Below are 72,089 nucleotides of genomic sequence, written 5' to 3'. Positions count from 1 at the left end.
GGCCCTATACTCTTTTTAATTTACATTAATGATCTTCCAAATATTCTCACATCTAAGGTGGCATTGTTTGCTGATGATACTACCATTTATTCTTGTCGTGATAAGAAACCATCACCCTCTGATTGCTTGGAGGGGGCATTTGAGCTTGAAAAGGATCTCACTTCTGCTACAGCATGGGGCTCACAGTGGCTGGTGAACTTTAATTCAGATAAAACTCAATTTTTTTTCAGCCAATCGTTATCGCAATAATTTAGATCTTCCTATATTTATGAACGGTGATGTACTCGATGAGTCACCTACTCTTCATCTTCTAGGATTAACTCTTACTTCCAATCTTTCTTGGAAATCATATATCAAATCAGTTGCAAAATTAGCATCTGCTAAGGTTGCATCTCTTTATCGAGCTCGTCACTTTCTTACTTTGGATTCTATTTTCTATCTCTATAAATCTCAAATCCGGCCTTGTATGGAATACTGTTGCCATATCTGGGGCGGATCTTCTAATGATGCCCTTTCTCTTTTAGACAAGGTGCAAAAACGCATTGTAAACATAGTTGGACCTGCTCTTGCAGCCAACCTCCAACCATTATCACATCGTCGTAATGTTGCTTCTCTTTCTCTTTTCTATAAATACTATAATGGGCACTGCTCTAAAGAGCTAGCGTCTCTTGTGCCATCTACTATAATTCATTCTCGTATTACTCGTCATTCAACTAAGTGTCATCCTTTTTCTGTGACTGTTCCTAAGTGCTCCAAAAACTCTTATTCGTCTAGTTTTTTTCCTTGAACATCAGCTCTTTGGAATTCGCTTCCTTCATCTTGCTTTCCTGATTCATATAATTTGCAATCTTTTAAGTCGTCAGTCAATCGTTATCTTGCTCTACAATCTTCATCTTTTCTCTTTCAGTAACTTCCAACTTTAATTAGTGGCTGCTTGCAGCCTTGTTGGAAGCGAAGATGTTTAAAAAAAAAAAAAAAAAAAATATCAAATTTAGGTTAGCTTTTTTTTTTTTAAGTTTTTTGTATATTTTTTTTTATAAAATATACAAGGCAAATGAAAATAAAATGATAATAAATTTAACAATAGCATTAAAAAATAATAATGAAATGTTTCTAAAATTAGATTACTTTTATGCAACAGAAAATGGGCTAATATCAAAATGAAATATAGTGAAAATGTTTTTTGTTTAAACCTCCTTTGGTTTTTGTTTGATTGCATGTTTAAACACATTCCGTTTGTTGTTTAAAATCGTTATCATTGTGTCTAAGAGTCTTCTGAATGTGTCCTGCCTATAAAATCCTACACTAATATGATGTTTCTTTTTCATCCCTGTCATTAACAACTATTAATTGATGCACACTGGCTAAAAATTTCTTGAAAGAAATTTCTTTGGAATTTTTTTTAAGTTTGATAGACCTTCTTTCTTCAATGAGACATGTCGTCTTTGATTATACCAAGCTGGAGAAAAAAGAGATAGGTTTCTAACTTTGAGAGGGATTTGATTTTTGACAATGAAAGATCACTATATAATCTGTTGCATCTTGTAGCATCTAAATTTCATGAATGACATTGAAGTGCTTGTTTTAGTTCCTCTCATTTTGATTGCTAACTAATACATTCAGCCAGTTAAGCAGCTACCAAAAAGTTTAGTGAGAATGGAAAATAGGATGTTGAATTATTGGTATCTCTAGTTTCCTGTAAAAAAAACCAGATGAACTTTGGTTTGAAAGTAACTGAAAAGTCATTGGTTTTGTTTAATTTTTCAAAAAGGTCACCCACAATGACCTTTGATTACACACAGGCTCCCATATATTAGCGAATTTTTTTTTCTTCAAAAGTATATAAACTTGGGTCTCAAAAGAACTAGAATTTCATGGAGATTTTAGAAATAATGTTTTTGAATAAAAATGAGTTGCTTAAATTTTATATATAAAAAAACAACAATTTTTAACTAAAAATTGAAAAGGTCATTTTTTATGCCATTTTGTTTGCAATATTTTTAAAAAAATTTCAGTAAAAAAGATAAGGAATTTTGAAATCACCATAAAATTCTGGTCTTTTTGAGACTCAGGTTATTTTAGAAATAATGTTTTTTATACAGGGAACTGGAGTTACCAAAAATTTATCAAAAAGTCAACACTCTAATCAAAAAGGCAAATAAAAAAATGTTTTAAAAAGAATTAAAAATACATGCAAGAAATTTTAAAATATTTGGCCTACCTATACAAGTTTGTGTTATGGCCATCAAGCGCAACTATTTTCCAAACACAATTACTGTCAGATGATGAAATTAATTTTTTTTTTTTTTTTCTATAAGCTATATTAATCAATTATTTTAAAGCAAATTTTGACAAATCATTGCATTAATAGATTTTTTTTTGCATCTCAGTATGCTCTGCTTTAATTTATGAGGTTGGTGTTAAAGAGTGAGAGACCACTGTAAAGGGTGTTGGGTGTGGAAAATAACACTATATAACTAACCGATGAATTTAACTTAATTAAGTTTTACTAATTTGTACTAGAGTATATTGCTTTTTATTACTGCAACCATGACACTGCTTTTAAAATAGAGACAAGTCACAAAGGTATTTGATAGAGCTTTAATATTGCCAGACCAATGATATATGGCATTTTTGTGGCTCATCCTAATGATCATAGCAATGCTGAAGATTGTAAACTCATGGTAAAGATCATAAATGATTAAAGATTAAAAATCATGATCAAGATCAACAATGTGATATCAAGACAATCAAGAATTAATGATCAACAAAGTCTAAAAGAATGATAAAGATCATGATCATGGGTTTAAAAGAATGATAAAGATCATGAATCAACAAAAGTAAAGTTAAAAATTGTAAAAGAGCAACATAAAAAAGGCATTCTTTACTTACCAAGTTTTTTTTATATAAAATCATAAAATTATTTTCTCTTAATTATTAAAAGTGCTGTTGACAATTATCAGTATTTTTTTATCAATTTAAATTTTTTATCAATTATCATTAGTTTTTGTATTGCTTAAGTATTTCTGTTATAACGATATTAAATTTTTGGGAGAATCCCAAGCCTTATAAAAATTCTTTTATAAGGCTTAATAAATTGTAATCTTATGGAATCTACGGAGTGATGAGTCAAAATTCAATGTTTCATATGGCTTTGGGTTTTTAAGCAGAACGAGAGAGTGTAATATATCAAATAGTAGCAAATGTGTTCTGGTAACAACTCTGTAGTAGTTCCATGTTATTCCAATATTTCAAATTTAGGCTACTTACTTTCTGCAATCATTTTTAGTATCTCTTTTAAGTATTACTTAAAATATAAATGTAACTTTCATTCTTTCTTTTTTTAACATTTAATAAGTTGTACTTTTTACTGCTTTTGAGATGTTGACCAACTTTTTTGGGGAATTTTTTTTTAACCATTCCTTATTTAATAGTCCAGTTGCCATGTGACCTTGAAATTGGGTACAAATAGTATTTTATGATTGATTCTATTATTTATAACTAAAGGGTTAAACTATTAAACCATAGTATAAAGGGTGCCAGAGTAGTACTCTTCAGGAGCTCTGAATATCAAAAGTCAAAGGGGGTTAAAAAAACTCATTTTGTTGCAAATGAAAAGCAGCCTGCTGACCAAAAATAAGTATTTGTAGTTTAATCAATGTTTATTGTGTAATATTTTGTAATATTAATGTCTAATATACTTCAGCAACACTATAAATAGTGAATACAAAATTTTTATAAATAAACTGGTAAAATAAGTAATAAATAATAGTATCAAGAACAAACTACATGATTTAACATAAAATATGCTTTGCAATCTATAAAATAAGTAATAAATAAGAAGAAAATAGTTATCTTTAATTTTAATTAAAAGTACAGATTTATAAGGATACAGAATGCATATCAGATTAAAGTATAATCAAAGTAGAATCAAAGATGGACATTTCACTGTCACTGCCATCACATTGATGAGTTATCAAATTGCTGCTTAATTTGCTGTCTTTACAAATGCGAAGTTTTTAAAACAAGATTTAAAAACTTTGTTTTTAAACTTTTTTAAACCACAGTTTAAGAAAATTTAAATTTAGTCACTAAATGCTTCTGGATCTATATCTGAATTAGAGTCTCTTAAAGAATACTGGTCATCAGTATTGTCAAATGAGTTGGTATTTGCAAGTTTCTTATTAAGTTTAAAATCTTTAGTTTGCTCTGGTTTGCTTTGTTTTGGTATCAGTTTTTTTGGATGTATTCGGTTGAGGATCATCATCATTGATCAGAATTGTGTCTTTAAGTCCCTTTCCTGCTGGGACATTCCTCTTTTTCTGTTGTTTAAAAAGTTTTGTCTCTCTCTTCCTACTTTCTTTAAAAAAGGCTTTGATAGAATCAATCCAGTTGTTGCTTTAGTTAAGCTCTTGAGATACTGAGTGTGGGCAACTGGAATTACTTTTGGCCTTTTCAGAATTTCATTTTGGTCTGAGGGTATAATACTAGCTGCCTTAAATTAAATTTTTAAATTTTTGTTTATGTTTTCCTCACCCAAAGCATCAAGGCGCTTTTTCAGAAGTCTTGGAAACCTGTCTTTTGGAATAGGCTACAATTGGCCTCTCTGTCAAAGTCTGGCGCCATTTTTTTTTAATGGCCTAAAATATGCCACATCTAAGGGCTGTGTGAATTGCATACTGTTAGGAGGTAGCAATACAAACTTGATGTTATTTTTGTTCCATTCTTCAATAGTATGGGCAGAGATGTGACTCAACGAATCATCTCCTATTTGTTTAAAGAAGGCTAAAGCTAATATCTGAAACCAATTTTCAAAAATTTCTGGTGTAAACCACCTGCTTTTAGATGTATTATTTACAGTACCTGTTGGACCATTCTTTGTCCAAGAGGCATACAGATATGCTGCCTTGTAAGTTATATAAGGAGGCAGTTAAGTTCCATTTGCAATTCCAGAAAACAATATTGACGTGCAAGGTTTAGAAAAATATACTAAAGACTCCAGATGCCATAATCTCACGATCACTTATTTTTTCCCTGGGTCATCAGTCATGTTGGTTTTTTTCATGTAGTTAATTATCATTGGTGGATTAACTTGCTTTAATGTTTCTTGGAGTTTATTTAAGTAGTTATTCAAAATCTTCTTACTGATAGCCGCTTGACTTCTTTTAATGTTTTGGCCCAACCGTTTAGAAAAATCTTTACTGTTTCTTTTAATATAACTGTCAATAACTATCAAAATTAACACTAGGCATAATGTATTTGAACATGATTTTGTTTTAATCACAACAATCCAGGTAACCTTTGACTATAAGTCTTATGTCTAGTGACGTAATAAGGACCCCCATGCTTATATATTCAACTAATCTTTTTCTTTAGAATTAAAAATTAGAGGCATACCTTATTTGTTAACCTTACATTTTAGGGCAGCAAATTTTGATATACCAAATTTCTCTGCAACCTTTCTTAAAGATGACGCTTTCTTCACTTCTTCTACAGCTGTTTTCAGCGCTTAGTCTGTGTAATCTCATACTTTCTGGTACCAAGCATTCAAGGCACTTTAATTCCTAAAAAAGAGAAAACTTTATCATTACTTTATAAAAATTTTGACTTATTATTGTACCACACAAAAGTATAGGGTAATAAAAGCCACCTTTATGATGTGGCTTTAGTTACCCTATGTTGTGTATCACTGAAAAAAAACCATCACAACAAAAGAAAGAATCAAATTATAGGTTATAGTTTTACTGTACGCTTACCTTGATATTGTTTTAATAATCCAGACAAGTGTTTGGAAAGCATGTTTAAGCTCCTGTTAGAAGGATACAACATCAGCTGTTAATTCCAAATAATCTTACAAATCTCTTAGCTGTATTGTCAAGTATGTGTAGTTATTAGTACCCTGGTAATGTGTTGTTTGTGTCAGGTAGCTTATGAGTAAAAGTTTCTGTTTTTTTAACTGTTTAATGGTAACAGCAGTTTCCACATTATCACTATGGCTGAGGAGATTTCACTATTATCAGTAAATTAAAATTGTCTACTATCAGTAGTTGAATGTTGAATTTCAAGATGAATCAGAACATTAAATTTCAAGCTATTTACTCTTTGTAGTTCAAAGTTTCCTGATTTCATGTTTCAGCAAACTATAGTTGCTAATGATGTTTTGTACCTCATTACTTTGTCATAGATGCAGAAAATTCTGAAACTATATAGCAATAAGTAGTCTTGATGAACAAGTGTGATGAAGTGTTACACAAGAGACACTTGTTAGAGGGGTATGCCTTTTTAATCCAACTCCAGTTACAATATTTAGAATAAAACAAGGAGCCAGGTGTTACTTGGGCATCAGAGACATCTGAAGACTTTTCAATGTTTCCCTTGTGACTTTGATTGCATTGATGCAAGTCCATGTAGTGTAATCCTTTGTTTGTTTATCATAAACTGCTTTAATTTCAGATTTAATTGTTGAAGCTATCCTGAGCATATTGAATTTATCTTCTTTAAATAACATGTTAATAATTCTGCTACTACTTCATGGAAGCAAATGGTACTAGTTATTCGGAATAAACTGAAAACAAGATCATTATCAAAGGTATCTAAAAGATCAAAAATTAAAATTCTACAACTTCTTTTACTTTTATACAACATAACACTTTTATAACACTTGTATACAACATAAATGAGCCACAGCAGTGGTTCATTTATGTTGTATGCAAGTGTTATAAAAGTGTTTATGTTGTTTATTAAGTTGTTTATTAAGTTTATATTGTTTTATTATGTTAATAAAAAGATAACAACAATTAAGCCTTTATTCTCTTGACTTGACACTAGTGACTTTTTTTATTCTGTGCACTTTTAACACTTCAAACAGCCATAAAGTTTGTGGAGCATAAAAGATGGTACCATCCATAAACTGCATGTAGATCACTTGTTGCGGTGTAGATCAAGTAAATAAAGTTGCTGTAAGTAGTAGAAAGCTACTTTAAAACTGTACTTTTTCTACTTTACTACTGTAAACAAATATTTATTACTTGTTTTACCAGTTGTAAAATGTATTTTACATTTTCTATTTTATAGTGTTGCAAAAGTTTAGTATACATTATTACATAATATTTATATAATAAACATTTAATAAACCACAAATATTTAATTTTGGTGAATTTTTATTTGCAATGAAATAAGAGAGCAATAAAATAAGATGTTTTTTTAAACTTTGACTTTTGATATTTAAAGATACCTCTAACATCCTTTACACCATAGTTAAGTATATCAAATAATACTAGAATCAATCATAAAATATTAGTTTTACACTAATTCAAGGTAAAGTCTATTTTCTCAATTAGCAGCCTTATTATAAGCATGTTTTGTTGCATTTTGTGTATCTTTTGGTGTTTCTTTGTGTATCTTTTGGTGTTTCTTTGTGTATCTTTTGGTGTATCTTTTGGTGGTTTAATATCTTTTTAGACTTTTTAAGCAGTATGTCAATTCTTTCTAAAGTATATAGTTTTTTTTTTAACCTAAATTTAATTTTTATAAGCCTTAGTTTCATGTGTGAAATGTTTTTTTTTTACACTCAAGTGTTTCTTATATATCAAATCATCAAATTATTGGTTTTATTTTCTATTAAATATTGAAAAAAAATTTAATTAATTAAAAGCAGTGGCTTTTTATTAATTAAATTTTTTTGGTATAACATTGAAATTTTTTTGATAATCCTTGCCTTCTTAATTTTTTTTTTTTTAATGATTGATAGCTTTTTGGAATCTATGGAGTGATTGGTCAAAATGCAATGTTTCATATGGCTACAGGTTTTTAAGCAGAACTAGAGAGTGTAATATATCAAATGGTAACAATATGTGTTTTGGTAACAACACTGAAATTGTTCCATGTTATTCTAATATATCAAATTACAATTTAGGTTAATTTTTTTTTTTATTATTGTTTTTTAGTACTTCTTTTAAGTTTTACTTAAAATGTAATTGCAATTTTCATTCTCTCTTTTTTTAACATTTAATAAATTGTACTTTTTACTGCTTTTGAGATGTTTACACCTCCGAAAATTTAGTTAATTTAGAATATTGAGTTTATTAAATAGTGTTTGTGTATGTGAGAAAAAATCCATGTTTGAAAATATCCTATTAGCCTGTTTTTGTTTGCTAAGCAATTTTTTAATTTTGTTGCATTAGTGCTGCACCATGCAATGGTCTATTACGTGTTACATCAGGTGTTATTAGTATGAGTAATTATTACAAAATTAGTTAAAAGTCCTTTAAACTGGTATAACGTGAGTGGGACATGGATTGTAGTAGTTAGGTAGAATATATATAGAAACTGTTACAACTAAATAATCTAGAAGATTAAAATAGAATCACACCAATATAGCAATAATAACTTGTATAAATATTACAAAATTAATAATCTACAATCATATGGAAATTTATAAGCTAACAGTTAAATATATGTAATACAGTTAAATGTATGTAGTACGAAAGTGTGTTTTGTAATTTGTTTTGATAATAGGATTAACTGCACACATGTCACGTGACTTTAATATTGTGAAAAGTATCTGAAGTGGTGTAGAATTATTCGTTATGTAAAACAGTTAGCCTCTAATTATTTAAACAAAGTGTATGTGCAGTGTGGCCTATTTTGTGTTTAATTATATTCATAATTATATTCATTTAATTATATTCTTTAGTATGAGCTATTAGTATCAAAATATTATTAGTCATTAGAAACTGTTTATTAAAATTAAGTTATGCAATATCTAGTAATAATGTGAAATATATGTTTAAAAAAACTTAGCAATTTCTTAATATTTTGACAGTATGAAAACAAGACATTAACAACGACGTATTTATATTTAGTAATTAAGTAGTGTTACTTATCTTTTATAAAAGGGTGTTTATGGGTGTATGTTACAGATTTGGAGTAGTATTATTGGTTTTTCATGTAGATTTCAGATAGAAAAGGAGTTGAAGTAATTTGTATAGAATAGTAGAAAAAAGCATAGAACAGTTAAAAACATTTATGACGAAAGTCAATAATTGTAATGTTTGGCTAAGCTGTTAGTGTTTAGTCTGACTGATGAATAGAAGTGATATTATTTGGAGTAGAGTGATTCGTTTTATTAATAGTTTGTAAGTGGTTTGTGTTATAGGTATGATAAATATACATAGTAAATAAATGCAATGACTATTGAAAGAATATTAGATGTAGCATCTTTAGTGTTGTAAACTGAACAATAGTTATGTATACTGGTCAAAAGGTGTCTGGGCAAAACAATTAGTAGAATATAGAGCAGATTAGATTAAAGTTTTTGCAACACATTTTTATATATCTACATTTCCACCTATACATATATAAACATACACATATGTAAACACATACATACAAGCAAATATGTATATATCTAGAAGTATATACATAAATACATATATGCATGTACGCACACTGATAAACATATATACAAACTATATATTAATACAAACACATATGAGTATATATGTACACACATATGTGCATCCACATATATTTGCCCACATGGACTCATACATATATTCAAAAGCATCCACAAATCATTTATATGTAGTATATACATTACAATTATTTGTGTTAAATAAGTGTTAGAGTAATGTTTTAATTTTAAAAAAACAGTTTTTGCAAATAAAATTTTTTATTAAATTAGAAAATGGTAAAATATGCACGTTTTAATTTTTTTCAATGGACTTTTAAAAAATATTATTAATATTACTTTAGAAGAATGGGCAGTATGGAGTGACTGTTCAGCAACATGTGGTTTGGGCTTTAAAAAAAGTTATTCTTTAAAGTATACTGGAAATGGCGTTTTTGAAAGGCTCCAAAGTTGTTATGTAATAAACTGTCCAGGTAAATTATTATGAGTTTAACATTATAATTGATCAATAAAACTGTACAATTTTAAAGTTTATCTCTGAAAAAATATTGAAACAAAGTGTAGCTTTTTTTGTTGTTGTTGTTTGTTTTGTTTTTTTGTATATATATATTTTTCTGTTTAAATATTGCTACATTATCAAAATGTATAAATAAATAATTAAATGGTCAAGGCAAAAAGAAGACAATAGTAGTCTTATCACTAAGCCCCATAGTTTGTGTTGTATTTTTAATTTTACAAACTGTTATTTTATGAGATATAATTTTTCTATAATACCGTTAAAAATTACTTGGAATATGTTTAAATTTACAAAAGCAAAAACAAAAAAGTATGACACAGTTTAATAAAAGACAAAAAAAACCTCAAAATGTACAAAGAAAAATTAAATATAAATGATTTATTAAATGAAGTATTATTAAAGTAATTTTAATTATTGAATTTCTTTAAATAAATTTAAAGCAATTAATCATAGTTATTAATAGCATTAGTAGTTATTTTTACTCTGTTTTAAGTTTATAATAACAAAAACAGAAAAAAAGAAAACCAAACAACTTGTTTGCATAAGGAAAAAATGAATAAACACAAAAGTAAAATTAAAATATATGTTTAAAAAAAAAAGAATTAAGTAAATAAATAAAAGAGAATATGATTATCAAAGATATTTAGAAATATCTTATATCATTGTTAATAGTAAGAAGTTTTTGTTTAAGTTTTATTTTAAATTTCTGAATAGAAGTTGTAGTTTTGATGTCGTTTTTAAGTTTAGAGTTCCAAAATTTGGGTCCTCTATTTACTATAGAGAATTTGGTGGCCGTATAATATGTTTTGGGTTGAATTTCTGATTTAAAAATCTAGTAGAGTAAAAATGATTTATTTTGTTAAAAAGGTTGTTATATTTTAGAGGTGTCATTTTTTTATCAATTTTGTACATATTCGCATATTGAGTTTTTGTCTACTGAGAAGTTTTTATCTTGGTTGCATTGGTGCTGTACCAAGCAATGTTTCCATAACTAAAGTAGCTGTGAATCAAAGAAAAGTGTTTTTTTAAAAATTAAATCAACTTGTGGATTCTTACATCAAATAAAATACTGCTGAATAGCACACACAGAAACGCAAACACAGAAACAATATTTATAAGTAAAAAATTAGCATTAAATTGCTTAGCTTAGCCTAAAAGTAAACACTAGTTTAGCCTAAAAATAATTTTGTAAGTTAAGTCAGAAGTCCTCAAAACTAAAAACCACCAAACTGATATGTGTTAAGTACCCAATTATACTCCTCAAAAAACAGAAAATTAAAGTTATTCAAAAATTTTCTCAAAAAAAAGTCCTCAAAACTAAAAACCACCAAACTGATATGTGTTAAGTACCCAATTATACTCCTCAAAAAACAGAAAATTAAAGTTATTCAAAAATTTTCAGTTTTCAAAACTTAAAATCTATTTTAGATATCAAATATTGCTTATTCGTACTTACAATGAGACAGGACAGCACAAAATTATTGAAACTTGGATTTGATTTTGATAAATGGTCGTGGTGTAGTGGTAGAGCGCTCGCCTCATAAGCGAGAGGTTTCGAGTTCGATCCCCACCATGTCCCTGGTAGTACTGCGCTCAACTTGTTTCTCCGCGCAGCGACCTTGTTCGTCAAGGTTCGTGTTTCGGAGTTTTGGAGTTGAGAGAGGGTTATAACCAAAATTAAGTAGCCTCCTCATCTGTAGTGGCCTTCTGGGCCTTGGGGAGGTGAAATAACAAAAAAAAAACAGAAATTTTGCTTATTTTATAAAACCAAGCCAATGCTGGTGCTTAACAAGAAATAAACCATATAAAAAATTGAAATAAAATTTGCATTTTATCAAAATATCAATGGTCAAAATTACAAAAACTACTTTACAGTTCAGTTTATTAATTAGTCAAAAAATCCTATATACATTAGGGGTTCCCATTATGCAAGTTTTTCTTTTTAGACTTGTTTTTGTTTGACCTAGTAAAAAGAAATATAAATACAATATTAAGCATAATTTGTTTGATTAATTGAGTAATGATCTAAAATATCAAAGAAATGCAATTTTTGCACCATATTCTTATTTTTGGCCAATATGTCATATTTAATTTGTTTTTTGTCATTTCTTATACATACATAAATATACACAGTTCATTTTTATAAATAATTACATTAAATGATGAATTTGGTTGTTTGCTTTATATGGTGAAAAATTATCTTATTTTGCTTTCTATATGCAATAAATTTTGATTCTTAACTTGTTTTTTTTATTTTTTACAATATTTTTATTTTAAGTAACTAATAAATTTTAAAAAATTTATGTCTTAATAAAATGCTTCTAAAAAAGAAAAAGGTCAAAGAAAATCTTTCATGTTATAAGCTTCTTACTGGCGAAGTGGTTTTGCAATACTATATATTTGTGAAAAACTTAAATCTCTAAGTAAAACAAACAGTTTTATTTAGGTGCCATTTTAAAATTAATTGGTTTGAGCTTCTATTTCCCTCACAAATAGTCTGTTGTGTAATAAATATGTCTAAGTTGAAAAAAATATTTAGAATAGGTGCCGGTTATATTATCTAGTGATAAACAGTACAGACTTAGACTTATTGAGAAAAATGAAATAAAAGATAAGGCATTCTTTACAGCTATATTTTACACTAAGTTTTTATATAGGTTGAAACTCCTGTTGTTGCTTTATATCAGGTGTCATTTTTACATTTTTTGAATTTGAAATTTGGGTTTAATTTATTGTTTTGTATAAAATATTTTTAGGCTTTATCAGAGACTAAATATTTTTAAGATGTTAAAGCTTTTTGACAGATGACAAAATATTCAAAACTCAAACCTGTTATTGAATCTCTAAATTGGCACACCTGGTATATAAACCCTAATATTATAGTGCTGTCTTTTGTTGACAGCAATGTACAAGAACAGAGAACAGTGCAAAGAAGCTCTACTCAACTCCAAACCTACAACTTATGCCTTAGAAAGAAAGTAAGTTAATCCTTACCCTAACCCTAATCCTCAATCTCTCTATGAACTTTCCTTAATTTACTCTATGAACTTTCTTCATTTAAATATATTAAATATTCCTTAATAAGATTTGATTAATAAATCACACAATGAAGAGAAAAAACAAAGTACCTTTTTTTGTATCAACCAAATATAAGAGTCAAAGGTCAATTAATAAAAAAACTAATTATGTAAAGAGTTTTTTTAAAAAAATAAAAATTTATAAACACAACTAGTATTTCCAGAAACAAATTTTATACATGGTTTTCAAATCGTTCAACATATAATGCTTTTTACTGAAAAGAATACAAATATAACACAAAAATTGCTTGAAAATGTATATATTTTTTGAACTTCTTGATCTTTATTGCTCAAATAATGTAACAAATTACACTTAACATTGTATTTATTTCCTTCTAATAGATCAAAAACAAAAATTTTAAAAGAGATAGTTTGTATAATATGAACTCTCCTTTTAGTTCATCCAAAAAACGAGCAAAATAATTTGAGAAAAGTCATGGAGAGGTTTAGTCATGAAAAAAAACAAATAATATTAATATTGGGGCACCTTGCTAAAATGTTAGTTAAAAATTAAAAAAACGTAATTTTTTTGGAACACTTGAGTGTATATTAATATCATATTGATTGAAAACTTTGTGTAATTTGTAAAACTTTCAAAGTTTGTTATTATGGTAAGAATTTAAACAAGGTATTTATCATTCAAGTTGATGGACTATGGAGTAACTGGAAAGAGTTTGAATGCTTACAAACCTTATCTGGTGTAATGAAATTATTCACAAGAAGTTGTGACAATCCCTCTCCAGCATATTTTGGTCTAACTTGTATGGGTGTAAGCAATTATACTCAAGAATGTAGTATAGATGAAGTTTATCCAGGTTACTTATTCTTCTCGCGTTAATTTATTTATTTTTATTGTTTGTTTGTTTTGCTTGTTGTTTTTTAATTGATTTTTTTTTTTTCTTAACATTAAATAATTAAAGCTCTTAATGGATTTTTTCAATGATTTTGAAGTTTTGTTTTAAAAACCTCTTTTTAATGATTTTGTAGTAAATGGTGGTTGGTCTCAATGGTCTTCCTGGTCATTGTGCACTCAACCATGCCAAGGTGGTGTTCGAAGTAGATTTCGGGACTGTTCCATTCCAGTCCCTAAATATGGTGGACTTTATTGTAATGGAAGCATAAAAGAAACAGTTAGCTGTCCCAACCATTATTGCAAAAGTAAATTTTGATATATATTTGTGTGTGGGTGTATATATATATATTTATTTATTTATATTTTTTGCCAATAAAAAAAAGTTTACAGTTGTAACTTATAAAAAATAATTACATGAAGGAGCAAGAAGAAGATAAACTTATTATCTTATCACCAAGCCCCAAAAAATGTGTCATTACTAGATAAAATATATTTTAACAATAAAATATAGTTTCAATGTATGTATCTCTGAATTAATAATATAAAAGAAAATGTAAATATATCGCTTAGCGTTTAAAATTTATAGTTTTTCAAAGAATAAAATTTAAGAATTGTTTCGTAAAATAAAATAAAGAAAATTTAATAAAATATTAAAATGATAAAAATAACATATAAGAATTGGTTTGAAAAAATAAGAATATATGATTTTACATAAAACACATTTTATTGTTAAAGCAATTTATAGTTTAACTTATTTACTTAAGTTAAACTATAAATTGCTTATTTACTTTGTATTGCCATTTCAGTTAAAGCAAATAAACAGTAAAAAGTAAAAGTAAAGAATAAACAACACAAAAATAAAAGTAAGTTTCTCAAAAAAAAGTTTATCATTTAAAATAATAAAATATATGTACATTTGTTGATTAATTATGTATTAATAATCTACAGTAATTAATTAATTAACTATTAATTATTGGTTTGTAATTTAAAGAAGCTTTATTAGAAGAAATTTAATTGATTTTCATTTAAGGAAAGTAATTGCTTAAGTTTTGTTTTGAATTGGTTTAGAGAATAATTAGTTTTCAGTTCATTATTTAATATTATGTTCCACAACTTTGGTCTTTGCTTTACAATAGAGAATTTAGTAGCGGAATGATAAGTTTTGGATTGAATTTAGTTGTATTTTTTCAAAAATTGAATATAATAAGATTGGTAATATATTTTTATCAAGTTTGAACATGAAAATAAGAACATGATAGAGGTTTAGTTTATATACATTTAAGATAGTAAGTTCATTAAATAGTGTTTGCGCGTGTGAGAAACAATCTATGTTTGAAACTATCCTTATAGCCTGTTTTTGTTTGCTAAGCATTTTTTGTTTGTTTTCGTTGCGTTAGTGCTGCACCAAGCAATGTTCACATAACTTAAGTAGCAATGAATAAAAGAAAAGTAAATATTTTCGAACAAGATTGATTTAATAACTGCTTAGCTTTATTTATATATACATATATATATATATATATATATATATATATATATATATATATATATATATATATATATATATATATATATATATATATATATATATATATACATATATATATATATAATATATACATATATAAAATATAAATATATAAGATAAAAAAATAAAATAAATACAAATAATAAAAAGATTTAAATAATTAAGAGGTGTTGCTCTAAAGAGCTAGTGTCTCTGGTGCTATCTACTAAAATTCATTTTCGTGTTACTCATCTTTCTTCATCAAGTCTCATCCTTTTAATGTGACTGTTCCTAAGTGCTCTGAAAATTCTCATTCATCTAGTTTTTTTCCTTGAACATTAGTTCTTTGGAATTCGCTCCCTTCTTATTTTCTTGATTTATATAATTTGCAATTTTTTAAGTCATCTGTTAATCATTATTTTGTTTATAAACTTCATCTTTTCTCTTCCAGTAACTTCAAACTCAAATAGTAGTTGCTTGCAGCCTTGTTGGAAGTGAAGATGTTAAAAAAAAAGTTTAATAAAAACATAAAGAGCTGTTAAATGTGTTTCAAAGTTTTAATAAATTTGCTACAAAGAATCCCATTATGATTTCTTACGATTTTTCAATTTCTATTTGAGTTGAAATTTAGCTTTTTTAATTTGTTTTCACTTAAGTAGGTTTTTGATAGGGTAAATTTTGAGAAGGCTTGCATAAGCATTGTGTTAGTTACCCTTCACATAATGAAATGAATATTTTACTTGTGTTATTATGTAGTCAAACTTTTGTTGACTTTTTTTTTTTTAATGCACCAAGATTTTTTATTATAGAACTTGCTGTTAATCTGATGGTATTTTTACCTAATGTGAACTTTATTGACCAATATTCTGATCCAACAACTGATCCTTCCTTAGTACTGAAAGACTTGATCTACTCTATGGTAAATTTTTTAATATTAAATATGATGAAACAAATTTCTGTTCTTTAATTTTTCTTCTGTAAGTCTGCTTAGGGTTTTTCTATATTGAAGATACATGTAAGTTTATCATCAATATAAAAAAGTTTGGACTACAAAAAAAAAAAATTTACCCGATTGAATTGTGTCAAATACCTGATTAAATCACCTTCTTTAGGGGGTGGAACACACTCCCCCCCCCCCATCTCACATACACACCAGTAAAATCGCCTCTAACTACAACTAATTTTTTTGGTGAAAGTGTTAATAGTAATTTTAGAAAAATTTCAAAAATATTTTCATTGTGGATTTTTCATATTGTTATAACAATATCACAAAAACTTTGTTGATGTTACATAATAATGTTCTAAATTTTTTTTTTTATTTAGATAGAAAAACTTCACACGAACCACAAATTAAATGTTACGTTTTTTGTTGCACTGAATTCTTTACAGTAAGTGAGGTTTTATTAGTTAATGCTCAGGAAAAAAAGAAAACAAGGTGCGCAAACAAATTTTTTTATTAGATTATATGGCTCAGTTTTTGATAGTTTGATTTAAAGTATCAAACTATCAAAAACTGATCTCATTTTTGCTAATTCCGAGGGTTGCTATCCGTGGAATAAATTTCAATCCGTTATCACAGTAAGAGTGCTTCTCTGCTATTTTGTTTATGGTATATACTCGATAGCTTTCAATCTGTCTTAGCTAGCTGTCCTCTATGAAAAAATTGCTGTTGAATTTGAAGTAAGGTAAGTCACTTCTTTAGCATTAGTCAAAATCAGAATTTAATAACACAGTAGGTGATTGTTAAGACCAATAAATAGATAAAGCGTTAAAGGTTTGAGAATATCAAAAATTAAGGTTTACTTGGCAACAAAAATGATGGGTGAATGAGCACAGTTCATTAAGATTTTTTGATGTCGGCTCCAGCTGCAGAAATCCTGAAAATATTTTGAGATATTTTCAGGATTTCTGCAAAAGAGGTCCTTTTAATGAATGGGAATGAATGATGAAAATAATGGGAATGGAAAGTAACTTCTTATAATAATGTCGACTTTTAAAAATCTTCTACCTTTTTTTTAAGTTATTTGATAAAGTTGTCGGAAGCTACAAATTAATACATATTTAGCTGCATAAATTTTCTGCCTTGTCATAAAGCTGGTTTAATTATTTGCTATCAACCACAAGTTTCTGTGAAACTTCCGTGTCAGATGCAATAGAAGCCACTCTTTTAGTATAATGATATTCAAACACTCTACCCAGTTGGTATTATTTGATGTTAAAATACTATTTAATTAGGTTTTAAAAGAAATTTATTGCATTTTAATCAAAGTTTTTTAATGCTCAAATAACCTTTAAATAAATTTTTTATAACTGGTCAATATTTTTATTTATTAGTTCTGTATTATCTTTATAAAGTTAAACACCACTTATCCATTCTCGAAAGTATGTTTTTTATTTTTAGGGAACAACTTTGAGAATGTTTAAAGAAGCAAGCAAGAAGAATATTATTCAATTCATAGTTTTTTGGTTATGTAGTTAAAATGATTATTGTATATATATATATATATATATATATATATATATATATATATATATATATATATATATATATATATATATATATATATATATATATATATATTTATATATATATTTATATATATATATATATATATATATATATATATATATATATATATATATATATATATATATATATATATATATATATATATATATATATATACACGAAAATAAATGGTTGATATTTGCCAGTTTCAAATTTTAATTTAAAGTATTTTTGATTTAACCCAATAATGGCAAGATATTCCGATAACCGGACACATTCAAGCGGATACAGACAATTTTGAAACGTCTTATAGACGTAGCAAGTCCGTACGATCTCATTAAGTTATCCAACGAACGTTCTGTGCTCACTGGGATGGTTTTTAAGACATGCTGATATTAGCTCACTTTATTGTCTCAATAAAGAATACAGCTGACTATAACTTTATTGTTATTAGACAAACTCAATTGTGCCCATCGTAAAATGTTATTAAGAATGTTTAGTAAATCATCGACTTGAAAGACGACAGGGAGTCAACTTTCGGTAAAAACAATCCTCGTTTTTCTTTTTTTTTAATTACATATTATATGTGTACATATTATATGTATGTATATGTGTGTGTATATATATATATATATATATATATATATATATATATATATATATATATATATATATATATATATATATATATATATATATGTATATATATATATATATATATATATATATATATATATATATATATATATATATATATATATATATATATATATGTATATATATATATGTAAAAAATGTTTGTACTTTAATCAATTATTTAAAAGCTTCTGTTAGTTTTTGATTTTTTAATAACTTTTTTTTATAGATTTATGTTATTTAATATGTTTATATTTAAAAATATAAAGTTTCTTTTTTCTTATTTTTTTGCACAATTTCATCTGAGCCTACGTTTGTTTGGAAAAATTGACAAGTCCATTATTTTTAAAAAAATAATAATTTCTAAAATTTCCGTTAAAAAGAATGTGCATAATATGACGAATATGAATATAATAATAATATGACGAAATAATGTGGTTGTTGGCTATTATTTATATTTTCTTTTCGTAAATATTTTTATTGTTAATAGATATTTATGGTCGTAATTTATAAATACCGTATCAATAATCCTTGATTTTTGTTAGTAGTTTAGAAAAAAACCATAAAATGGATTTATCGACTGATCTTTAGTTAGATATAAGGCCGGGTGAACAAAAAAAAAACAATTGCTTTTGCTCAGCGTTTTTGTCATAAAATTAACACCTGTGAGAAAGAAAGTGTAGTTAAACTAGAAACTTCCTTGTTAAATGAACATGACCCTAGCATGTTAAAGTACCTTAAAAACCACAGAAAATTAATGAATAAATGTAAAGAAAGCGTCGCCATAGTAATTAATTTACACGCATAAAGTAAATATACCGCGTGTATAGATAATTTTTATTAAATTGCGCGCATAAGTAAGTAATCCCGTAATAAAAGTATTTATAATAATTTTCTACTTAATCGAGTTAAATCCCTAAAATATTAGATACTGTTTTGCAATTTATAAACATTTAATAATTACAATCGAACAAATGTTTAAAAGCATTAATTGCGGTAGTAGACCGCGTTTTACAAAACCATATGTGAAACAAAAAATTACCCTATTGATCTCCACTTGCGAGGTTTACAGGGTTAAACAAAAAATTATGTAGTTAAACATAGAGAGTCTTTATCTTCAGAGAGCAGATATACGTGCGATCGTATTTGATTGGACTTATAATAGTTAAGGTATTACCTCAAGAAATATATAAGAATTTCAACGGAACTTTACTAAAGCTTCATTTTTTAAACATAAATACATCATTAAACAAAAATTTAATATTTTCTTCCTTGAAAATCTTTGCCTCAATTACCTAATTTAAAAGTATAAATAAGCAAACTTTTGAGAAATGATTAATCAAAACTTACCAGTCATTTTAACATGAAATTTGGAACATATTATAAACATAATATCAAAATTCATTTGAGAGAAAATAAATGAGAATAAAAGAATATTTTAGAAAATGGCGCATAAAAAACCAACTCTAACAAATTATTCAAAAAAGATTAATCTGATAAAGTTTTAAGAACTAAAATGCGTAGAACGAAAACTTTCTCTCAGATGAATAAATAAAATTCATTGAAGAATGACACAATGATGATGGCTAAGCATATCATAAGATGATGACTAAGCATATCATAAGATTAAGACAATAAATTTTAAATCATATTTTATGCTTTTAACTTTTACCTTTAGTATTACTTACACAAATAGTACAATTAATACTATAAGTAAATGTCGAAAGCATATAATATGATTCAGACTAAGAGTAAAGTAAAAATAGTAATACGGTAAGCAAATTTTACTTCAACCATGCTACCCCAGAAACATAAATTATTTATGTTTCTTCTAGGAGGTATTAGAAACATAAATTATTTATGTTTCTTCTTTCTAGGGTATCTTTCTTTACAAAGAAAGATACCCTAGATTTATTATTGTGTACAAGTTAGGTAATTAAATGAAGTAAAAAGTTATATAAATATTTAATAAATATGTTAAATTTATATTATTATTATTAATAATTATTAATACAATATTTAAAAACTAAGTATATAATATTTTTCAATTTTTTTTGAATCAGGAAAATATTTAGTTGACTAAAAAAGTTCTCATTAAATTGCGCTATAGAAAAATACTGACAGAAAATACTGACAGAAAAATACTGACAGAACATACTGACAGAAAATACTAACAGTAAATACTGACAGTAATACTGACAGTAAATACTGACAGTAATACTGTACGTAATACTGTATGACAGCAATACTGTAAGTAATAGCGACAGTAATACTGACAGTAATACTGTACGTACGTATTACGTACGTATTACGTACGTAATACTGTACGTAATACTGTACAGTAATACTGACAGTAAGTACTGTACTGACAGTAAATACTGACAGTAAATGCTGACAGAAAATACTGACAGAAACGAACGCACATGTTTTTGACTGCTCAACAAGAATATTAATTAAAAAATGGAAATAACGATCAAAAATATCGAAAAAATTATTACAAACAGGTTTGAAGAACAAAAAAGAACTTTGCTTAAAGGAACAGAAAAGACCAAGAAAATAACTTAACACAAATAGTGAGTGGAAATATAAAAATAATTACTGATAGACTCGACAAAATAGAAAATGAATTAAATGTAAACAAAGTAAATATGCGAAATATTGAAAAAGACTTAAACGATGCGAAAGAATGTCTTTCAAGAAGAAAAAATAAAGGAAGAATTAAAACAAATAAGGAAGAAATATGATCTTGAAGTTAAAAATATAAGTAAGAAAAATACTGACTTAGAAAACCGCTCTCGTCGAAACAACATGGTCGATGGTCTAAAAGATTCACCAGGAGAAAGTTGGAGAAAAATATTTACAAACAACCTTTAAAATTTCAACTGAAATTATTGTGGAACGAGCGCACCGAGTTGGGTCGTATAAAGAAGACAAAACACCAAGAACTATTGTAGTGAAACTTATAAACTACCAAGATAAAATTAAAATTTTAAGTTCACTTAAAAACCTAAAAGGAAGTTGAATATATATAAATGAAGACTTTGCTAAAGAGACGATGATAGAGAGAAAAAAACTTTGGGAAGAAGTTAAAAATCTTCGCAACCACGTTAAATACGCAACAATTAAATTTAATAAAGTTTTTCGTCGCGAATTTAGAAAATAAGAGAATTTTTGCGTATAATTAAGAAAAAGTTCTACGTAAGTTTACGCGATCGAAACAAAGTTAATTCTCATAACTTAAGGCTAAACAAACAATAGATTACGAAACGCAACACTTTTATGTTTTCAAATCGGCTAATAACTTTTTACTTAATAACTCTTACGATCCAGATTTGCATTTTTTAATAAAGATAATTTTAACTCGCGGTTTTTTGAATTAGGAACTTTTAAAAATGAATTAAAATCATTAAAAAGTAACTTTACGGTGATATACATAAATATATAAAGTATAATTAACAATATTGACAAACTTTGAATTATGACATATATTCATAATGATTTGACTACTAAAATTAGAGACGATCTTTCGGTTTCTGATGCCGATCCCAGTGGGTACGGGACGTCTATGGACGTCCATAGGACGTACCGTTTAGGTCTGTTTTTCCAAGTCCAAAATGGTACGTCTTGGGACGTCCATTGGACGTCCAAAATAGTCCAAGTAATAATACGTCCAAAATAGTACGTCTTGGGACGTCCATAGGACGTCCACATCTAAAGGAGGTATGTTCTCTTCTCCGTGTTCTACTTTTACGCATGCGTGAATATAAATCATTTTAAACATGGTACAAAAAACGATTAGGAAAGTCAATTTATGCTAAAAAAACTCCACTATTTAAAAAAATTTAACTATGAATTGAAGCGCTTATTGTGAAACAATGACAAGCCACACTTTTTATAAAAATAAATTATTATCATTTTTATAATGGTAAATAGTATACGCAATTTTTTTTTTTTTTTTGTCCAATATATAATATCAATTAGTATTTTTATGATGTATAAATTTGAGAGAATAATAGGTAAGCACTGATTTTATAGATTTAAATAAAACTTAAAAGTCATTTTTCTCAAATATTTGTTTTTGTGGCTTGTCATTGTTTCACAATAAGCCTTTCAATTCTATTAACAAAAAAAGATTAACCGGATAATAAGTTTTTATAAATGGTTTATTTAATTCTTTTTATTTATTCTTTATTTCTATATAATTGTATCTATGGACTTTTAAGGTCATAAATATTGATATACATTCTAAATTCTATTGACATATATTCTAAATTTATTTCAATATATAAATAGGTACATGTACATTGTACATGTACCTATTTATATTTACATGTTGTCAACGTCTAAATATAAATAGCCCAAGGTGATTTATATATTGAAATAAATTTAGAATATATATGTATAATATTTTACATATATATTCTAAATTTATTTAATCTACTTCATGTCAGTATATAGCAAATTTTTATACTTGGTAATAGTATATATACATATATATATACATATATATATATATATATATATATATATATATATATATATATATATATATATATATATATATATATATATATATATATATATATATATATATATATATATATATATATATATATATATATATATATATATATATATATATATATATAGGATGGCAGAAAAAGGAAGGGGAAATTTACAAACACTGCTCATTATAAATGCATAAAAAGTTAATGAGAACTTTAAGCTATTGTATCTTGATAAAATGTAAGGACTGAAATATTTTTGCAAACAGTATATTGCAGGACTCACTTGATAAAAATACTGTAACAGTCACTTCCATAAATTGTTTCAATTCAAAACTTGATCCGTTACGTTCTACAAGGATGGCCTTCTTTATGGACTATAGTCTATATAGCTTAATTGCCAATAAATAAATATATATATATATATATATATATATATATTTATTTATTTATATATAATATATATATATATATATATAAATATATATATATATATATATATATATATATATATATATATATATATATATATATATATATATATATATATATATATGTATATATATATATATATATATATATATATAAATATATATATATATATATTTATTTATATATATAATGTAGGTTCAAACAAATTTGAAGTTAAAGAAAGAGAGAAAGTAGATAGTTTTTGGATCCTGTGGCTTCTACTTCCAGTAAAATGATTGATGATGATGATGATGATAATGATAATAGAGATAGTTGTAATTGTGTTGAAAAGTTAAGGAAAATTGGTGATGGTGGAGTTTCGTTTAAAGAGATGTCAAATAAACGTGAGTTATTTTGGTTAGCTTTTTATTTGCATGAAAAAAAATATGTTAAATTTTTTTACAATATCATTAAACAGCAAGGCTATTTGAGCCACACAACTATAAACCAAGAATATAAAACTGCTAATAAAAAACATTCCTCTAAGTTAAAAGATTCTTCCATGTATCTTGTAAATACAATAAATGGATGTACCCATTAACTACTTTTTGCTAATTTTTTTGATTTTATTTTTTGTTTAGAATTTCAATATGCTTTGTTCATGGATATGCAGAAAAATTTTCGCCAGATCCAAGATACGCAAGCGCAAATCCTAGATAGGCTTAAAAACATTGAACAAAGTGGAGACGTCGATTTTAGTTTGAATGTTGACGATATTGAAAAAGAACCAATAAATTCAATTGAGAGATTCGATATTATTGAAAATATTTTAAAAACAAGCTCAAATGCAAGAAAACGCAAGGTAATATATATATATATATATATATATATATATATATATATATATATATATATATATATATATATATATATATATATATATATATATATATATATATATATATAACTAATATTTAACCATATTTTTATTTTATTTTTTAAATTAATTATTAAGGTTACTCAAATGAAAGCAGTTGGAGGAGCGACTCCACGGAAAACGATTAAAAATGTTTTGAATGAAATCATGACCCAAGGTATTCAGGCATTGTTTAGCAAGGACGGTAGAAAAGGAAAGAGAAAATTTACAGGCACTGCTCATTATAAATGCATAAAAGGTGAGCATTGAATGCAAATTTGAAGCTATTGCATCTTACTTAAGACTGAATATTTTTGCTAACGTTAAGCAGAGGAACATGAAGCAGTATTTCATTGCTTATTTTCCGCTATTCATTGTTTGCAAATATATTTGCTGTCGTTTTCCGTTTTAATTTAGTTTTTTATGTACGACCTTCCAAAACTGATAACATAGTAATATAAATTTTTATTGTTGTTGTTTTCATTTAAAATAAATTTTTATTGGGGTATGTGAGGCTCCATAGCCGTGGTAAAAACAACTCATCTAGGAGAAAGAAAACTCGAATATCAAATTCCCACTTTAATATGGTATGGGCAGTAGGGCAGGTCGAATTACAACTTTTTTTCGATTTCAGTGTTTGGCATTATGGAGATAATTTCTAAACAGTCCAAAAACACATCCTGGAAAATTTTATGAAATTAAAATAGTTTCTTCATGAGCGATTTTAGCTTTGAAGTTGGGTCCTAAGGCTTTCCGCGCAACGTTTACTGCGGCATTGTATTATAAATTCAGGACCCAACTAATTTATATATAAAATAAAATAAATAAAAAGCAAAAGGACTGACAGTTACTTAGAAATAAAGAAAAACAAAATAAAGTACTCTAAGTCAAAAAATATTTTTTTTTTCTAAGTTAGATATTCATACTTTAACAAAATTCTTTTGTAAATTCTGGTCTGGATTTTATAAAAAAAACGCAAATTTAAAATGTTGAAAATTTGTTTAATGGTTATATCAGGGGTCTAAAACTGTAATCCTGCGGCTCTTTTTTAAAATTATTTAATGAATATTTATTTTAACTATTTAATGAAAAACCTCTCAAACTTAAATAGGTTGCCGACGCCTGGGTTATATAATAGAATATTTGTAAAATAGAAAACTATCTTAATTATTTCAGATAAGTTAAATTTATCCAATAAGTTAAATTTTAATAACGATTATTAAAAACCTTTGAAATAACTGTCAAAATTTTAAATTATATAAAAGATTCCATAAAAAAAATTGCATTTAGATCTTTTTATTTATTAAGAACCACGCGAGGTAATGACTAACTCAAAAATTATTGTACATTTTTATTAAAGTTTAATTTTACATGTACAAGTAGCAATAAATTAGTTTTTAAATTAACAAAAAATATCATCATATGTCTCACCGTAATAACGTTTAGACATAAAACTCTTTCTATGCTTTTTGCTTAGAATTTTTGCTAAAATATGCTTATGACGTGCTTCCTTTCCAAAAACAGTACGAGAAGCCATGGAAACAAGTTGTACAGATCTCTCAACACTCTGTGAATGTGAAGGAAGACCTGGGAGGTCAATTTTTTCTCCAGATAATAACTTTTCTACTATCTCTTCATCAGTAGTATCTTGAGTTGTTGCTGGTTCATCTATGTCTTCATCAAAAATGTTTATGAGCTCATACCATATATGAGCATCAATGTTAATTTCTGGAATTTTATTAATTCTGTTTATTACTTGGCCATCTTTTTTACGATTTCTAATATCAAGTAATCTCTGCATTGCTATTGATCTTATATATATTTCCTCTGACTTTAACATTGAGTACAAAATATTCTCAGAAAGTAGGCAAAAAGTATTGAACCTTAAGTTTGCTAAGCAAATATCTTGCACCTCTTTTCCTTGGAGCTTGATTTGGTTAATCATAAAATATATAATTGATGGAGCTTCGTGTAACTTATTGCTCTTTTTATGGAGGAACCATGTAGGAACATAGACTTGGACAATATAGGTTACCAAAATAATTAATTTAGAATCAGGAACTAGTACTCGGACATATAAAGACATCAACCGTATTGCCAATGTTAACCAACGAGAATGATTAAGGGGACCAATTTTCCAACTTGAATATTTAACACTCCTATTTCCAGTGGCAATTGCAATGCAATATTCATATAAAAGCCTCTGGTCACTACTTAAATCATCTAAAATTTCTTTTTCTAAAACAATAATTGGAGACTTAATAACACCAAAATGAACAACTAAATTAAGCTCATTATTGATATTTGCCATTTTACCTAAAGGTCCAGCAAAATGGTTTAGTGAATTAGTTACTCCATCAATTTTTTTAAACAAAGATCTAAAGGGAAGCTCATTCTGATGAAAATTGCAGCCTATAGTCTGAAGTTTTTGTCCTAGTTTTTTCTCTAACTCCACAACCATTCCTGCTTTATGACCTGTGTTTGTGGAAGTATTGTCTGCCAAAACTGCTTTTAGAGTGTTTAAAGAATCATACTCTTCAAGAACTTCGTATAGGCACTGAACTTGCTTTTTTCCTGTTGCTCTAACAAGAGGTAAAACTTTGTGAGTAAGATACTCCCCACTGTAAAGGTTAGGGAGAAGTTCTTTAGTCACAGTCATGTGATGTTCTTTCTCTGTTGATCTCTTTAACACAACCTCACCATCTTCTCTTTTTATTTCTCTTATAACTAAAGTTTCATTATCAATTTTACCATCAACACCAAGGCAAACAAACTTTCTGTTATTTTCAAAGGATTCTAAGTCTGACAATACTTTAACTGACTTTTTTTGTCTGTCTATTTTGGATTTGTCTAAAACTAAACTTGATATAATTGCTGGATCATTAAACAGTCCTGATAGATCGAGCAAAAGAGCATTTCCTAATGCAGCTCCAATCAAACTTCCTATATCGTTTCTGATCAACTCAATAGCAAACTTTGGAAACTTCCAAAGATTGTAAATTCCTGATGGACTTCTTGCAGACTCCCATATCTAAAAGAAAAGTTATAAAGTTAATTAACAAAAAAATTTTATATAAAAAAATTATATGTTAAAAAAAAGAAAGTAAATTTAAAAAATGTAACAATGAACTAAGTTTCGATTTATTAGTTAATTACCTCACTTGAGCTAGAAATAACAGATTCTGAATCAGATTCTGATAATACTATTTCTGGAAGTAAATTAAATGTTTCTTGTTGTAATGATTGTTCCATATTTTTATGTTCAGTTTTATGTTTCTTTAAATATCCTTTTCTAGACCTTTCACAATCAACTGAGCCAAGTTGAAATGATCCTTTAGGACCTGACTTATCTCTCTGGTTTTTTAAATATAACCTTTCTTCTACAGGAACCTAAATATTATTTGATAATATTGAGAAATTGCATATGAATTTCATAGTATTAAACTTTATCACTCTAGTAATATACTTGTGTTCATTTTATTTAAAAAAAACTTTTATTTTATTTATTTATTATTAAAAAATAACATAGTACTTTTTTATCTGGACTACATGTGCATAAAATATGAGTATTAGGACAATTATCTTGACTACATTTGATATTTTTATCATTACAAAGTACAACTTTAAGGTCACATGTGCAGGAATTGATATCAAAAAGCCTATCCAATTTTTTAGAAGTGTTTTTTTCTGTTAATACTTTGCATTTTCTTCGGTTAATTAACCTGGATATATTTAGAAGTACTCCAACTTTTTTTTCGACACAATATGTGGACATTAATGGTAGCCGAGTGTTAACTTTTTTCCAAATCATGATTACTTTTTCAGCTATCAGTTTTACAATTACGCTAAAGCAATAACTTGGATAAGTATTGTTAAAAAAATAAAAATCTTGAATAATCTGTCTGTTTGTGGGTGGTTCTGTATTTGCAAGAGGGTTAGGAGTTCCACCAAACTTGCTTTTTGTGCAATTTCGTGTTTTACGCTTGTTTGAAAACATTATTTTTCGTCCACAAAACTTTCTTTTTCCCACACAATTATAACATTTGTTTATTTTGCGTAAGTGCGGCAATCTTTAATTTGTATAAAAATGTAAGTGATAAAGATGGCGTTGCAAAAAAATTTTTAATTAAATATACCAATATTTAAAATCATTTTAGCTCAACTTAAACTTCATTAAAACAAAAAAAATTTTACCAAGCACATTTTTTTCACCTATTAATCAAATCTCTTTATTACCAAACCCCTGATTCCAAAATCGACCTGCCCTAATGGGCAGGAGGAGCTCATAAACATTGGCTGGTAATGTTTTGTACAATAGGTTTACTTGGAAGGGCATCCAGTTGTAAAATTTGTTTCAAATTATACATAATATCATTCTCATTAGGAAATGATAATATGGAAACCCGTCTTAGCCATATAATTGTGGAACCATGTACTTTAAATTCTATAATAATAATTATTATTATAAATAATTTGTTGATTTTTTGGTTTAAATTTTACTTAGCTTTTGATTTTAATTAAAATTTGTATTGATTTTCTAAAACATGCCCTATAATTGAAAGACAATTTTGACAAATATTATATCTTAGAAGCCGTTGTTGGTGACAAAATTGGTTACGATTCAAGCAGCATCGAAGGTGCTATTGGCGACATATTGAAACGAGCCAAAAAATAATGTCTTTTCTCTTTTTTTGCGTGGCGAACATCGTGGTGAACAGACGCGTTTTCTTACAGTTAAATATTTTTTGGAATTTTTTTAATTCGTTAAATAAAAATTGATATGTCTAAATCAGAAGAGTTAGTTTCGATTGCTATGATGAGAGAGCTACTAAATATTCAAAAAGAAACAATTTTGTCTTTTTTTCATGAAGCATTATCGAACATAAATGAGAGGTTTGATAACTTTCAATCTAGTTTTAAAGAAGTTCGGCGAGAACTCGACGAAATGAAATCTGGATTAAATTTTGTTGGCGATGTATTCAACGATAAAGCTAGAGCAGTTGAGGAAAAAATTAATAAAGTTCACGATGATTTATCAAATGTACGAAAAATGCAGGGTAAAATATCTTCTGACAATATTGAGTTAAAATTAAAAAGCGTTGATATTGAAGACCGTAACAGAAGAAACAATTTAAGAATTGACGGGGTCGTTGAAAATAACGAAGAAAAGAATTGGGAAATCACAAAGAAAAAGGTAAAGCAACTATTTAAAGATAATCTTGGTATTGAAAAAGATATTATAATTGATCGGGCTCATCGAGTGGGAGTAGCTAATGATAAACGAGAACGAACAATTGTCTTGAAGCTCCGGGATTACGAGGACAAAAAAACAATTTTGGAAAGAGCAACAAAATTAAAAGGAACTAATATCTTTCTAAATGAAGATTTTAGTTTTACCACGCGAAAAATTCGAAAAGAACTTTTTGATCAGGCGAAGATACATCGTCAAAATGGCTATTTTGCAAAAGTTGTTTACAACAAACTAATTGTTCACGAATTTCGAGAAAACACCCGCAACACAGATGTTATTCCGACATGCGTAAACGAGTAAGCGTTTTGAGTATTTTAGTTTTTAATTATATTAAATATTTTTAAATTATACATTTTTAAAAAATGGCAGCGCTTTTTCCACAGAAATTAGATTTTCACAATTTAAATTTAGACTTTTTTGAGGACAACTTTATAAATAACCTATCAGAAGAAAATATAAATATTTTTCAAGAAACTCAAATGAACTTAATTAACACACCGTATATTGATCCTTTTGAATTTAAAGTAATAGCAGATGATGGCTCATTTTCTGTATTACACATAAACATTAGAAGCATGCAGCAAAATTTTGATAAACTTAAAGAATTTTTAAATATTTTAAACTACACGTTCGACATCATATCTATTTCAGAGACTTGGCATGATACAGAAAGTTCTCTTGAATTAAATTCTAATTATATATTACCATTTTATAAACTAATAAGTCAATCAAGAGGAAATGGGAAAAAAGGAGGAGGATTAGGAATTTATGTCTTAGAAAAGTATGCTTTCAAAATAAAAAATATACTATGCTTTTCAAATGATAACTATGAAAGCCTTTTCATTGAAATTATTAATAAAAAATACCGAAACATTTTAGTTGGATGTGTTTATCGTCCACCGAGTGGAAAAATAAAAAATTTCGAAACCTTTATCAAAAATACGATTATGAAAATAAATAAAAAAAATAAGACTTTATATATAACTGGTGACATAAATCTTGATGCTCTTTCTAACATAAAATTTCCAAAAATAAAATCTTTTTTTGATATGCTTTTTAAATTTAATGTCTTGTCAACTATTAATAAACCAACGCGAGTAACAAAAACCTCTGCAACAGCAATAGACAATATTTTTATCAATAATTATTTAGAAACGACATTTGAAACCGGTATATTTTTGACAGATATTAGCGATCATTTCCCGATATTCATAAAAATAAAAAACTTTAAATCTATGTCTGATTGTCATTCAAAAATTATACATTTAATAAAACGAAATTTAAAATTGAGTAACACTAATAAATTAACAAGTAGACTAAAACAAGAAACATGGAACAACGTATATAAATGTAAAGATACTAATGAAGCTTACAATGCCTTTTTAAGTACATTTTTGGAGTACTTTAATGAAACCTGTCCAAAAGAGATAATAACAACTAAGTCAAAAGCAATTGCTAATCCGTGGATGGATAAATCGTTATTAAAGTGCTCAAAAAAAAAAAAAAAACTTTACAATAAATTTTTGAAAAATAGAAACAATGATAATAAAAAAAATTACAAAAATTATAAATTTTTTTATCAAGATCTCATTAAAAATGCAAAAAAAAAATATTACAGTAATCAAATTAACAAATGCAAATTTGATAGCAAAAAAACTTGGTCCATCATTAATCTCATAATGGGAAGAGAAAAACTAAATTCACCTTCTCTTCCTAAACGAATTGTTATTGAAAATAACGATATATTTTGTCAAAAACAAATTTCAGAAGAATTCAATAAATATTTTACAAATATTGGTCCTAATCTTGTAAATAAAATTGTACCAACATCTGTATCATTTAAAACATATCTTAAAACCACGAATAACGTTACCATGCTTGATTATGAATTAGGCTATGAAGAATTAGAGGCAGCCTTTGCCTCCTTAAAAAAAAAAAAGGCTCCAGGATTTGATGAGATATCTAGTGATATAGTTATTGCAAACAAACACAGTCTTAATAGACCCCTGATTCATATACTTAAGCTCTCATTAAATTCTGGGATATTTCCGGATGTACTTAAATTGGCAAAAGTAATTCCATTATACAAATGTAATGATCATTCTGACATTTCAAACTACAGGCCTATATCAATACTTTCTGTATTTTCAAAACTCTTCGAACGTGTAGTTTATAATAGAATCTATGATTACTTCATTAAAAACAATTTTTTTTACCCAAATCAGTTTGGCTTTCAAAAAAATCTCTCTACAGAACATGCAATCATTGAAATAGTAAATCAAATAACTAATGGTTTTGAAAATAATAAATTTACTTTAGGAGTGTTTCTTGATTTATCAAAAGCATTCGATACAGTGGACCATTGCATTCTATTAGATAAATTAAGGCATTACGGAATAATAAATAAAACTTATTATTGGATTAAAAGCTATCTTACAAACAGAAAACAATATGTAAATAATGTTCAATCTGGAGTATTAAATGTCATATGTGGAGTCCCGCAAGGATCGATTCTTGGTCCACTTCTTTTTCTAATATATATAAATGACTTTTGTAATGCATCTTCAAAAATGAACTCGGTCATGTTTGCAGATGACACAAACTTATTTCTCACCAACAATGATATCAAGAAATTATATGCAGACATGAATATTGAATTGTGTAAAGTAAACAACTGGTTTAAGGCAAACAAACTCTCACTTAACGCTGAGAAAACAAAGTATATACTATTTCACAAAAAAACACAAGAAGAAAATCTTCCTCTCAAGTTGCCTAACCTATCTCTAAATGATAAACTAGTAAATAAGCAATCCAATATAAGATTCTTAGGAATCATTGTTGATGAAAAATTATCCTGGCTTCCACATATAATATATATCCAGTCAAAAATCACCAAAATAATAGGTTTGATGTATCGAATTCGCTCCTACGTCAATAAAAATAGTCTTAAATTAATCTACTTTGGGCTAATTCATAGCCTCATCAGCTATGCAAACATTTCATGGGCAAGTACTCAAGCGGCAAAGATTAAAAAAATTTATAGTCTTCAAAAACATGCCTGCAGAATCATTTACTCAAAAAATAGGCGTGAACACGCTAAGCCCTTAATGAAAGATATGAAAATGATGAATGTGTTTGAAATAAATATCTACCAGCATTTAATTTTCATGTATCGTTATAATCACAATATCTCTCCTATAAGCTTTAATAACAAGTTTAAAATAAATAAAAATGATAGCTATAATCTTAGAGCGAATATGTCCAACACATATAAACTGCCTCGAATAATAAACAAATATTCAGAGTACAGCATTCTATATCGAGGTCCAAAAGTATGGAATACTTTTCAAAAAGGATTCAAAGGTACGGTAAATTCGTTAAGTTCATTCAAGTTTTTAACAAAAAAAGAAATTTTTAAAATATAAGAAACGTTTTTGGTTAATGATACTTTGAATAATTTCTCATAAATCTGTTTTTGTTTTATTTCTACTTTTGTTGGTTGCTTATCAATTTTATTAGCGAATTACGCGTTTTATTACGATATTTTATTGAAATTTTATTACGCATATTGTAACATATTACGATATTTTTTTTGAAATCTTGTTATAGGGGCTCTATGAAAAGATTGTGATAACGTACTGTTATCCTCATCTTCTTTGAGCCCCTATCTGTTTTACTTATTTTATTTATTGAAATTTTATATTACGAAGTTGTAAAATCTTATATTATATTAAAACAGAGAAGAAAAAAAAAAAAAAAAAAAAATTTGTAGATTGTATTTATTATATACGTTTAAAAATATTATTCTTTTTATTTTTTATAATGAATTGTGTCTTGAATCCCTAAACACGTGTGTATTCAATTTAGGCCCCGTGGGAAAAAAACTTCATTTCTTACACCAAATGACTCCGTTTTTTATAGTTGTTAGAAATTAAGTCGGTATGAGAATTAGCTGAATAAAATTCAATGTTGAATTTTATTCAGCTTAATCATTATTAATGATCAAAATATAATAATCAAAAGACCACAATAGACGTCATTTGGACGTCCAAAGGTTATTTTGTCCGTTTAATATTAATTAAAATGCCCGTTTAAACGGACAAAATAACCCTTGGGCGTCCAAATGACGTCTATTGTATACTTTTGAACGGACTTTTTTGGACGTCCTCGAACGTACTTTAAACGTCCGAAATAGACGGACGAAAGTCGTTTCATTTAGTACGTCCAAAGGACGTCCATTGTGGACGTCCGAACGGACCGTTTTGGACGTCCTTGGACGTACTATGGACGTCCGCGTGCCCACTGGGATGGTGAGGTCTTTACAATTGAAATAATAAACAAAAAATTTAAAAATATACTGGTGCCCACCTGTTACAGACCACCTGTTGGTATAAAAAACTTTTGAAATCATCTAAAACAAATATTTCTTAAAAATAACAAAGAGCACAAAATATTATTCTGTACTGGAGATATAAATATAAACTGTCTACAGTACGATGAAGATGCTGTTACCAAAGCTTTTTTTGACGATATGTTTCAACATTACATCTTTCCTATAATAAACAAACCAACCCGGGTAACATTTAATTCAATCACCGCAATAGACAACATATTGACTAATTCATTATATGATTCTTCATTAAAAGCAGGTGTAATCAAAACGGATATATCCGATCACTTTCCGATATACTTTTCCTTTTTTAAAGATACAAATAATAATAACTCTAAAATCAAAGTCTATAAACGAAAAATTAATAATTTTACTATTCAACAGTTTAAAGACTCACTATCGGCAGTAAGGTGGGATAGGATTTATCAAGAATGCAACCTCGGGCATACCAACTCCGCTTATAATGAATTTATAGAAATATTATAGAACAAGAATTAAAAGTAAAATACTTACAATGTCCATGGATTACCAGAGGTATAAAAAAATTTCAAAGAAAAAAAAAACTTTACATCAAGTATTTAAAAAATAGAAATGAAAAAAATCTAAATACTCACAAAAAATACAAAAAATTTATTTGAAAAAATAAAAAAAAGTTCAAACAAAAATTACTACTCGAACCAAATAAAAAATGCAACTGGTGACTTGGAAAAACATGGAATACTATAAAAGAAATAATTGAGAACAAAAGAGTAAAATCAAATAGTTTACCTGCTCAAATAATCATAGATAATATAAAGTACAGTGACAAAAATACGATTGCTGAAAAAATAAACGAATTTTTTATTGCTCTAAATTCCTTAAAATTAAATAAAACTCCATGTATAGATGATATCTGTAGTAGAGTAGTGGCAAATGTCTTTACAACGTTAAATAAACCTATATTTGAAATTTTTAAGTCTTCGATTAGAACAGGAGTTGTACCAGACAACTTTAAAGTAGCTAAAGTAGTACCAATATTTAAAACAGGTGAAACATACTTAGTTAATAATTATAGGCCTATCTTAGTACGCCCTACCTTTTCTCGAAAGAATAATCTATAACAGATTGTATGAGTTTTTAATCCAAAATAAAATTCTAAATAAAAGTCAATTTGGTTTCCTAAAACAATATTCAACTGAACACGCAAACTTATTTTATTCTTCGAACTCAATCAAAGACCTTTATGAATGCATGAACAAAGAGCTTAAAAAATTAAATATATGGTTGAAACTAAATAAGTTATCACTAAATACCACTTTTTATTATGATATGTTATACGTGGTAATATTATGTTATATGTATATATATATTTTTTTTACGAGATCCACTTAAAAGCTGTTTTTCTAAGTAACTGTATTATAAATAAAGTGAATTTCAATATCTTTATAACTTTTAACGAGCAAATTATATTAAAAAACTAATGAAAATTGTTTAAACTTTGTTTTTTGATTGAAAAAATATAATTAAAAAATGCATTTATAATCCTAATTTAATGTTAGAGTTTATAATATTTGACATTTTTCTAAAAAAAGATTCATTTACGGATGTTTTGAATCAAATTTTGATAAATATTCGCATTTCTTTAAAAAAGCTCTTGGGAGTTTTTTAAGCTAATATGACCTCCGTGCATAATGCCAAATTATTAAAACTTAGTATTAAAATGTAAAATTAAAAGTTTTTTAAATCTGTGAACAAAAGAATAAGAAGCCAAATTTATTTAAGCACTTTTTTTTCAAAACTGACAATTTGTTTTGAATCGCAGTTTTTGTTAAAATAGAGTACATGCTGATTATACCGTCGAGTGGGGTTGTTTTAATACCCGGGGTAATTTGATAATTTTTTTGGAATTGCTCGTTCAGTATATTATCTTTAAAATATCTTTGTAATATTATTTTATTATCTTTTCTTTTTTCAGTTTCTTTGGTTTAAAATAAATAAACACTAATCAAAAGTTAACTAAAGTTTCATAAAATCGATTTGAAAGGTAAAAAACATATTATAGTTGTTAAAAATGAAAAAAGTTTATAAAAAGAGGGTATGAAAGTGTAAAATACGTTTTGTAAACAATAATTAATATATAACTATAGGTACATACCTGCCTATACGTTATATGTGTACCTACAAGAGGAAGGACGGGAGTCGTGCTTATTGTTCACATTCAGAAACTCAGTTGTCAGCGGCTCTTCAATGTTGCCGGAAGGGTACTATGAGTTTGCTGAAAGCATGTAAAACGTTTAAAATTCCAAATGGGATATTGCACAACAGAATGAAAGGTGAACATGGAAAACAAGTCGAACATCGAGTTGTACTCTCTTTTTATTTCGAGAACCACCTTTTGAAGACGATAAATATTCTTTGTGATTGGAAAATGCCTGTTGATGGAATAACATGGATCACCTTTAGAGGTTTGTGAACAAACTGTGAATGATTACTTTGATGAAATATAAAAGACATCAGAATGCATTGAACCCTGTAACATTTATAACTATGACTAGACTAATCTTTCGGATGATCCTTGCGCAAAATCAATCATATGCTGACGAGGGCTTAAAAGAGTTGAGCGTAGAATGCAGCACTCAAAGAGTTGTGTAGGTATCATATTTTGTGGAAACGCTATTGGAGTATTCCTACCACCTATGGTGGTATATAAAACTCAAAATGTTTATAATAAGTCTCAAAATGTTTATAAATGGTAAAGTGATAACATCAAATGATCTCAATGTGAGCAAAGAAACAAAAGAAGGAAAAGAAAAACGAACACAATGTGGTAGTACTAGTGCAAAATCGGTTGTAGCCAAAAAAAAAAATCGATTAAAGAAATCGAGTCTTCAACATCTTCAGATAATGATTTTGAAATTTAAATGGAACTTCAAGATAAAAGTGAAGACTCTATGGAATCAGCTGATAGAACTGACATTCCATTTGAACCAAAGCTATGGGTAGTTGTAGCCTACACCGGGAATAAATCTGTTGTCAATTACATTGGTCAGGTTGTTGAAGTGTTTGAGAGAATAAAGCTACTTCATATAAAACCTTTGAAAAAACAACCGGCGAGTAAATTCTTCAAATTTACAAAAAACATAGATGATATGGATGAAGATGTTCCATTTTCTGCTGTGGTTGAAAGAATTACAGATGAACAGAAAAAAACAAGAGATCAATATTGTTTCCCATATCTGTCTCACCAAGTCATCTACTGAAATCAAGAACTTTTGATAACATTTAATAGTTTTTGACAGTTTTTTAACAAACTTTTTAACTTTTTGAATAGTATCAGGTGTACTAGGTCTATAAATATTTTTTTAAATTCTAAAAAGACGGTCAATAAAATCTCGTGGTGGGATTAACTTGATATTTGATTGAAATAGCATATACCATCAAGGTAACCCCGATATGCGGGGTTACCTTGATGGTATATGCTATTTCAATATTAAAAAAATATAAGACAGGTTCTGATATTTCCGAAAAGCATTTTTTGTAGTTAAGGAGAGATCATTTGGTATATTCAAACCAAAAACGGCAGCAATTTATTAAAATTTTATCAGAATTTTTTTTAAAAATAACAAAAACCTATCAAATTATCAATGATACATTGTTTGTTACATACAAAGAGCACTACTTGGGAAGTTTATTTTTTGCTAATGAACAAACTTTTTAAAAAATGGAAATAATATTTAGATCATGTTAGCCATAACTTTTAAGTTAGACTTAAAAAGTCTACTTGAGAAAACAAAAAAATTTTATGAATGTAAGAAGCGAACTTGAGATTTTAAATTATACTTCAAATCTGAAGTCTGACTAAAGTGTAATGAAAAAAACGAACTTGAAATAGAATTTGTAGTTGAAAAATCAGGTTTCAAGCCGTTTTTGGAAGTTTGGAACAGACTAGTTTTGAAAGCAAACTTGAAATAAAATAAAAATTGCCAATATCATTTTGTAAATAAGAGGTAAAAAGTTAAATAAAATTTTCTACTTTCAAGATAATTTTGAAAATATATTTGTCAGTTTACTTATTTCATGAGTAAATTACAAATGAATAATCATATTTATACTATATAAATACATTTTCACTAGTACAACAACTGTCAATTGCATTTCGGTTTTTGTTTCTTGTTTATTTCAGGTAAAAAAGTATTTATATTATCATTATAATTAAATTAACATAACTATAGTTATAACAAATTATATATGTATATTTATATATACATATATATATATATACATATATATAAATATATATATAAATATATATATATATATATATATATATATATATATATTTATATATATATATATATATATATATATATATATATATATATATATATATATATATATATATATATATATATATATATATATATGTAAAATGTTATTTTTTTGGGACATTAAGGTGTCCCAAAAAACATTTTTGAAAATAATCTGCTTTCACCCCCTAAATTTATTCTATCTAATACAAAAACACTATGTTTAAAATTTTTTTGAATAAAAAATATTTTAAAGGGTCCCTCAAGACCCTCGAATATTTAAAAGGTCCCTAATATTTAAAAAAAAAAAGTTTTTCAAAAATATGTCAACCTGGTACTCAAATGAAGCAAAATTATATAAAAATTTCAAAAATAATATTCATTTAAAAAATTTTTTAACTTATTCATCAAATTATCATAAAAAAACATAAAAAATGCATTTTTTTTTTATTTTTTGTTAAAAAACGTATTTTTTATGTAATAAAACCAAAATCAACAATTTTTTTTCGAAATAAATATTATTTTTGAAATTTATATATATATATATATATATATATATATATATATATATATATATATATATATATATATATATATATATATATATATATATATATATATATATAGTTATATATAAATAAATATAGTTATATATATATATATATATATATATATATATATATATATATATATATATATAGTTATATATAAATAAATATAGTTATATATATATATATATATATATATATATATATATATATATATATATATATATATATATATAGTTATATATAAATAAATATAGTTATATATATATATATATATATATATATATATATATATATATATATATATATATATATATATATATATATATGTATATATATATATATATATATAACTATATTTATTTATATATAACTATATATATATATATTTATATATATACATATATATATATATATATATATATATATATATATATATATATATATATATATATATATATATATATATATACATATATATATATATATATATATATATATATATATTATATATATATATATAGATAAATATATAAGATTTTGTACTTCATGGCTGATGTTTGCCGATAGGCATGAAACTTTAAGTTCCATTAAAAGTTGTTTTTTGAATACTAAATAATTATTAATATGTATTTCAATTACATAATTAAAAGTTTCACGCACTAGCGATCATCAGATGTAACAACAACAAAAAAGTAATGACAAATATGGTATACAAAAAAATGCTATGGAGTGTCCGCCTTGATGACATTAAAGTTCTTTATTCGAAATTTATTTTCATGGCATCATTTTTACGCAAGCTCAGTTCGTTTGTTAAGCAAATTTAATGGTGATGTAATAATGTGGCATTTTTCAAGCATAAAAACAAATTTTACCACCAGGTTTGAATGGCTTGATTGAGAATATTTCATTTTAATATAGGTTCAATAGCTTTACTTTTGCATTCCCACACAAATTTTGAAAGTTCAGTGGAATTAGCCTTACTTTCATAAACAAAAGAGTTTTTACGTTTATACCACTTGTCTTTGAAGGTTTTCTCAGTGAGCCCAATATAATATAACCCTTCCTCATTGTGAGTTTTTACGTTGCAAATATAAATAAGATTTTTTGTAAGGCATTTTTTGTTGAGTGGGCATAAGGTGGTTTGTCGACAGTTGCATAATTGATTGGCATTTTCATGAGAATTAAATAATATCTTTTTATAATGAGAAGTAATTATACTCTTGATGTTTGAAAGACAGCTATAACTAACCTTTAAGTTGTTTCGATTAAAAAGTTTGTGAAATTTGTGGCCTTTAGGGAAACATTTATCAATTGTACTCAAAAATGTTTTGGCTACGTTTGTTCTGACGTTGAGCGAATAAGGTGGGTTAAACCAGATAATGCTTCTTTTTCGAGATTTTGTATTATGTTTCTGGATATTTGGAATGAAATTGATCAAATATAAATTTGAATCCAAAAAAATTGAGAGCGTTATTATAAAATGTTGCGGTTCTATTAAAAGCTTCTTTGCTTGAAGATATATTACTGATGCGATTAGAGATCCTTTTTCGTATCGATTTAATAATGCTTGGTGGATGATCGGAATTGATATTAATATATAAAGGATTATCTCCTGGTTTTCTATAAGATTTAAAAGAGTTCTCAGAAAGGTTAAATGTGATATCTAGAAAATTTACGGTTTTTAAGTTTGGTCTAAGTTTTTAAAGACAATTTTAAGATTAGAATTGTCTTTAAAAATTTTTATTAGATTTTTCTTATTTTTTCCGATTGAAGACCACTGATATTATAGAAGCAGCAAAGACCATCATCTCTATATAGACCGGTAGTATTAAGACCATATTCTTTGGCAATAGTGTATAAGATATAGAGGCCAACTAGTTCGCATATTTTGGCTCCCTCAAAACTACCCATGGTGACATCGAAATTAGGATCCGCCGACTTTTTAATCCACATTTTATTTCCTTATTAGAACGTTAATGTCATCAAGGCGGACACTCCATAGCATTTTTTGTATATAGTTTTAGTCGTTACTTTTTTGTTGTTGTTACATCTGATGATCGCTATTGTGTGAAACTTTTAGTTATGTAATTGAAATATATATTAATAATTATTTAGTTTTCACTATATTATTTGCTCTACTAATTATATAACACGCTGTATTGAGCACTCTTTTTGGAAATATTAACACAATGTCTACAAAATATATATATATATATATATATATATATATATATATATATATGTATACATATATATATATATATAAATATATATATATATATATATATATATATATATATATATATATATATATATATATATATATATATATATATATATATATATATATATATATTTATATATATATTTATATATATATATATATATATTTATATATATATATAATATTATATATAATACTATAGAATATATATCAGCTAATTCTTCTTTTTATGAAATTGAAGTTTTATTTATGTTATAAACAGTGTTTTTTAAATTTTTTAGATTTTAAAAACTTTGAAGATTTCCTGGATATATTGGAACAATAGATGAAATATATCCTACAATAAATCCTGAAGGAGAAAATGAATAATAATAAGCAAAATGCTAGTGTTCGACATATATGCTTTACTGATAATCGCATAGGATATTTAATGATTTACCAATACCATTTAAATACTAAGCGGCTGTTATGTCGTAGGCTCCAACTTGGACTAAATAGGAGGTAAGACGATCATGTTCAAGTAAACCCAGTCTTTTTTATTAAATTACCAAGTTTTATTAAAAATAAAGTACAAAAGTAAAAATTGTTATTTTTGTAACATCTTTTAATATATTTTCGTAAATTAATATTTCAAAGTATAAAACACAGATATATTATTTTAAAATATATACTTAATTTGCTTTATTTAAAAGGTTTACCCTTCACAAATAATCTACCGCTATTGGTTTAATTTTTTCCAATTCCGTCTTCAAATCAACGCCTTTTAAACTTTTCAAGTTTGACTTTCTCGAGAGCGATTATGAAATTGCTTAGAGTAAAAGTACGGCAAAACGGACACTCTTTACAAAATGCTAAATAACTTTTTTAATATTAGGAATTTATAGTATTTTTTTATCTGGAATATAGTTCTTTATTAGATTTCTACTTCTGTTGCTGCAATTTCAACATATAATCGTTTTAGTAGCTTTGCGTCTTCTTCTTTTCTTAACTGGTTTAACCTTCTTTTGTAAAAGTTTGACCAGCCACTATTCTGAAATTTGTGGCTTTTTTTGCGGGACGCTTGTAAGCATTTTGGAATTGAAATTCAAGAGAAATCTTTCAGGATTGATTATTACACGAGTTGCCAATTCTTCGTGAGAAGTTAAATTTAAAAAAGACCTTGGGCTGCGTGGTGATTTTGTAACGGATGATGATGTTATTAAGGTGTTATTAAAAGTTTGACAAATTTGTATTTTTTATTGTAATTTTTCAATGTTGTTTTGATTTAATGGAAAGAGCCCAGTGTATTCAAAGCTAGCAATAATTTAAGTACGAGTTTTGTTTCTTCTTTATAACTGCGCAAAGAGACTTTAAAAAATTTTTTTGGACAAATTGCTAAAACCACTTTTAGCATAAAATTTTCTTAAAATATCACGCTAAACATCTTTGACATGGCAAAATATACCAACATCAAGAGGCTGCAGAATGTGAGATGAATGTGCGGGAATGCAAGTTAGTTTATATTGTTTTCTTTACACTTTAAGGCTATACTCTATACTTAATGACACGTGTGTGCTGTGGCCATTCAAAAGTAAAATATGTTGACCAATTTTCTGAATGTGAGGAATAAACATTTCATCGAGCCACTGGAAAAATTATTTACTTTCCATCCAACCAGATAGTGATGCAGTGTAAAATGTGCTTGGTGGGTCTCCTTTAATCCAATCATCATAAAGTCGATTCTTTGATTTGTAAATAACAAAAGGCAGTAGAAGGATTACGTCAGCATTAACATAGTTAAGAACAGTGTAGTTTATTTTTTCTTTATTTCCAGTTAATACTAGTGGAAACTTTGCAACTCTTCTGGTAATTACTTTTGCATCACCTTTGTCACCATTGAAACCAGTTTCATCGCAATTCCACAAGTGCATGCCCAAGTAGCAAACAATATTGGCGCAATATTGGCGGAATATTGGGTATGTTGGCCAATATCGGCCAAGATATCCGATATATCGCCAATATTTTTAAACCATATTGCGCTAATATTGACATACAATATAGTTAGCCAATAATGCGCCAATATTTTTGTGTCAATATTGTTGTAATATATATTTGGCCGATAATGGCGATAAAATATTGGAAAGTTATTATAGTGGGGGCTCTAAGCATAAATATTTTGCAAAATAGTTCAAAATGTGATACCAGCATGAAACTTGGCGAAACTGTTGTTAATAACTATACAAATTGATTTAGAAAAGGACCCCAATTGTAAATGTCTTAGGTTTTGAGTTGTAGAGATTTTTTTTTTAGAAATGGACTTAAAAAACTTCATTTTATAGTGTAAAATCGGCTTGAAATAAAGACAGAAATTATGCGCGTGGTCGTACTGTAAAAGTTTGAAAATGAACAAAATATTATAAATTGTTTAGGTTAGTGCAAACATTGTATGTAAACAAATAATGTTTTTTTTTAGTCGTTTTTTGTACTTAAAAAAATGTATCTTTCAAAATAAGTAACTTTAATGAGCATAAACCTCATGCTTTAGGTTTTTTGGTATTTCCGTAGCAATTATAGTTTACCAAAGAGAGTGATATGTTTGTTTTTAAAATTTTAAAATTTTAAACTATTTACTAGCATTTATTGACGACAATAAAGCTTGCTACTTTTAGATGTCTTTTACTGTTATTTTACTATATTTATTCAAAATAAGTGAGACCTGTATAAATCAATATAACAGAATAGCTCTTAAAATTTAATAATAAATGTCTCAGAAGAGTTTTAAATTTGTAAATGCTGCAACTTATTATGAATTACCAACAACAACAAATAATGCTATTGAGTGGGTTAAATGCTTCATATGTCAAGAGCTATCATCAAATAGTTGCGACATTTTTAATCCTTCTAAATCCAAAAAGCTACCAAGAGACACTGGTTATAAGACATTACTTGGTAATCTAGAGAAGTTCAAAGAAATGGGTTTGATTTTATAGCAATATATTTATTTTATAGCAATATATTTATTTTATAGCAATATATTTATTTTATAGCAATATATTTATTTTATAGCAATATATTTATTTTATAGCAATATATTTATTTTATAGCAATATATTTATAGCAATATATTTATTTTATAGCAATATATTTATTTTATAGCAATATATTTATTTTATAGCAATATATTTATTTTATAGCAATACATTTATTTTATAGCAATACATTTATTTTATAGCAATATATTTATTTTATAGCAATATAATATATTGCTATAAAATAAATATATTGCTATAAAATAAATGTATTGCTATAAAATAAATGTATTGCTATAAAATAAATATATTGCTATAAAATAAATATATTGCTATAAAATAAATATATTGCTATAAAATAAATATATTGCTATAAATATATTGCTATAAAATAAATATATTGCTATAAAATAAATATATTGCTATAAAATAAATATATTGCTATAAAATAAATATATTGCTATAAAATAAATATATTGCTATAAAATAAATATATTGCTATAAAATAAATATATTGCTATAAAATAAATGTATTGCTATAAAATAAATGTATTGCTATAAAATAAATATATTGCTATAAAATAAATATATTGCTATAAAATAAATATATTGCTATAAAATAAATATATTGCTAAAAAATAAATATATTACTATAAAATAAATGTATTGCTATAAAATAAATATATTATATATTTATTTTATAGCAATACATTTATTTTATAGTAATATATTTATTTTTTAGCAATATATTTATTTTATAGCAATATATTTATTTTATAGCAATATATTTATTTTATAGCAATATATTTATTTTATAGCAATACATTTATTTTATAGCAATACATTTATTTTATAGCAATATATTTATTTTATAGCAATATATTTATTTTATAGCAATACATTTATTTTATAGCAATACATTTATTTTATAGCAATACATTTATTTTATAGCAATACATTTATTTTATAGCAATATATTTATTTTATAGCAATACATTTATTTTATAGCAATACATTTATTTTATAGCAATATATTTATTTTATAGCAATATATTTATTTTATAGCAATATATTTATTTTATAGCAATATATTTATTTTATAGCAATATATTTATTTTATAGCAATATATTTATTTTATAGCAATACATTTATTTTATAGCAATACATTTATTTTATAGCAATACATTTATTTTATAGCAATATATTTATTTTATAGCAATATATTTATTTTATAGCAATACATTTATTTTATAGCAATACATTTATTTTATAGCAATACATTTATTTTATAGCAATACATTTATTTTATAGCAATATATTTATTTTATAGCAATACATTTATTTTATAGCAATACATTTATTTTATAGCAATATATTTATTTTATAGCAATAAATTTATTTTATAGCAATATATTTATTTTATAGAAATATATTTATTTTATAGCAATATATTTATTTTATAGCAATACATTTATTTTATAGCAATACATTTATTTTATAGCAATACATTTATTTTATAGCAATATATTTATTTTATAGCAATATATTTTTTATATTGCTATAAAATAAATACATCTTTTTTGACATTTGTTTTTGAGAGAGGATAGGTTAGTTGGTTTTAGGTATAATCATGGTTTGCTTTCATACTTTCCCAAGTATTGAAGCAGACTTTCGTTTTGTTACTCTTTTGCAAAATTTTGTCTTTTTTTAATGCCCCATATCTTTTTTATATTATTCAAAGAAACTAGTGAGTAATATTTTGCTGAAAATTGAGATTTATTTTATACAGGTAGTTTATCAGCTGATTTAACTTCCAGACTCCAATGCGAAGATTTGCTGCAACAGCTTTGCAACAACAATGCGGTATATCACAAAAAATGTTATACAAATTTTGATAACTATCACTACCAGAGAGCATCTAAACGAAGAAAAACATTAGACATGACAGAAGAACTACCAATCCCTAGCCATGGTACAAGGTCAAAATTTCAGGCCAACAACTATCAAGAAAATTGTTCCTTGTGTGAGAAGGTGGATGATAAAAATCTAAGTCAAGTGATGACTTTTGAACTAGATAAGAAGGTTCGCAGTTGTGCTGAACTTCTATCAGATGCTAAATTACTTGCAAAGCTGAGTGAAGGTGATCTGGTAGCTACTGAGGCTCATTATCATAAAGCGTGTCTTAGCCACTTATATAACCGCTTGCGTTTGTTACAGAAAGACCAACCAGTAATTAAAAGTGAAAACAACATTGTTTACGGGATTGTCCTAGGAGAGATAGTGGAATATATCTATCAGTGCTATAAAGATGAATCAACTATTCCTGTGTTTCAACTTTCAGGACTATACCAATTATTTTGCAATCGTTTAAAGAGTTATGATATAAATTCAAAATGTGAAAACAAAACAAGACTATAAGAAAAAATTTTAAACCTAGTACCAGAGTTAGGAGAATTTAAAAAAGGTAGAGAAGTTTTGCTGACATTTAAGGCAAACCTGGGAACTGCTATTTCTGATGCTTGTTATTTAACAAACGAGGAAGAGGGTTTCTGTTTGGTAAAAGCAGCAACTATTTTGCAAAACCAAATTTTTAAAGTCCTAAATACTGATAATATTCCAATATTTTTGAATAATTTAGATAGTGAACTAATCCCAAACACATTAAAAAGCTTTGTTAGAATGGTGTTATATGGAAAAGAAGTAAAATATGTTAACATTGATTCAACACATAGTAAAGTTGCATCTACTATTTCTCAACTCATATTTTACAATTGTTTAAAAAACAAAGTTCCAACCAAACAAGAAGGAAAATATAAACGTCATAAAAAAGATAGAATTCCACCTTTTCCATTATATGTTGGTTTAAATATACATTCCAAAACAAGAAAGAAAGACATTGTAAATAGTTTAGCAAAGTTTGGAGTTAGTGTACCTCAAACAAGAGTTGATGCCATTAAAACCACAATTACCAATCAACTATGTAAACTCTACAATGATAATAATATTGTGTGTCCTCCTTCACTTATCAAAAATGTTTTTACAACTGCAGCAATCGATAACATTGATCACAACCCATCTTCTAGTACAGCTACCAAATCTTTTCAAGGAACATCGATATCCATATTTCAACATGCTGAAGTAGAATTAGTTATAAAGAAGTTTGATTATGATTTTTCGGGAAAAGTTACTAAAAATATTTTGGAGTTATCATCGTATTACACTACAATAGAGCCTACTAAAGACCATTCTGTAGAATATCCATTACAAACAATCAATTTCAACCAGTTCGAAAACTTTGGCGCTCTAAGTGAATCAAGAGAATGGTTGACAGCTGTATTTAAAGTTTTACAGAAAAAATCAGAAGGGGAAGAAACAGCAAAAATATCTTGAGCAGCTTTTCATTCGAAGACAGTAAAAGATAACCAGAAAACAAAACATACTTCCGTTTTATTGCCACTTATTAATGAATCTATCAACTCGACATCTATGGTTAGACAAACTTTTAAAATAGTTAAAAAAGTTTTAGCAAAAATCAACCCAGATCAAGTCCCCATAATAACCGCTGACCAACCAGTGTATGCATTAGGTAAACAAGTTCAGTGGCACTACCCGGAACTATATGGTGAAGATAAATTATTAATGGTGATGGGCGGGTTGCACATAGAAATGGCCTCATTATCTTTGGTTGGAGATTGGTTAGAAGGCAGTGGTTGGTGTGATGCCATAGCTAAAGCCGGTATAACAACTTCTGGTCGAGCTGAATCTATACTAACTGGTCGAAAAGTAAAACGCTCCAGGTATGCAGCTCAAGTTTCATTAGCTGGTTTATACTCACTTTTGACTGAAGCATTCGAAAAGTTATCTACAATTTCCTTTGAACTGTGGATCCAACAACAAAGAACAGCATACACCCAATTTAACTATTGTTTTACTGCTATGGAGTTACAAGCAATAGTCTTGTTGCTTGTTAAGAGTTTCAGAATGGGAAATTTCAATATGTTTGTCAGTGATTTGGAACAAGTTATTCCTTGGATGTTTGCTTTAGATCACACGCACTACTCTAGATGGCTTCCAATTTTTCTTTCTGACATGAAGATGCTACCTCATAGACACCCTGAGGTTTACACCGAGTTCTGCAAAGGTTTTTTCGCGTTTCAAAAGACAAGACGCCCTTTTTCGTCTATGGCTGCAGATCAAGCCCATGAACAAAACATTAAGATCAGAAAGGGAAATGGTGGCTCGATCGGCATTTTAGATAACCCAAGTGCGTTGATGAAGTGATGGTGTGTGAACCACTACTTGCTGAACTTCTAGAAAGATTTGGAGAAGAAAAAGATGACAATGAGAAAAATCATCACGAAGATACACCTGTCTTTGAAAAAAATTATAATGAACATGTATCAGAGTTTATTGAAGTTATAAAAGATTTCGGAAATCCCTTTTTAGTAGAAGAAGGCATTCTCATGAATTTATCAACAAAGACATTACTTGATGCAGAAGCTAGAGCATCCGTAAGAAAAGCTAAGCAAATGGGTATTGAGTCATCTAAATGTTATATTCAGAATTGTTTAACAATTGGAAGAGATTCAATATACAAGACAATCCCCAAAAATAACTTATGCTTGTTTAGAGAGAAAAAAATCCTTGCCACTCAAAAAGGAAGGTTAGAAACAGTAATGCTCAAAGAAGAATGTAAAATGTTCGCATCACTTTATGTTGCATCTCAACATAGAGATGGAGATTTATATGATTTTTTTCGACATGAAAATCATGCTTATCCACCAGCAATATCTGAATACGGCAAACTCCGAAAAACTAATAAATCGGGTTATCTTAAATGCCTTGAAGAATATTCGGCACCTTCTTTGACTACTCCTGAAGGTATCACTGGAAAAATCTTAGATGGAGGAGCAATTGCTCATATATTTCATCCTGTAAATTCGAAGACATTCAAGGAGTATTCAGAAATTGAATTTTGAGACAAAATAATTAATATCTCATCAGCAAAACATAAAGAAATACAAAGGATTGACATTGTGTTTGACCGTTATTTTAAATGTAGTTTAAAAACCCAGACCAGGGATAGTCGTGGTAATAGAGTAAGAGTGTGTGTTTCTGATTCAACTCCTATTTGGAAAAATTGGAGTTGAATCAGAAACATTTGACTTACTTTTAGTAACAACGTGTGATGAAACTGTTTTATCTAACTCCAAATATTTTAACGAAAAATCTATTTCACCTTGTAACCACGAGGAAGCTGACACTCGGATTTTGCTATGGCACCAAATTGTTTGTATTCAGACAGTTGACACAGATATTGTTGCAATCTCAATTTCCGTTTTTAAACAATTAACGGGTATCAAGCAACTTTGGATAAAGTTTGGAGTTGGAAAACTGAAATGTTGGCTTCCCATACATTATTATGCTCAAAATTTAGATGAAAAAGCACAAGCTGTTTCATTGTGGTTTGCATTCACTGGCTGTGATACCGTGTTGTTCTTTGCAGGGCGGGGTAAAAAACTTGCTTGGAATCTCTGGAACAATGGAGACGAAGAAATTACAAGAGCATTTTGCAGGTAACTTATGTTTATATAGTTATAAAAAGGCAATAATTTTAGATTTGCAAGCTGCTTAAATTTTAAAAATGCGTTTTTGTAGACTGCTCTTTTTTTTATTATTTAGCTTGTCATCTCCAAATACTAGAGTTATTTCAACTGATGTATTTCTGCAGTTTGAGTGCTACGTTATTTTACTTTACGATAAGACAAGTTCCACTAATGACCTCGCCATATGCAGAAGAATGCTTTTAACTAAAAAGTCACGGCAGAGAGAGGGGTTACCACCAACAAAAGATGCACTTTTTTAGCATTTGAAAAGAGCTGTATTTCAAGGAAGGTATTTTTTTTAATAGTTAAATGGAGGTATAAAATAAATTCCAATAAAAAACTTTTATGTTTAAATATTTATTTAGTATAATATGGGGAAAATCCTTGGTGCCACAACGGATTTTACCGGTAAATGGGGTTGGAAGAAAATAAATAACGCAATGACACCTTTATGGATGGCTCTACCAGAGGCATCATAATCATGCGTTGAATTGATAAAATGTAGATGCAAGAAAAGTTGCGGAATACAATGCAAATGTAAACGTTCAGGATTAAGCTGCACGGAGTTATGCGAGTGTTCTGGTCAGTGTTTAGAAGAAATTTGAGCTAACCTCAAAAAACTAGTTTTGTTCAAATCCAATATATATTCATCCATAGAATAAATCTGTTATCCATCCTAATTTTATTTTATATCTTTAGCCTTATTCTTCTACATAATATGATATATTTGTTTACTTGAAGTTGATTCTCCTTTAAATTCTGCTTTTAATTCAACCTTATATAGTCAGTTTTGAAGATTGTATATTTTTTTACAGTCAATTAGGGGGTCCCCCTAGGATCAAAGAAATATTCTTAAAACGGTGTCTTTTTTTTTTGAATTCTTTTAGTTCTTAGACAAATTTCAACCGTGTATCACAATTTGAACTATTTAAACTTATTGCCCCCACTATATAAAATAAACGGGTTTTGACTTGGGAGTCGCCCCAAGACCAAACAAATATTTTTAAAACAGTCTTTTTTTTTTTTAATTTTTTAAATCATAGAGAATTTCCTGAAAGTTTTAAACCGGTATAACAATTTGAACTATTTGAACTTATTAGCTCTCACTATATCAATTAAAGAGGTTCGAACTTGGGGGTCGCCCCAGGACCAAAAAAAAAAATTTTCAGAACGAGGTTCTAAAAATATATATTTTTTTGAATTCTTTTAGTTTTTAGACCATTTCCTGAAATTTTCAAGCTGGTATAACAATTTGAATTATTTATACTTAATACCCCCTCTTTATAAAATGAAATTCTTTAAGCCCATTTCACTAAAATATAGAAGACTCCATAACTCAAAACCTAAGACATTGACAAATGGGGTCCTTTTCTATATTAATTTGTATAGTTATTAACAACAATTTTGCCAAGTTTTATGCTGGTATCACAATTTGAACTATTTTTATGCTTAGAGCCCCCACTATTATTGACTGACATATTTGTATCCATGCGTATTTTTATCGAATATCAATAATGGCATTTTAATGTCAACAAGTTTGACAAATACATAAAATTAAAAGGGCAAGTTTTACATATGATTAGCGTATACTTGAAGGATCAAGTATATTTAAGCAGATTATTTTAATAATTTTGTTATTGCTTTTTTAAAATACAAATAAATTATGTATGTACATTTTATAATATTTTTTTATGTTGTTTATATTTCTTTAAATTATTCTAGATGATTTTAATGTTGCCTCATCAATGATGGATAAACTATTGTATACCTCAAGTGTAGATATCAGTGATAGTGAGGCAAGTTCAGCACGAAAAAAAATTAAAATTGATAAATCAGTTGTTTGTGATGCTGGGGTATGTGATGATGCCAGTGATGAAGGAAGTTCTTTAGCTTCATTGTCACCAAAACAACCTGTTACAATAAATAAAATAAATTTACAAGCTAAATCAAAACTAAAACTAACCAAAAAACCTATTTTAGTTGATAATACCCACAATAGTTATCCTATCAGCTCAAATTTATTTTTACAAAAGTCATCCTTAAGTGCAACAACTTTATTGCCTATTATTAGACATCCACAAACAAGCTCAAATCAATCAAAGGTGTCAAATTAAGAATATGGAGAAAGCGAAAATCAATCCTATTTATTGGAAGACAGAAGATTTTTAAGTAATTGTATTAAAAATTTTATTTAAACTTATGTTTGTATATATTTTTCTATTAGTGTTATGAGAGTAATTTTGGTAAAGTTTTTAACAATTATTATATATTTAAAGCATTTGAAAAAAAGTGTTTAGATATGTTTGTTTCTATCCAATATGACATGAAAAAAATACTCAATCGTTTGGAGCGAATTGAAACACAAGTTGCGTCAATTAGTAACAATTCTGCAATTGGAATGACAGTTAAGCCTGATATAAATCGGTGGAATCAGTTACCGCTACTAACAGATGATGACCTTGTTTTGCTGAAGGAAACTCTCTGCAACAAAGGCATGTTGGAGTCACTGGTAAAATTATAGCATTATTTTATTCAAATTTTGAATTTAAATAACATAAAATTTGAAGTAGTAATAGTAAAACATCTGATATAGCATATTTAGATTTTAAATACGGTTTATTTAAAAAAAAAAAAGAAAAATAAATAAATCTAACTTATCACTGCCCTATTCCAAACCCTCAGTTGATAGAGGAGTAACTCTATATATATACGCCAAAAAAATATTTCTTCAAGGATTCTTACCACAACATCAACATTTCATGTTAGACTAAAGTTATAATTGCGGAAACTAATTAAGTTTTATTGTTATTTAAAAAACCCAGAAAAACTCAACTTTATAGATCTGAATGTTTTTTTGTTTTTTCAAGCCATAAGGTTTTTATTATTATATATTTAATGTTTTATGCTGTTTTCATTATATATTGATTGATATAGGGAGAACATGCAAGGAGTATTACACGCATCAACTTATTTAGGGGAAAAAGCGGGAGTTAATAACACATCAAAGGGTTGTGGCAGGGTGATTATGGATTGGGATTGGGCTTGCTATCTTTTAATTTAAAGAAAGAAAAATATTATTAATCTGGTCTTGCATTTTATGGTTTACTTTTGTCCAACATGTTATGGAATAAATATATGTGTTGTGCAAAAAATATTCTCGATTTATATATATATATATATATATATATATATATATATATATATATATATATATATATATATATATATATATATATATATATATATATATATATATTATATTAGTAAAAGATTTAACAGGTTTTTTCAATCTGATTATAAATTTTTTTTAATGAATATAATAGAAAAATCGTTTGGCTTCTGTTGGTGGCATTAGTTGCAATCAAATGACAAGAGATGTTATAAATTGTTTATTTTCAAAGTCTCTTAGTTTATTATATTCAGGACAAGGTCGAAAAGGAAAGAAATCTTTTGTAAAACTGAAATGTTACGAAGCTGTAATAGGTTATTGAAGTTTTTCTTTTTTATTTATATATTATCTATTATATCTTGGTAGCGGAGTGTGTCGTCTTCAATTATGATTGGCTTGGTTCTAAATACTTTAAATTTTTGATTCTAAATGATGTCAATCTCTATTTTGTATTAGAATGTACTTGAAATTAAACTTTAAAATAAATTTTATGTTGACATGTTTTTGGCTTTGATCATGTAATAAAAAACTTTATGCTTGTTTGTAGCTGCTGTTATGAAACAGTTTCCTGATTCGACGGAAGCCAAAATCAAAATGAAAATTAGCAGTTTTCTAGCACAAGCTGTAGATCGAGATGGAGGCAGAAAAAAACGTAGTATCTGCAAAAGCAGTGGTGATGAAGTTGAACTTGAGGCAAATGTGTTGGATACTCAACAGCCTAATGAAATATAAGAAATGATACAAAATTATTTGTTTACTGTTTATTTGTCTTTCAGATTTTTTCTTTCTTTTACGAGCTATTTTAGAAACAATATGAAAATTTTTAATATAATAATTGCTTCATATAAAAATTATTATCAAAATTTTTTTGCATAAATTCTATGCTTTTTTAACTAAAAATTAAAAAGTACATACACATATACAGTATACACACATACAATATACGCACATACAATATACACATATACAATATACACATATACAATATACACATATACATACAACCTTGCGAATTAGAAAAACTAAGGTTGGCAATAATTGCTGATTCTTGGTTTTTCTAATTTGAAGTTCATAATATGCCTGTTTTAGGTTGGTGTCAGATCAGCTAAAACAGTTTTTAATAAAAGTTTAATTTTAAATTAGGAACCCTCAACACCTCCCAGTTGTTATTTATGCTGACTCAGCTATTTTTTTAATATATAGCAATCTTTAATGATCTGAATGATGTAACAACCTGAAATTTGGTACATTGCATAGCAGATTTAGATATCAAATACAAAAAGAAAATTTAGAGAACTTTAAACTACATGTAAATTGAGCAATATTCATAATTAGGGGGTATTTTAATGATCGAAATGGTAGTGTCATCTTGACAATGTTTTTTGAGGCATAATTCAAAAATGAAAATTTAGAAAAGTTTTGTACGAATGCGTACAAAATTTTTTTTAAAAAAAACTTACAATTGCGTATAAGCGAGAGAGGGGTGTTAAAAAGAGTGAGTATGTACGTGGTTTGACTATCTCTCTTTCTCTCTTTCTCCTAAAGATTTTATTCTTTCTTTTGATTTTTTTTTTCTTGATTTTTTATAAAAACATTGATTTCACAAGTGTAAAAAAAAAAAAAAATTAATTTTTTTTTTCACAACTGTTTTTTAAATTTCTTTATAAATAATTAAGAGAGAAAAGTTTTGTTGTTATTGTTAATGTTTTGCAATATTCATGCGTTGGTGAAGGAGGGGAGGGGGTCTTAATTTTGTATAAATAATGCGTATGTATGCCGAGGGGGTAGTTAAAAACATTCAAGAGCGTGCAAAGGGGGTGTCCTAAATCAGTGGTTTTACTGTGTACGTATTATATGGACGGCCCCTAATCTAAATTATATCACAAAATTTTTCTATTTTTTTATTGTTTAGATAATGTTTAAACAAAAAAAAGCCAATAGATATGCAGCTCGATCAAACTTTATCAGAAGAAATGTTAAGAAGCATTTAGAAGAATTAGAAACTCCAAATAGTAGCTTGCAAATAAAATTGCAAGACTTGCAACAAAATGATAGTTTACCTTGCTCTAGCAGCATTGAGAGTAAGCATACATAGTATATTTGCTCATTCTTACATTAACAGTGAAAAGTTATTTTAGTATATTATATAACGATTTTTATACTTTATATATCAAATTATTTAGAATATTTGGTAGACAAGAGCGAAGTTATAGATTTTGAAATTGTTGATGATCGATGTAAAAACAAAGCTATTGGTTTCGAGGGAGATACAAATAATGTTAAATTTACTAATGGTTCTTTCTCTCAATTGAGTTCATCTGATGAGAATGATTGCAATGACTATTACCCATCTTGTTCAAGTGAAGGTGATGCAAACGAGCATAATAAAAGTTTACAGGATTTGCTTGCAACTTGGTCTGTAAAGCATAACATAAGACATACTGCTTTATCTGATTTATTAGTAATATTAGGTCGATATCATTCCTTACCAAAAGATGCTAGAACTGTTTTAAAAACTAAGAAGCTTGCTGATATAATCCCAATGTAAGATATCCACAACAATAGCGGTGAATATGTTTATTTAGGACTTGAAAAACAATTAATAAAATTATTGGAAAGTGCAAATAAAGTAACAACTTGTGGAGACTGTTGTTTGAAACTTCAGTTTAGCATTGATGGATTGCCACTATTTAAAAGTTCTGCAAAGCAATTTTGGCCAATACTTTGTTCAGTAAATTATGATAGAACTACCTATAAACCTTTTGTAGTTAGCTTGTTTTGTGGAAATAGTAAACCAATTACAGCGGAAGTTTTTTTATCTGATTTCGTTGCAGAGGTTAAAAAACTTAAGGATTATGGATTTGTAGCAGCAGGTTCCTTTTTTACCATAGCTGTGAATGCTTTTATATGCGATGCACCTGCTCGGGCATTTGTTAAAGGTATAACAAGCCACAATGGCTATTATGGATGCGAAAGGTGTATTCAAGTTGGAGAATATGTTGAAAGAAGAGTTACATTTCCAGAATTTAATGCAGAAAAGTGAACAGATACCTCATTTATTAATCGTCAACAAAAACAGCATCATCAAAAGAATATTATATCATCACTTCTGGAGCTTAATATTGGACATGTTTCTCAATTTCCTTTGGAATATATGCATCTTGTATGCCTTGGCGCGACTCAAAAATTGTTATTGTATTGGTTTTGTGGCTCACTAAATGTTAAAATAAGTGTCGGAAATGCTGATACTATATCTAATAATATGATTAGCTTGGTAAATTGTATTCCTTGTGAGTTTTCCAGAAAACCACGGTCTCTTAAAGAAATAAGTCGATGGAAAGCCACTGAATTTAGACTTTTTTTATGTTATGTTGGTCCGGTTGTTTTAAGAAATCACTTACCGTCGAATATATACCATCATTTTATGCTTTTAAATGTTGCTATTTCAATACTAGCAAATCTAGATACTTCTAATAATTATTGTAATTATGCTGAAAAACTGTTAAAAATTTTTGTTAAGGAACTCTCAAGTTTGTATGGTGATAGTTTATTAAGTTACACTATGCATAGTCTTATTCATATATGTGATGATGTTAGGTTTTTTGGTGCTCTTGATAATTATAGTGCATTCCCATTTGAAAACATGCTTGGTTCACTAAAAAAAATGGTAAGAACTGGCCGATTTCCACTCAGACAATTGCGTCAGCGTTTATCTGAGCAAAGTTTTGTTTTTTCAGATGAACCGCCATCATTAAAACCTTCATTGTGTAAAACTCACCACCAAGGTCCAACCCTTACCTTTACAGGAATACAGTATAAACAACTTAATTTTGCTGGTTGTTTTTTTTCCACTGAGAATGCAAACAGATGCGCTTTATTAAATGATGGAAAAGTTATCGTAATTTGCAATATTATTGACTTTGCAATATTATTGAGCATGATGGAATAATTATCATTTGTCGCATTTTTAAAACGATGAAAAATTTTTACAGCTATCCATGTGAGTCATCAAAACTTAATGTTTTCAAAGTTAATCAGTTGTCAGAACAATATTCATATTTTCCGTTATCGTCAATCTTTAAAAAATGCTTATTAAAGTTAATCAGTTGTCAATCTTTAAAAAATGCAGAGAAAAATTTATTTTATAGCTTTTCCTTTTCTTCATTGTTTAAAGTTTATATAAAATTTTATATAAAATTTTTTTTAACATTTATTTATAAAGATTTTGTTGTAGTTTATTTAAAAAAATTATACATTATTATGCTTTAAAATGACTTGATTTATTAACTAATTTGTCTACAAATAAGTAGTTTTCATATATTTGATATATTTTTATACCTTAAGTATTTCGTACATAAACTTGATGAAATATATATAAAATACAAAAAAATGAATATAAGAACTAAGTATATATTATAATATAAATTACCAACTATGTATTACAATATAACATATAAATTAGTAAAAATAGAAAAACAGCAAATATATATTAATTATAATATCTAATTATAATATATTATAGTATAATTATATATATTATAATATATTACAATACGATTATAATTATGTATTAATATATTATTTATAATATATCAACAAATTAATACTTATATATTATAATTAATTTGTTGATTAAAATTATGGCACTATATATATAGTGCCATTTTAATATATTTAATTTATATTACACTATAGTGTCATATTTAATATATTGATTCAATTTTGAGATTTTGTATTTTCCATTTTAACATTATTAACCAACAAATTAATTATAACTAATGGTATTAGTTAATTATAACTAATACTAATATATTAGCTAATAGTATTAATTAATTATAACTAATACTAATATATTGTTGTTCTTTTTTTACGAAATAAAACTATATATAGTGCCATTATTAAGTATTTTAGTTTGAATATTTCTACAAATCAAATCAGTATTTTGGCAATATGGTCTGATATGTTATCTGAATGTTTTTGCAATATTTGTCACGATATTAGGCCAATATATAAATATAATATTAGGTAAATATTGCAAAATATAAACATTTTATATTGGTCCAATATTGTTGCCAACATTGCGCCGATGTTGCTAATAATATTGGACCAATATTGTAAAATAATATTGAACCAATATTGGCATCAATATTTGGTCAAAATATAAATCTAATATTGGGCAAATATTGCTAAATGTAAACATTTTATATTGGTCCAATATTGTTGCCAATATTGCGCCAACATCGCTAACAATATTGCGCCAATATTGTGCCAATATTGTTTGCTACTTGGGTGGCCTTACTAAAATCTATTTTTGTTATATCAAAATATTTTTTCGAAATATCAAAATAATGGGAAAAAATATCTGGATGTTTGTAGCTGTTCTCATAAATCCTTTATACCATTTGCGACCAGGCAAATTGGTACAAAGGATCCATTTTTGAACAAACACGTTTCATCATTTTTAATTAAATAGTCTCTCACAAAACTTTGAACTTGATCTAATCGTCTACCAAAGGCCCAATCGCCAAGCATCTGAAGAAGGTACATCAAGGTTATTTCCATAAAAGAACTCAATTTTTTGTATTGCCACTACAAACTACTAATGTCTTATTTTATTTTGGTCTGATAACGATAGTTTTGGTATGCGGTAGAATTGAGCTGTGGCTCTTAAGCACAGCTCACCATTTAATCTTATAAAGCTTCTCGTTTTTTTTTTTACCATTTTAAGTTTAGTGGATTCAATTTAGTTACAGATTTATAGAGATTTTTGAAATTGAAGAAACGATGCACTTTTGTGGTAACATTGTGTACTTTTGCACCTTTAACTTTAACAGTATAAGTGCAAAAGTACAAAATTAATTAACAACAAAAAAAAGTGTGAAAACTTAAAAAACCCAAATGAAAAAAACTCAGTCAGTGTGAAAAAGTAATAAAATTTTAAATTCTATTAAATTTTAATTGATTATTGAGAGGATTTATTGTGTCGCTTTAAGGTAAAAACTCAAAAAAATCTTGTATCAGTCATAACTTTTTAACGGAGTAAGATTTTGAAAATCTAAAATTTTTTTTGAAATTAGCAGAAAATTTCCAACAAAATAGCTTCCTTTGTTTTTAAATTGCCTTTTCAAATCTTTCATTTAAATCTCTTATTAAAACAATCATTTTGACAATTTTTTTTTTTTAATTTTATAATATTCCCACACTAAAAATTTTTAAAATTTTTAAAATTTGCTAATATTTTTATTTTTAGTGAAGGTATTTATTTTTCCCGATAAGTGTCCGCATTTACGCACTGTCCGGTTTCTGCTACTTTTACTCTAATTATAATATTTTTTTTTTAATATGGAGAGATTCAGGTGATTTTGCTTTGGACTTATAATTTTAATTAGTATTTAATTCTGATTAGTTAATATCTTTTATTATTTTGATTTCTATTTTGATTTAAAAGAGTTTAACCGACATTTCATTTTTTTTTCCTATTTTGTAACTTTTTATTTTTATTTTTTTGTTTCATATTGGTAACAATTATATATGCTGCACATAATTTTTTATGGAATCAATTCTCGGGACTTGGCAATAAGACAAATTGAGACTTCTTCGTGCCCCGGCCATCTGTATTTATATTGAAATGTTAATCGTATTTATATATTTTACGGCAAAGCATGAAAATTAACCAATTTATTTTTATTTTTTTGTAAAGCATCTTTATTTGACACAAGTATAGTAATAGTAATAGTAATAGTAATATATTTAAATAAGTCCTCGTAGATAAAATGACAAATAATTAAAAACCAAACAAACAAAAATTATACAAAAATTTATGGTTTGTGAAATATAAACTTTAAGTAAAAAAAAAAAAGCAATTGTTGTTCATAGCAAGTAAGTTGATATCAAAATTGGGAAAAGGGAAAAAAGATTGCTTTCATTTAATTCAAGTTTACATCTATGACAAATAGTATCTAAAAAGCCAATATTTGTAGCTGCTAAAGCACGAATTAATTAATAAACGTGTAGCTCATCTTCAGTAAAAGATGTACTGTTTGCAGCTGGAGAAAAAAAATACTTGTCAATTCTATTCTTAAATGCGTTAACTGACGGAACCTTTTGCATGCTGACGGCAAGTTATTCCAATCATTGACAATACGATTTGTAAAAAAATTGTGACGAGCATTATTATATGTGAATTCACGCATTAGGACATTGGAAGATGATCTGCGAATTGGATTATGCCAATTGATACTCTCAAAACCGTTTTCTAGCTTAAACTGTTGGATTAAGTCGCCACGTCTCCTGCGAGTTTCCAAAGTAATAAAATTGAGCCGACGACACCTTTCAGCGTAAGGTAATCCTATTAAATCATGAGGTACTTTTGTTGCTTTGCGCTGAATTTTTTCGATTTCTTTGATGTCACCTTTTAAGTAAGGACACCATACCGGAATAGCGAATTCCAGGTGCGGCCTAACATACGTAGTGTATAACTTACTCCAAACTTCCATATCTCTTGATCTAAATGTCTTTTTTAATAGGCCAAGTATCATACTCGCTTTACGTGTTGCAACCTGTATGTGTTGATTCCATTTTAGATCATTAGATATGAAGATACCCGGGTTCCTCTCAATATCCGTTGCCTCAAGAGTAAGTGATGCATTTCCATCATTCATTACATATTCGTGATTACTATTTCCATAACCAAGGTGCATAACTTTACATTTTTGAACATTTAACTCCATCAGCCATTCCTTTGACCATTCTGTGACAATGTTTAAATCATTTTGTAGGATCAGGCAATCAGCATCGTGAAACTCAGGTCTTATTTCTTGTAACAGTTTAGTATCGTCAGCATAGATTTTATGAACTGATTTTAACTTATCCAGTAAGTCATTTACATAAATGATAAATAATGTTGGACCAAGTACAGACCCTTGAGGAACTCCGCTTAGAACATCGGTCCAGTCGCTAGAGTGTTCACCTAAAACAGTTCGCTGTTTTCTACTAATCAAAAATGACTCAATCCATTTTAGAACATTGCCATTAATCCCATATGCTTTCAATTTATGAAGTAGTCTACGGTGAGAAACTTTATCAAACGCTTTCGCGAAGTCCAAAAATGCAATATCGACAAAATTTCTTTTACTTAACGCTTTCGTGATGTAGTCGACACTCTCCAATAAGTTAGATGTGCATCCTTTTTTGGACATAAATCCATGTTGATTATGTGAGATACTGCTCGTTTTTTCAAGATATTTAGTTATCTGTTCCCTGATAATCTTTTCCATTACTTTGCATGGAGCTGATGTGATAGACACTGGTCTGTAATTAGCGGCATCAAGACGACTACCTTTTTTAAACAACGGTGTGACGTGTGACTGTTTCCAAGCTGTAGGTGTTGAGCCTTCGGACAGTGCTTTATTGTAAAGTAAAGTAAGAGGGTAAGTCATTTGAGCTGCGCATTCTTTAAGTACCTTTGGACTAATGTTATCAGCACCAATAGATTTATTCGGGTTCAAACCTTTCAAATAAGCTAGCGTCGCTTCAAAGTTAATAGTTATATCGCCTAAGTCTTCTTGATAATGCCTTCTCTCAAAAATAGGTAACTGACTACTTTTACTATCATCTACAAAAACTGATTTGAAGTGCTCGTTAAGTCTGTTTGCGATATGTATTCCCTCTGTTAACGTTTCACCTTTTGCATTAGATATAGCACTAATAGATACATGAACATTCTGTTGCGCCTTAGCATAAGCGTACACCCTTTTAGGATTACTTTTATCTTATGCTAGTTGTGCTTCAAATACTCGAACACGACGTTTACATGCTTTCTGCACTTGACTTCTTAGTTTCCTATATTCACGAATCAGTGTCGCTGATCGCCAGTTAGTCGCAGATAAGTAATTGCCCAGTTGTTTTTTTTGCTTTATCATTGCCAGTACCTCCTTATTCATCCACGGCGCATTACGGGTGGTATGGACTTTTTTTAACGGAATAAATTGCTTGCTGAGTTTATTATACTTATTGCAGAAAAGTTCATAGCACTCATTAAAGTTTTTATTTTCAAATAATTGCTTCCAGTTAGTTTCCATAATCTTTTTACCGAAATTTATATAGTCACCTTTATTAAAGTCATATTTTTTGTTTGAGAAAGTAGTCTCATTTTTAGAAAGGACGACATAATTCCAACTCAGTATGCGATGACCTTGTGACGAATTACCTAACGGCAGAGAGCTAGATAAGTTGATTACTCTTGTTGATAAGTCTGTAATAATTAAATCCAAAATGTTTTTTGCTTTACCAATAGATGCTTCGAATGTTGAGAAATCAACTAATTGTTCTAGGTTATGATTAGCCAAAGTATCAAGAAAAACACTTGCCGCACTATTTTGACCACTTAGTAATTCGATCCTGTCATCATCGTGCCATTTGATTTCCGGAAAGTTGAAATCACCTGCTAGTAACATACAACTATACGCTTTTCTATCAACAGCTTGCTTAGCCAATATAATTGTTTTATTTATATCATTTATATTCGATAAAGGTGGTCTATAGACACAACCAATAAGAACAATTTCGTTACCGATTTTAATTTCACACCATATTTGTTCGGAGTTGCTGTTGTTTAAGATCTCTCTTAGATGACGATCAGATACCTCATTCACGACTAGATCACGCTTGATGTAGATAGCAACACCTCCACCGTGACTAATTCGATTTTTCTTTACTAGTGAGTAGTTGTTCAATTGAGAAGCAGATATTTCAGTAGACCATGTCTCAGAAATAAAGATTAAATCATACATGTTTATGTCACAAAGTGCCGATAATTCGTTCATTTTATCCGGATTAAGGGAAGTTGCGTTAGTATAAAAACATTTTAAAAATGTATTTTTAGGGTTAGGTTTAGCAGATTTTATTTTTGTATTTAATGCATTTAAATAAATATTCGCAGGTAAACACTTTGATTCATTGTGTTTTTGCAATTCTGGCTGCATGTGCATCTTTCCATTTGATGAAAGGATGCTTTTTACGACCATTGATTTCAACTTCCTGTGAGACATCAATGCATCGCAATTTATCGCTGCGGATGACAAATTTAAAGGGCTTGTCAAGTTTTCCAAGCTTGTCAAGGTCAGAATTAGCTGCTTTTCTTTCTGAGTTTAATTTATTCAATTCACTTTGTTCTGCTGCTGTGCGGTCAGGACGTATAAATATATCTTTAAAATTGTCCGATGCTAATTGTTTTGCCGATGCTATAACGTCGTTTCTGATAGATACCGAATCAACTTCAATTATAAGAGGAGCAGGTTTACCAGAATTAAAGTTCTTATTTTTTTTGAAACGTTCAACTCTGACTATATTGACTGATTTATTTAAGGATGCCATAACCTTTTTGAATTCCGCGGTGTCATCTTTAGTTATATCACTTGGTTGAGTTTTTACAGATTCAGGTAGACCAAACACAACAATTCTCTTCTCTCTATTAGTCACGTCCCTATTATGCCTATTGAGCGCGCTCACTACAGCTACGTTTGCTAATGTACCGAGTTTGTTGACTTGTTCAACTAATTTAGATAACAAAGGCTTTTCACTACTTTTGCTATCTTTCAGGGACTTTATTTCAATATCCTGCAAATCAATTCTATTAGTTTATCAATTCTGGCAGTATGTGATTTAATTACATGAAGAGCTTGTTTAAGCTCTTCTTTGGCAATTTTATCAGCGTTTTCCAGAGCGTCTTTAAGCTGTTTTTGTGTTACCATTTTTAGCAATTACCAGTGGAAGCAATTTTAAGGCGTATGTATATATGATTTCTTTTAACTCGATAAATACTCTTTGATATAGTTTATATCCTTTAAGTTTCGATAAACTTTTTTTGGAAAACTTTTTATTTATTTTTATTTATTTTTATTTTTTTATTTTTTTACGTAATAATATTATTTTTTTCCGCGTTATAACAATTTATTTAAAATAATAAAAAAAAATTTTTTGGAAAAAAAAAAATGTAACTAATTTTCCGGAAATATATATATTCACGGATTTATTATATAATATATTATATAATATATTATATATACACGGATTTATTATATAATATATTAAGTATGTTTTAAAATTGTCAAAGCGCAAAATAGAATAAGATATATAAAGATCTGAAAAACTAATGTTCAAAAAATGAATAAACAAACAGATTAAAAATCAGGTTCAACGCAACTGTTGACTGTAAGTTTAAAACTATTAAAAAAGAAAATATAAAAATAAAAAAAAATTTGAAAAGATTTTAAAACTTGTCAAAACTCTATAAAAATAAAAGCGAAGTGAAGCATAAATATTTGCTTATAAATATATTTTTTCACAATAATTTATAAAGTTATATATAATAATATATAAATATGTGTATATAATTAAAACAAACAATAAACAAACTATATTTGAATAAATTAAAACACGCCGAATCGGATGTAGATAAAATAATATATGTATTATAATTTATTTAAAGTAGAAAAGTAAAGGATAGTAAATAAGCTTATAAGATGAATTTAATATTAAAAGTAATGTTAGTACAGCTATTATAACGTTGTAAATCCGATAAAAAAAAATTACGTAAGTGTAACCAACGTTATTACAACGTTGTTATTTTGATGAAAACCAACATTAGTTTAATCAACGTTATTACAACGTTAGATTTAGTTAGTCGATGTTATTTACTACTATATTATATATATTCAAACAACTCGTTTATTTTTGTTAATGTGCAATGTTCAATAGACAATTATAATTAAATTTCTCTTGATGGAAAATGTCTTTTTTTCATTTGAATAAAACTGTCCCAGATTCCTAAGGTATTGGTTAGTTGATGAATTTTTTTTTTTTTTATTCTGGATGAGTATTTATACTCGCGCCATTTGTTTAAAGTTTAACTTTTTTACATTTTTTGAGTTTTTATGGGCATTTTCAAACGATCAGCGCGAATAGAAATTTATAAACCTTTAACAATTTAATTGCGTCAATACAAAGAATGGAAGATTTTTTATCCATACCGATTGCGCGCATTTTTATTATTATCATATTTGTTAACAGGTACTTTAGAAACGCAAAAATCGAGTAATATTTTAAAAAAGCGCAGTTTAGAAAACAATTGTTTATCAAGCTACTTAACAAATTTTAATTTTAAAAAATCTATTATTTCCACCTCAAGTAAGTTTATTATAACAACATAACATAATAATGTATGTTATATTTTATAATTATAGTTAAATAAATTAGGTTATTTAAACATTTATAATATTTTAAATAAACTTTTAAAAAATTTTAAACTTCATACAAATTATGAAAATGTTTATCGTGTTATAAAACAATGATTAACATTATGAAATTTTGTTTTAAAGCTAGCTATGACAACAAAAGTATCTGAGGTGTATCCCTGTCACAAGAAGGGGTTTAAAAAAAGAAGATCGAGTCGCAAGAACATGAACCTAGTTAACGTCACTCTGGATAGAATGGAAACAAACCAGCTGCCCCTAAGGATTCACATTATCCAACGCTACTTATTTTTGAGAGAACAATTTCCAATGAAAGCACTAAAGGATCTCGTCGCTTGTCCTTTAATGTCCAAAACTTTCCAGTAAGCTTTTAGCTTTAGAAATCAAACGTTATTTCATGTTTTATGTCAAAAATAGTAAAGACAATTTAATAAGTTATGCTTTTAATTTACGTAAATTCTTCATAGATTAAAATGCATAACAAATAATGAATTTTGCAATGTCAGTTGTATCCTTTCCGGAATCTTAATTCCTTGGAAAAAGACTGGCTTCAAAGTCATCAGCGACAAAAGGATGAAGTATCATGGCAAGAAATATGTAGAAAACAACACTTATCTTTTCTTTTCTTTGCAATGCCGGTGGAGATATAGAAAACGTAACATTATCCCACAGCTCAACTCACAGGATTTTTGATACAATAATAAGAAAAGATGCTTGTGTTCTTAGAGTAAACATAACCACTATTGTTAAGAAGAGTGACAAACCCATCCTTGTGCATTTTGATGGCAAGATTGTCAAAGATTATACGGGTAGCATATATGAGACAAAAGACCGAATTTGTGTGCTTATAAAGCGTGAGAATCAGTCCCATCTGCTAGGCGCTCCAGGGTTAGAACACGGCAGTGGTGAGGCTCAGTTCACAGCAATTCAAAATCTATTTGATTCTTTTAATCTAGGGCAGTTCATCCACGGAGTTTGTTTTGATACCACTGCTTCAAACACTGGCTATTTAAAAGGAGCTTGTGCAAAATTAGCTAATTTTCATGACCGACCATTGCTCTTGTTAGCCTGCCGCCATCATGTAGTAAAGCTCCAGATAAAACACTTTTGCAATGAAGTTGCAGTAAACAAATCTGTTGGACCGGAGAATCAACTATTTAAATCTCTAAAGCAGAACTGGCATAGTATTGATGCAAACAACGAGAAGATGCTGTTGAAATTTAATCACCAGAATGTTAAGGGTACCTGGTTGGAGAAGCAGGCTCTATTGGTGCTCAAAACTTGCAAGGACCTGAGAAAAACAAGTTAAGAAATAGTCAGGTAAGGTTAAAATAATGAAATATATTACTCTAAAATAACTTTATACCAAAATAGAAAGAAGAAACATAAAAGTTTCTAATTAAATTGTAAATTATATACATTAAGACTTTTGAGAAGCGCAAAGATTATTGTGAAATGGCAGAGCTTGTAGTTATGTTCCTTGAAGAAGATCAGACAGTTAGGTATAAAATTCACAAAACCGGAGCTATTTCACACGCGAGGTTCATGGCAAAAGCATTGTACTATATGAAGTTCAATTTGCTTCTCCCTAAGATCAGTCAGGTTCTTTTTCTGAATGATGAAATTGTCAAAGAGATCAATAGAATGGCTGACTACATTTCTCTTTTCTGGGCATCGTGTTTTTTGACCTGAGAGTTTTCTGATTCTGAAGCTTTTGAATTAAAACTTAATTTCCTAAATATTTATATATTAGTCTCATAATTTAGAATAATTTGTTTCAAAAAAAGACCAACTAAATTATTTTAGAATAATGACATAAATAAATAACACTTATTACATTAGATGTTAGACGTGTCATTATCAACCTTACTTACTATCTATATTGCATTATTTTTAACTCACACTCTTAGGATCAACAAAAATATTGGCAGATGTGCCATTCAATGCGTATGAGCCTGCCGCAGAAGTGGTATTAAAATCATGGCGAAACCATATGTGGTATTTGGATCCATCAACCGTGGTGCTAACGCTAGCATGTTCTAATAAAGATCACTACATCGAAATGGAAAAGATGGCAAAAGTTCTTTATTCAACCCAACGGAGTGGTATTAAAAATGTAAGAACGGGTAGAACCAAAGCTAAAATCCCTTCGATAGCAGTTTTTTGTTTAATATAGACCAACCACCAGGTCTTGAATCATATATTTCGCCAGATTCCTGGTTAATTTTTGATATCCTAGGTCATACTTCTGAAAAATGTCTATGGATGAAACTCCCTCAGATTTTTTGGAAAGAATTTCCAGGATACAATGAGCTTCAAAGCTTCGTAAAATCTGTCAAAGTTGTTAACGACTCATCAGAACGTGCAGTAAAACTCATTCAAGATAATGTAGAGCGTGCGAAGAGCGAGGAAAAACTTCAGAACCTTCTCCAAATAAAAAACTCTTGGAAAAAACCATTTAAAAAGACGAAGAATGGATACAAGGAGTCAGTTACAACGCCTGCTCCCTCGCTACTGGCTGTGAGTTAATAACTCAAAAAACCTTTCCAATATTTCTAATAATTTGAATTACCTTACTGTAGACTCTAAACCTTGAAAATGTATTTTAAAAAATTTAAATTATGTATTTTCTAAAGATATTTGTCTTAAAGGAAAGAATTTATTATATAAATCTAAGTACTGCCATAGCTGCTATTATATAATAAATATAATAGCAGCTATGGCAGTACTTAGAGTTCTTACTTTAATATTAGGGGTCCGAGGATTGATGCCGGTTTTACAAGTAAAATATTTTTCCGCGGTGCTCTGTGATGAGCTCTTAAAATTTAATGAGAATTTAATTTAACACACACAAAATCTAAGTAGATATTTTTTGAATTATATCAACACATTTTGATCTAGTTAAATCTACAGCAAAATATTTAAAGTCCTATAACAAATATTTTGGGAGTAACCATTTTGAGATTGGCTTTGTTTGATCTTAGGTTCCAATAAAAGTAATTTTTTTAAAACATTATTTGATACCAATAAGAAGTAAAAAAAATGAGTATTGCACCATGACTGAAAATGACCTCATAGATCAACAAAAAGGCACTTTGAAATAACACAAATGTTGATTATTCTATCAAAATCAGTGAACGGTAGGCATTATATATTTCTTAACTCGAAAAGCACAGTGTTTTTTTTGGTATAGGAACACATGAAGAGAATATAAATGAGAAAATTAACTGGGTTCAATATCAGAATCGATTCGCGCCGTTATGTTAAAAACTGCTCAATTTTGGTCAAAAATTGCCTAGTGCTTCACTTCGAACGACCGGCGCAAATACTTCTAACAGGAAAAAATAAAAAATAAAAAAATTTGACATATAAATATCACCTCTACGCCACTCATTAGCGACTCCGCATGTAATTTGGTTGTCAAAAAAAAATTATGGGATGGCCTTTATATATGTATATAATATACATATATATATATATATATATATATATATATATATATATATATATATATATATATATATATATATATGTATATAATATACATATATATATAAAATATATATATATAATATATAATATATACATACTTATATATATATACATATATATATATATATATATATATATATATATATATATATATATATATATATATATATATATATATATATATATATATATATATATATATATATATGTAATATATATATATATATGTAATATATATATATATATGTAATATATATTTAGAGAGAGAGAGAGAGAAAGAGAGAGACAGAGAGAGAGAGGGAGAGATAAAGCTTCAGTTGACCAAAATTATATTTATTGCGCTCTTCTCATTGAAGACTTTTCAAACGTAATAAATATTTGTTGACTTCAGTACATACATAATACTAAGACTTAGTATTATGTATGCACTTAGTCTAAGTATGGTTGAGTTGAAAAATAATTTTTTTTATAATCAATGATTGTTACTACTTAATTCAGTTGATTATAAAAACTTAAAAACCATGTCTGTATATTAGGTAGACGAATACAGAAATATTTACTTAACTTTAACACTTTATTTTGTCAATATAAATTATACAAATAAAAATAGCATGTATTGATAAAACTGTATCTTGACTAAAGTACAATCATGTTTTACATGAGTCTTCAAGTTCTAAAATTAAAGAAACTTTTTTTTTAATACTTAGTTACATATATGCAAACTTTTTGAAAGATTATATAAGTATTTGTGTGGATATATATATATATATATATATATATATATATATATATATATATATATATATATATATATATATATATATATATTGTTTATAATAAATTTTTTTATGTACGTAAAAATTTTTTTTAAATATACTGAAAAAGTTAAACTACTATTATGAATTTTAGTAGTAGAAATAACTTTGCATGTATAATATTGAGCAACGATTTTTTTTTTTTGGCTTAAGCGGAAGACTTATTTTATTAGTAACAATCATCGATTATAAAAAAATTGAGAAAGCAACTGTTCGTTAGGTAAAAAAATACAAAAATATTTATTTCACCATATAAAGAATGACAATTATAAATATTGACAAACCTAAATTTAATAATTTTTCAAAATTGGTTTTATATATAATATTCTTAACTAAATACTTCAGTGTAAGTCTCTATAAAAGATTGGAGTGTACAATCTTTTGTATTGTTTTTTAATATCAATTTAGAACGAAAAGTGGTACGTATCACAATTGTTTGCACATTAGAGAAGCTAGTCCTGATATTACAGTGCAAAACGTTGCTAAATGTAAGTTCATCTGTTTTTATTTAACATTTTATGCTAAATAAAACAATTATTTTTCAAAAAGTTAAAAATGTGTATTTATTTCTAACAAGTTAATTAATAATACTTAAAACATCTCTTCAACAAGTTGTTTTTTTTTTAGGTGCCCCAAGAAGTCCTTACAGTCTTATCACAGAGCACCGCGGATGAGCATTTAATTGGAAGTTCACGCCTCCTTCCAAACCGATGTCGCAAAACTTTCCAAGAGGTGGGGTTCGAACCAGGGATCCTTTGTTTCTGAGGCAAGTGCACTACCGCTGCGCTAAAAGAAAATCTAGAGAATTATTGCTGCACTTTGTTATTATGATGAACTGCCATCAAGTTTTAAGCCTATAAGTAGAACACGTAATTTAATAAATGTTGACTTTTCATTTTACAAAAGATGCTATGGTATTTAATTCAATTTTCAGTTTTCTTTAGCAGTTTTTCATTAATATTTTACTCTGTTCTAATTTTGTTTTTTCTTTTATAATAGATTTTTAATATGCACCATTTATGGATATCATGATACCAAATATACGATGCCTAATGTCTGAAATCAAAAAGTCTTTATTTGCAGTGAATATCCTGAAGAAAAAGACTGAGTTTGAAGATTTATTATTTTTTTATAAATAAATGATATAACAAGGTCTAATGAAAATTAAATAGTTTTAAATAAAAAAGTAAAGTTTTATTTGTTGTTATATTCTTGTTTACATATAAGTATAAAGTTTTCCTAAATAAAATAAAATGTGATCAAACTTAATACATTCTATGAGTTTTTAATGTCTTTTTCAGCTTTTGTTAATAATGTATTGGATGAAATTATGTCAAAATGTGTTAAAGCATTGTTTAAGAATCCTGGAACTTATGGAAATAGATCAATAAAAAAAAAACTTTATTGCATAGAGTAATTATAGATAAATTTTTAATAAATGTGATGTAGATGTCGTTTATGTTGTTACTTTTATATACTGTGTGAAATTTTACATTACTTATTTCTTATTATTATTTACATTTTGATTTATTTTTTTACATTCTAGTGAAATGCATGAAAGATTTCTATGGTTTTTTTCTTTTTAGGAACATTAGTGTCACATGCTGCAAAATTCGATTAGGTCGATAAGTTGATAGGCGATCGTTTGAAGAGAGCTCTTAATAAAATAGCATAAAAATTACTTTATTATGCTTTTGTATGCTTAAAATGTAAATAAACACAAAATGTTTAAACTTTTAGTTATTTATCCATATCTAGGTTGTTAGACCGAAGTTTTCATTTGTGAAAAGATTTTTTTTCTGTATAACATAAGTTATTTACTTAAATAACTTATACTTAAAAAATAGGTTTTTAGGAAAACGTCCGTTCACCGCTTCATGTGGACGTTCAAAAAACCAATATAAAACGTTTTATGTAGGACCCTTAAAAAACGTTCACAAAACGCTTTTAAAAAACGTCCGGTTATTGTTTCATATGGACGTTTAAAAACCAATAAAAAACGTTTTTACGGGACAATTAAAAAACGTTTGCAAAACGTTCTTGTGCCCACTGGGTCTTACGATGTTATTAAAAACATTTTTCATAAAGTATTTAGATCATCTATCATTCAAGGATCTTTTTCAGATCATTTAAAAATACCAGAGATAATTCCTGTTTTCAAAACTGGCGATCATACTAATATAAACAGCTATTGCTCTATATCAATTCTTCCATTATTCTCAAAACTTATCGGGAAAATAATGTATAACCAAGTCTATACATATTTTATTGACTATATAATGCTTTATAAAAATCAACTTGGGTTTAAAAGTAATCATTCAGCTGAGCCCGCTATCCTCTAACTTACACGCAATTTTTTCAGAAATATCAGAATTTTTTTTTAATTTTAACTTACATTAGAAGTTTATAGACCTGTCCAAGCCTTTTGACACTGTCGATCATGAGATCTTACTAAAAAAACTAGTCTCTTACGATGTAAAAGATAAAACACTTAATTGGTTTAAAGCCTATTTAACAAAATCGCAAACAATATATCTACAATAAAAATTCTGACTCTCAGATATTAATGAATATTACATGTGGCGTAAAATACTTTGTTTTAAAATGTAATTGTTATAAAATATTTTCAGAAATCACCGGCTATAAACTTTCTATAATCACATTGACAGTACCTCTTCAAAAGTTGCAAAATCTATTGCTAT

The 72,089-nt window shown here is 27.3% G+C and overlaps 5 protein-coding genes and 1 long non-coding RNA gene across 19 annotated transcripts in view; 5 read left to right on the top strand and 1 right to left on the bottom strand.

The window, feature by feature from the left end:
• Positions 1–17,879, top strand: part of LOC136080659 (coadhesin-like) — a 94,869-nt gene extending 76,990 nt beyond the window's left edge. For 5 of the 7 annotated variants that reach the window (XM_065797594.1, XM_065797600.1, XM_065797595.1 and 2 more), the window contains 7 exons: positions 7,751–7,915; positions 9,757–9,885; positions 13,651–13,821; positions 13,994–14,164; positions 16,176–16,285; positions 16,690–16,754; positions 17,768–17,879. In XM_065797594.1, the coding sequence (XP_065653666.1) occupies positions 7,751–7,915; positions 9,757–9,885; positions 13,651–13,821; positions 13,994–14,164; positions 16,176–16,285; positions 16,690–16,754; positions 17,768–17,780 (824 nt within the window). In that variant the 3' untranslated portion in view covers positions 17,781–17,879. Of the gene's footprint in view, positions 1–7,750; positions 7,916–9,756; positions 9,886–13,650; positions 13,822–13,993; positions 14,165–14,665; positions 14,723–16,175; positions 16,286–16,689; positions 16,755–17,767 lie in introns of those variants that run through there. The other 2 variants (XM_065797598.1, XM_065797599.1) reach the window with 2 other exon arrangements.
• A 5,825-nt stretch (positions 17,880–23,704) lies between these two features.
• On the top strand, positions 23,705–24,646 carry LOC124807853 (uncharacterized). Its single transcript, XM_065796638.1, has 3 exons — positions 23,705–23,831; positions 24,069–24,289; positions 24,443–24,646. The coding sequence occupies exons 1-3, from the start codon at positions 23,720–23,722 to the stop codon at positions 24,611–24,613; spliced, it is 504 nt and encodes a 167-aa protein (XP_065652710.1). The 5' UTR covers positions 23,705–23,719; the 3' UTR covers positions 24,614–24,646.
• A 1,099-nt stretch (positions 24,647–25,745) lies between these two features.
• LOC136080224 (uncharacterized) lies at positions 25,746–28,395 on the bottom strand. The gene is made up of 3 exons (XM_065796838.1): positions 27,876–28,395; positions 27,500–27,733; positions 25,746–27,374 (listed from the first exon to the last, which is right to left on the bottom strand). Exons 1-3 carry the CDS (start codon positions 28,338–28,340, stop codon positions 25,746–25,748), a joined length of 2,328 nt encoding a protein of 775 aa, XP_065652910.1. The 5' UTR covers positions 28,341–28,395.
• Positions 28,396–29,123: 728 nt separating this feature from the next.
• Positions 29,124–29,894, top strand: LOC136080223 (uncharacterized). Its single transcript, XM_065796837.1, has one exon. It carries the CDS (start codon positions 29,124–29,126, stop codon positions 29,892–29,894), a length of 771 nt encoding a protein of 256 aa, XP_065652909.1.
• Positions 29,895–43,495: 13,601 nt separating this feature from the next.
• LOC136080656 (uncharacterized) lies at positions 43,496–56,959 on the top strand. 8 transcript variants are annotated; one of them, XR_010638582.1, is made up of 8 exons: positions 43,496–44,000; positions 45,844–49,630; positions 49,737–49,949; positions 50,026–50,242; positions 51,383–51,829; positions 51,951–52,169; positions 52,984–53,143; positions 53,377–53,591. XR_010638582.1 is itself a non-coding variant. In XM_065797589.1 (7 exons), exons 5-7 carry the CDS (start codon positions 51,960–51,962, stop codon positions 55,375–55,377), a joined length of 744 nt encoding a protein of 247 aa, XP_065653661.1. In that variant the 5' UTR covers positions 43,507–44,000; positions 45,844–49,630; positions 49,737–50,242; positions 51,383–51,829; positions 51,951–51,959; the 3' UTR covers positions 55,378–56,959. The 8 variants fall into 8 exon arrangements, 4 of the variants coding, with proteins under 4 accessions (XP_065653661.1, XP_065653663.1, XP_065653660.1 ...); XR_010638583.1 differs by having other exon boundaries at positions 43,514–44,000; positions 51,937–52,169; XR_010638581.1 differs by having other exon boundaries at positions 43,507–44,000; positions 50,026–51,829; positions 51,937–52,169.
• A 7,572-nt stretch (positions 56,960–64,531) lies between these two features.
• LOC136080657 (uncharacterized) lies at positions 64,532–70,784 on the top strand. The gene is made up of 4 exons (XR_010638584.1): positions 64,532–64,660; positions 69,796–69,875; positions 70,015–70,301; positions 70,387–70,784. It is a non-coding gene; the product is annotated as an uncharacterized LOC136080657 (long non-coding RNA).
• Positions 70,785–72,089: the final 1,305 nt, after the last annotated feature.

The sequence above is a fragment of the Hydra vulgaris genome, chromosome 05 (genome assembly GCF_038396675.1).
Source record: "Hydra vulgaris chromosome 05, alternate assembly HydraT2T_AEP".
In the NCBI taxonomy this organism is placed as follows: Eukaryota; Metazoa; Cnidaria; class Hydrozoa; order Anthoathecata; family Hydridae; genus Hydra; species Hydra vulgaris.
This window is presented reverse-complemented; position numbering and strand designations above follow the sequence as displayed.

What these genes read in the sequence shown, in the direction of transcription:
- LOC136080224 (XM_065796838.1), bottom strand. Translation starts at nt 28,340, where the DNA reads ATGTTTTCAAACAAGCGTAAAACACGAAATTGCACAAAAAGCAAGTTT. An exon ending in CATGTAGTCCAGATAAAAAA is followed by an intron (nt 27,734 to 27,875) that starts GTACTATGTTAT and finishes AATAATATTTAG; the next exon opens with GTTCCTGTAGAAGAAAGGTT. An exon ending in TTATTTCTAGCTCAAGTGAG is followed by an intron (nt 27,375 to 27,499) that starts GTAATTAACTAA and finishes CTTTTCTTTTAG; the next exon opens with ATATGGGAGTCTGCAAGAAG.
- LOC136080223 (XM_065796837.1), top strand. Translation starts at nt 29,124, where the DNA reads ATGTCTAAATCAGAAGAGTTAGTTTCGATTGCTATGATGAGAGAGCTA.
- LOC124807853 (XM_065796638.1), top strand. Translation starts at nt 23,720, where the DNA reads ATGATTGATGATGATGATGATGATAATGATAATAGAGATAGTTGTAAT. An exon ending in TAAAGAGATGTCAAATAAAC is followed by an intron (nt 23,832 to 24,068) that starts GTGAGTTATTTT and finishes TTTTTTGTTTAG; the next exon opens with AATTTCAATATGCTTTGTTC. An exon ending in CAAATGCAAGAAAACGCAAG is followed by an intron (nt 24,290 to 24,442) that starts GTAATATATATA and finishes TTAATTATTAAG; the next exon opens with GTTACTCAAATGAAAGCAGT.
- LOC136080656 (XM_065797589.1), top strand. Translation starts at nt 51,960, where the DNA reads ATGTTTGTTTCTATCCAATATGACATGAAAAAAATACTCAATCGTTTG. An exon ending in AAGGCATGTTGGAGTCACTG is followed by an intron (nt 52,170 to 54,741) that starts GTAAAATTATAG and finishes TTTATTGTTTAG; the next exon opens with ATAATGTTTAAACAAAAAAA. An exon ending in TTGCTCTAGCAGCATTGAGA is followed by an intron (nt 54,911 to 55,012) that starts GTAAGCATACAT and finishes CAAATTATTTAG; the next exon opens with AATATTTGGTAGACAAGAGC.